The following is a 72,089-nucleotide window of genomic DNA, read 5'->3' as shown; positions in this document are numbered from 1 at the left end:
CGACAGGTTTCAGCCACTTTCTGAGTGGGTTCGATCTTTCAGATACAGATCTAAGTATATATATTCTATTCAGGTAGCAACATGGCACATGGTTGGTTGTTTATAATCAAACGAGAGAGGAAGTTAAATCCAGCAGCTTCTGTGTTTTGTGGAATCATGTGAAGTTGTCTCATGGTGAACCTGTGTGCACATTCACATGTCTTACTATGACAAAAATTTCAACATCATGACAAACACACCAAAAAACAAAGTAACAAACCACATGGCGTGCTTTCAGCCGCCCCTCGCTGCAGTCTGTTCGACAGTTCAAAGAAACCCAGAGGATGTGAAGAGAGAGCACAGGCGCGAGTGTATAACGAGAGAAAACAAACCACAAAGAGTCACCAGAGGAGAAATGTAACACAGGACGATGTACAGCTGATCTCAGCAGAAGTGCACACAGCTCCAGACTCTTCAAACGCTGTGCTGCTGACCAGGGTATCATCTTTAACATGAGCCTGAAGCTGAGGAGAGAACCACAGCTGTGCCAAAGACGCCGCACCACCAAAGACCTCAGCAGCTACAGCCCTGGTGACACCGACATCATCCCACCTGATGAAGACCTGAGGCAACTAATCCCTGCTGCTGTTAAAAGCACTGCTCTCACTCGACCACATCAGATTATTGATGTTCTTAACCGTGAAATCGAAGGGTGCTATTTTGTCATAAAATGAAATAAAAAATGTATGAGAATTATCTGTTTGAAGATATCTTTCATGGCATTTTACCCTTCTATTGGTTTGTAATCTTTTTTTTCTTCCTTTACAATTGTCACATATTTCTATCTCCTGATTTTACGACTATCTCTTATGTTATTTGAACTGTGTGTTGTTTTTATGACTTGCTGTATGTTTGTGGTGAGTTTCCTGGTGGATAATTAAGTAACATTTCCGGGCAAAAAGTTATACTATAGCATGTTGTCCAAAATTTGAGAAAAAGTCACAGTATAGTATGTCGTCCAAAAGTTTGACAGAAAAATCATAAGATGTGATGTCGTCCAAAATTTGACAATTTTATGAAAATATATTTTTTGCTCCAAATTTTGACAAAAAGTCATACTTTAGTATGTCGTCCAAAATTTGACAAAAAAAAGTCATATCATAGTATTTGAATTTTGACCGTTCCCTTCTATTCTATTTGACTCCTTGTATAAATGACATTATAATACTATAAAGATATCATAAATAAGTCAGAACTTATTGCAATTTTCCTTTCACCCCAACCGGCCTAGGCAGATGGCCACACATCTGTGTGTGTGTATGTGTGATTCTTCCAGAGAATCACACAACACTCACTGTGTTGGGTTTCTTTTCTCTATATATAATATTGCCGGGTTTCTGCCTTTACTATGTGAGGTGCCTTGAAATAATGTATGTTGTGATTTGGCTATACTTGAATTTCATACAATCCTGTAATGAAATTGTGCCATTATAAAAGTATTTTTTACTGAATCTACATATGAATCGACTCATGAATCGACTCATTTCCCCGAGGGCAGAGACGTACACCACTAACAGATTTAGCATGTAGTATAACCATGTTGTTTTTGTGCAGAACCTGAAGCTAAAAAGGTGATTTCCCAGCATTAACTGAATCAACTGAAGTGCAACTTGAGCTAACAGGACACTTCACCCCTCAACATCCCAAACAGCTTCATAAAATAAAATCCCAGCTGAGCCGTGGAACATCAGTGAAAACAATTAAGCTTTGTGAAGCAGTGGCAATGAGTAAACATCAAGCCATTCATGCTTCGGGCGAGAACGACTCCTGCCAGCAGAAAGTGGAATCTGAGCAGCAGCCGCGGCTCCATTCTTCCTCTAAATTGGCAGAAAAGGGGGATGATTTACGCCTCGAGAGGCTTGACGTCTGGGGGTGGCCGTCAGACGCAGTCTATAGATTCCAAGCAGCATGTTATGAGTGGATTGGAAAATGCCTCCACAGCTCCCAGAGGATCTGTGTTTCTCCCTCTGATCACGTGACTGCAGGAGGATCTCACATTCATTATCTGTCCCTATCAGCTCTAATGAGGGAGAGTGGAGTGTGGCAGCGGTTCCCCCGTCACGCATTCATTCTTGTCTACACTGCACACTCTCAGCCCCCAATATGTTTCACAGTAAAAACTGGCTCCAGTATGGAGGAAAAAAAAAAACCCTTCAGTGCACCGCAGAGACCAGAGTTTGCAACAACAACCACTAACCAACTGAATGTGTCCGAGCTTAGTCCACAACACATGCCTTAACACAGACACAGAGGGATAAGGTGAAGGCGCTCAGCAGTTTTGCTGCTGCTTTGAGCCACAAGTTGGAGATTTGGAGAAATGTAATGTGCCACAGAAAGTCACATTCATAAAATAAAAAGACCTTGCCGGCAACTGTGATGTCATCAAGGCATTGGAGGTTCATAGCTTAAGGTTCAGGGGCACATTGGCAATGAGTCGTGGAAACGCAATGTAACCATGCCGTGGAAACACGCTATTACAGACAAGCCGAAGTACTGATGGAGGTGAGCCAACTCACAGCGTTAAATAAGAAAGTTTTACTGAGGAACCAAGGTAAGAAACATTTATGAAACTAGAATCAGGTTCTACAACACAACTCTACCCTGAAATATGGTCACAATTAGAGCTGCACCTAATTATTATTTCCATTAATGATTCCATTGATGATCATTTTTGTTTCAACAGAAAACTCAAACCTAAAAATGATGTCCTAAAATGTCTTGTTTTGTCCACTAACCAAATATATTGTGTTCACCGTTATAGAGAAGAAAAATCTCACATTTTTATAATAATAATAAAAAAAACATAATTTAAAATCAAAACCTTTTGTTTCGCAAAAAAATTACACTTTTCAGATATCAGAAACAACACCATCAAGCACTTTTATAGTGTAGAGGTAATCATGCCGCTTCACACACAGACGGTCCTGGGTTTAATCTCAGGTGATTATTACTTCAGTATATTCAAAGAGCAGTAATCTGCTTTTGTTCTCCAAATCAACTACAGCACCTACACCTAAGCTGCAGCTTCTTTAAATCAATAGTGAAGCCTCAATGACAGACGGAGCAACAACCTAACCCAACTCAAAGAGACAAGCCGTCTGTCACACTGTCCTTGACACACAAATGTCACCATTGTTAGAGTTTGTTTTCCCGGTTCACAGACACACGTCATGCAGTGTAAATCAAAAAGCATCAAAATATATGTGTCCCAAGCTGGTTCCTGACAGGTTAAAACAAATATTCCGGGCACGAGCTTATGTAGGTCGTGGTCAGTATCTCAGAATGGTGATCCCAGTGGTTTCATGGTGTAGTGGTAATCACGTCTGCTTTACACGCAGAAGGTCCTGGGTTCAATCCCCAGTGAAACCAAAGTGACAGGCCAAGAAAAGGGAGGCTATGGAATAATGTTTGATATTTTAAAAAGCCATAGTGCAGAAACACAAATATCTCTGTGGTATCGCTGAGAAAACCTACGAAACGTGCGCAGGCGAGCACATGGCCAACAACAAATAAATGATCCAGTTGATTTCATTGATCATCAAAGGCTGACCTGGAAAAATGTATTTAATGTGGCTACAAAAACCCTCCTCAGCAGTTTCCAGGTCCAGCAGGCGTCGTCGTTTATCTGCACTGACCTTTGCCTCTGAAAATGAATCCTGCCTGCGCACAAACGCACGCGCAAGTACATGCTTCGTATTTGGTAGATTCTAAAAACAGGCGCTATCTTCCAGAAATTACAGGGCTTTATCATGGAATCTAGGCCAGATTAGAATATTCATTAGCGCTGCCCTTTTCAACTTCAGGCTGAAGGAGGAGGGGAGGAGGCTGCTGCTGCTGCTGCTGCAGCTCCAACACAGTATTTCATGGTTTGAAAATGAGGTGAATCATCAACGCGATGATTCACCTCATTCAAATCAAATCAAGTCAAATTTGATTTGTATAGCCCCAAATCGCACGTGTTTTCTCAAGGCACTTCAGAAATAGAGAGGCTGTGACCTTACAATATTATAGAGCGAGAGCAGAATCCAACAATGGCTTCAGCATAGTTTCAGCACGGCACGGCCTGACATTACTTGGTTTGGCATCATTTTCCATTACTATAGAACCACCTCAATGATAGCACGGCTGCATGAAACTGCTGTGCCGTTGGTTTATACTCGACACGCAAACAAGTCACTGAACTGAAACGGGTTGTGATTCGGCTCGCAATCAGCAGCTTTCAGCAGTGCGGTGGCTAAATACACCAGACTCCTCTGTTGAATATTGAGATTTTAGAAATGCTAAATGTTGGAGATTAACACGTTGTTTGAGTTGCGAGTCTTCCAGAGTCATTCCGGCATCGCTTGGAACCACGCCAGAGCAGGTACTAAATAAATACAAGGTACTATCTCTAATGGAAAGCAAAAAAAAAAACCCAAGTAGAGTTGTGTCGTGCTGGAACTGCGTAGTGGAAAAGCGGGAAAAGATGTGCAGTCATTGTGGTGTGGGAACAATTCAACACAAGTCTTTCAAGAAACTCAAACCATCATTGCAATTTCTGTCTGCAATACTTTCATACAGTCATTAACAAACTAGTGACTGATCCCCCAACAATTATATCAAACAATATCAAACCAGGAAGTTTCATCGACGAGTGAAAACGATCAGAAACAATCAGCATCCACAATAACACTGCTGAAAGCGCGAGTATCACATGACCACGATGTAAACAGGAAGCAACAGACTCCTCTAAACAAATTAAGAACAGAGATTGTGGGAAATTTGTTCTGACTGACATGCTTATTTCACTTAAGTACAGTGCACTGTGCACTAAACTTATGCACAATGTCGCACCAGGTAAGGTAAGGTAAGACAATAATAATAACAGTGATTTATTGGTTTTACTATCAGGACAAAAAGAGAATTTCAACATTGTTCAGAGACAAATTACAGACTCAATCAGTGAGATTATCCAGTGGTTCAAAGTACTTTGTGAGCAACAGTTGTCTGAAGTGCTCAGTGAACCACTTCTTCTCCTCTGTCACAGACACACTGACCCAGGCCTCATTGGTCTCGTGTTACACGCATGTGTACCTGAATCTAACATGGAGCATGCATGGATGGATGATGCTCGGTCAACGATGTAAGGGATGTACGTGAATTTAGACATTTACACTCTATGGCCCCACGAAGGTGGAAAATATGAATCAGAACATATCTGTTTGCATGAATAGTTCTTGCTTCAGGGCCATTGTACTGTAAAAAGGAAAGAACAATGCCCAGTCAAAAATATGTGGTTTTATTTTAACCCCTTAACACCTCAAAGCCTCAAAATGTAATCCTCAACTTAACTTTTGCTTATTTTCACCATAAAAGGGACAGATAATATTCTGTGAGTAAGTGCTTTTGCCCATTTTTCCAGAATAACTTTCAATATCTGGCAGTTATTTACAATTTACTGCATGTTAAAATACTGTTTTAAACATTTTCATTGAAGGAAAAACAAAAGGTTGTATTTAAACTTTACACTAGTTGTACATGAACACCAGATTTTGTGTGTTAAATTTGAAATGTTAATACTATAAAACATTTAAAATAAAAAAAATGTTTGAGTTTTTGTCTCAAGGTCCAAAAAACGGGCCAAAAATATGGAATTAATCAACAGCGCGAGTGAAATTACTGTAATAACCACTATTTTGCAATTATTACAACAGCACAAACCGTAGTGCGATCTTGTCGTCTGCGATACACTTGGTAACTGAACGATAAAAAGACCAGTGTGTGGGATTTAGTGACATACATATTGCAACCAACTGTTTTTGCTTTTGCAAACCAAAATGGCAGCACAGCTTAGTACTAAAGGAACACTAACTTAGCAGTTCTTCATTCTCAGGTGATAACAAATCAATGACATCACATATTAAATATCGTATTCCATTTTCTGCTGCTCGATCCATCACTTGCCGAGGTTTCGCTGCTAATCTAGCAGTGGAAAAAGCCCATGAAACCTGGGCAGCTATAGACTCCCTGCTGCTATAATAACACAAACAAAATAACATCTATAGCAGCAGATTATTGGCAGATATTGGTCATGATAGGAGGGAAAATCCTGATTGGAGGATCCCAAGTAAATGCACCTTCTCGGTTACGACAGAAGGAGGCACAAATGTGTGTCTTACACTGACGCTTCGCTTGGTAACACAGAGACAGAGACTTTGACAGGTGTATGCCACTACCTTGACAGTCGGAAGAGTTTCATCTTACAGGCAGCGGCAGGTACTCCCTCCTGCTGCTGCCTCACAGTCTCCGACGTCTGTTTCAAGACTCTGAAGAGCACGGAACTCAGAAGGCTGACAAAAGAGACAGAGAGAATCTGCCTCCGTCTCCCTGCAAGCCTCAGCTGAGATTACAGCTCCTGCATCTTATAATTGTTCAGAGTCAGCGGCTCCTCGTAGCAATTATAGTGTATTAGCAGCAGCCGCCAAAGTCATTTCACCGCCGTTCATCGGGGAGCTCGACACAAAAAGAAAAAGAAACGCTGCATCTAATAAGCTGAGGCTTTAAGATGGTGGAGATAAGGGGAGATTAAAGGATTAATGGCAAACGAAACGTGAGTGAACTTTCAGTGACATGTTTTTAAGTGGCAAGAAGACACGAGTAACGATGACGCTGCGGCCGAAGCTCTGGACAACAGCAACCAGAAATTCAAATAAAGACAGGAAGTGGAAAATAAAGGAGTTTCTGTTACTTTTTCTACAGATAAAACAGAGAAAATTACAAATATACTCCGTAATAATAAAGTGGATGTCGTTACAGGCGAGCAGCTGTTTCTTAGTATCCATCCACCATCATGACACCCACTGGTTTGTGAACTCCCATTTTGAGGTTAGTATTTTTTGCTTGTTCTATCTTGGGCTTTTTTTTTTTTTTTTTTTTTTAAACCAGATGTAAAAAAATGAGCGTTTATATTTGGCAGCAGGACGTAGATGCCTCCGTGTGTGTGTGTGTGTGTGTGTGTGTGTGTGTGTTCACCGTGATGAAGGAACAATGTTTTTTTTTTTAATAGTGTCTGAACAACAATAACACACAATTGCCTCCCATGATTATTAAATATAATAGATGGTTTGAATTGGACTTCATGCTGAGAGAAATCATGCTGCTCAGCCTTCTGTGCCAAACACACACACACGATCCCCTACTTGCCCTAAGGGCCCCCATATGGGCCCCGATGGATGAGCCCATTCAAAGTTGCTTGCACAGACAGGAGGAGACAGATCTGCTCATGTAGATACAGTACGGTATATATTTAAAAGACTCACATCATACCCTATTTCTCCAAGTGAACCTAGTTCCCTGGTGTCCTAATGAACATGTCTGTGACATGCTTTGGTCAAAATACCAAAAGCATGTCGGATGAAGCACCACAGCAGTTCAATCACTCTGCCAAAATAGCCCTGTTCAGAACGCTCGGTTTTGAGTGCCTGTCTTTTTAAATGCAAATGAGACACAGGAAACTACGTCAGCGTCACTGAGGCTCCGGCAGCTAACAGCAGTTAGCATTTGGAAAAGCCGTCATTTGCTGACTCATTGTCGTCATTTATAAAATGTATCCACTGGACACGTAAATCCTCTGAGGCTGGAAGTTTGTGTAGAACTCTGTGCTGCACTGTGCAGCCAAGAATAGAAAACTTTGTGGACTCCCACTCTTCCTGATACTATTGCCCTTGCCTGCACTCTTGTGTTTTTAGGGACAAAGCGGAGCTCTGCGAGACAACAATTCCAGGAATGTCTCATTGTGACGTCACAATGAGTGCGGCAGGCAACATCGCATGTTTTATGTCCTGTACTTAGACTGAGGAGGACCACAGATGATTGAAAACTTGATTTTGCATAATATTGTCTGCTATTGCTTCATCATAAAATTTTGTGCTTTGACAAAAAGTCATTACGCGAAATCAATTCATGTGGTTTCATGGTGTAGTGGTCATCACGTCTGCTTTACACACAGAAGGTCCTGGGTTCAATCCCCAGTGAAACCATGTCAGATGTCTTCCTGGACTTGCAACTCACATGGTGAGTTAACTACAACAACTTTAAATGGAAATAAACTTATTGCATGAAGTAAATAAAGAGAGATCTCCGAAGACAGTGTTTCTCCAGCCCCAAGACCTCCAAGCTCGTCTTCCAGTTCTTTTTTGCTGAACGCTGTTGATATTCAGACAAGCGACGTGAAATGCAAGAATGGCGCTGCAGTTGAGAGACGATTATGTACTGTAAACCCACACGGACTGACAGCTGATTTGTCTGCATTTTCCTCTTCACGCACAGAAGAAACTGGATATCGATGCCAGAAAAAAAGGCCTAGCCAGGTTTATCCATGTCCATAACCAGGAAATGCTCCTTAAACGTTGCTTTCGTCAAAGAACCAGCTAAACTGTTTTCAGATGTGCTAACATAATTGCAAAGGGGTTGTTAAGGGATTTCTAATCATCCAATAGCCTTCTAACACGATTAGCAAACACAATATACCATTAGAACACTGGAGAGATGGTTACTGGAAATGGGCCTTTATACACCTATGTACATATTCCATTAAAAAACAGACATTTGCAGCTGGAATAGTCGTTTACCACATTAACAATGTATAGAGAGTATTTCTGATTCATTTAATGTTATATTCATTGTAAAAAAATAGGGGGACATTTGTTAGTGACCCCAAACCTTTCAACGATAGAGAACACTTCTTCAGACACGTAGAAGGTAATGCAATTCTGCTTCAGAACTGTGCGTGCACATGATTTTGTGGTTTGCAGAAAAGTACAACGGCAACACGCGATCCCGAAGACTATATTGAGAGAAACAGGCGATGGCGCAGTAACACTGGTAAGAGTGGGGGGGGGTTGAATATACCGGAAAACTACAAACCAGTCTAAGAATGATGGAGAAAAGCTTTCACCTCATAGAGCAAGTAATCTTACTGCTGTTAATGTTTCCCACCCTCTTTCTCTATCTTCCTCTGTAAATATTCAACCGCTCCAACGAAGCGTTTTTGAAATGCTTCAAGTGAAACTCGAGCTTCTTTCCGTCAGTATCACGAGAGAAGAACAGCATTCCTGCAGGAGACTCCTGCTGCATTCACTCTAGTGTGTTTTTTCCCTCTTCTTCTTTCTCAGATTTCTGAATGTGGGGGTGTGTTATGTACAGTAAAGAGTCAGCTTAAACTGACACTTGGCCTCTTCTTCTTCAACCTTTACTCATCTCCTATAGTGCTGTGCCTTTGAGCAACACGCGGACAGCTGGAAGACTCCGCCGTCTTTATACAATGAGCGAATGTGACCCGGCTCTCAGGCTCGTTTAAAAGCACACTGTACGGTCTGTTCCGTCTGTGTCCTAAAATAAATCTGCGCGTGAGTGAGCAGATGTGACAGCCATTCATCCATCGTGCCGGTGCAGCCGACTCTCACCTGAGCAGCAGCAATAGCAGCAGCGGCGGCAGCGGCGGAGGATGAATAAATCACAGCTGTGTCTCCAGACACAGGAGCTAAAAACAGGACGGCAGAGGCAGGCAGAGAGAGGCCGACTCCTCCTCCCTGAGGACGTTCCTGAGATTTCTAAAATATCCCAGCTGCCCCGAAAGGGCCGCAGGCACCAGCACTGCCAGGTAAATAGAGAGGAAATAGAGATCCAAAGTTTTCACCGCACGGCTGCAACAAACGACTCAAAGTGAGAGCAAACGCGGGGAAATAAGTTTGTCTCGCTTCATCACTGTTCCCCTCAAACGTACGTCATGACCTTTTTTGCTGACCTTGTTGACGGAACACAACTGGCACCACGTTATAACTATAGGGCCAGAACTTGCCAATTATCCCCAGCAAAACACAGGAAATCTTTTCCACAGCTCACTTGCTTACGTCTGGATTTCTTCTTCTTCTTCTTCAGCAGTGAATGCCTCTCACACACTGCAACAGCACAGGCACTCGTCAATTTGACTTATTATTGGCTGTCAGCAGAAGGGCCTGGGCATGAAACGATATGTGGTCGGAAATAAGTAACTAATGTGTGCACACTTTCTGTTTTCTTCACCACTTACTGTATGTGATTAGAGCTGGAACAATTAATCGAACTATAGGTGTGAAAGCACCCTTAAACACCTCTGACCCTGGTTCAAAATCAGTCTATAGTGACCAACTACAGAAAAACATTATCTTATAATATTTACTTAACTTTTTTAAAAGGGGAAATTAAGTTCTTAGTTAATTAATTGAGGACAAATCCATTTTTGGTGCAGCGGTAATTGGGTAAAAGATGAAGTATTTGTAATAGCAGTCGAAGTAGAAGAATCAAATACTCGCACATGAGGAATAAACCATGCATTGATGATTCTGTTACAGTCTCACCCTCTTGTTGTTTTTCCCTCATTAATTACGGCACCGCATTGTTTCCCTGCTGAATTCTCCGTGAACACGGGACGGAACACAGATTGATGCTTTTGCCCTAAAAACAGTCATTTTTAGCCAATGGTGAGATGGTATGTGGTGGAGGGGGTTGGTGTGTGTGTGTGTGTGTGGGGGGGGGGGGGTTGTCATTAATATCTCCACGGGCTTGGGCCGCATCCAGTGCAGAGCAGCGGCAGAAGCTCCAACACATCTTTATCTTCATCGACCGAGTCACGGCACTCCAGGCCAGGTGAGAATCCATCATGGCTATTATTACCCGAGGCTCTGCACTGCATCCATCACACGTGTACACACACACACACGTAATAATGTTCTGTCTTTGTCTTTTTCGCACAGCTCTGTTGCTCTCTGAACACACACACGTGCGCACACACACACACACACACACTGCCTTACTGCTTCTAATTCCATAGACTTCATTTCCATAGCTCCGCATGCAAGATTACCATCATTATAAGATACTACTAATCAGATTGTTATACTGCGGGGATTATAGCGACAGTAAACTCAGATTTTCTTTTATTTTTCAAATAATCATTAAACAAACAAGCATAATCATGTCTGCTTTAGAATGTCATGGGTTCAATCCCCAGTCTTTAAAGGTTGAAAGCAGCAGTGGAGTAAACATACAAAATGCTGTTCATGCTCTCCACGTAAAAAAAACAAAATAAACCCCCATGAGGCATTGAGGCAATAGAATAGGTTGTCTAGTGATCAGCGTCTACAAGTAAGACCCAGTCTTGATAGATGACACCCAGTGGAAATACTGGAAAGTGAAGTAAAAGATTTGAGATCCATTTTGAGGACGGCAAGTTAACACCAGCCCAGCGAGAGCAAGGGTGAGGCTTAAAACGCAAGGGATGAACGATATTATCAGGTGAAAAAAAACAACATCCTTTGGGTCAATAAAGGCCCCGTCCCATTTCTCTCCCTTAAAATTTCCACTTGGTTTGGAGTGCCCTCAATTTTAAATTCCCCTCGTTGATGGAAGTGGCTTACATATGGAATTGGGACACGAATTAGCGTAGTGAATGTAAGTTTGTTTTTCTCCGTCAACGACGGTTTTTCTCTGTCCTCGTAAAATTTAGGGTAAGGGGAGGTATTGGGAAAGAGTTTAGTTATCCTGTGATTGGTATGCACTCAGGCAAGACCCTGTACCCACTGGCTCCTGATGCTGCAAAATTGGTGACTGAACAAATGAACTGACAAAAATTCAGTCCCAGTTCAAAGTTGAAAAACAGCCTCATTTCCTGTTTCTTCCCTTCGAAACTGTGTTGTCAGTGTCTTCCTGTTGTTGTCTCATCCTCATGAAAGAGTCGTTGGCTTCTGTCTCGTGGAAACAAGAAGATGTGGCAGAGCTGCTCTGTCTACAGTTTCATAAAGATTTCATCAGCCTGATATCAAAGAGCAACAGTCCAAACAAAGCTCCATCATTTGGTAATATTAGAGGAAAAAAATCAAAGGCAAAAACATTTCAGTTCAATTGCAGTCAATCATAATAATAGTAATAATAATAAACAAAAATAGATAAATCTAGTGAGACAAATCAAATGCAGCTAAATCTCACCAGAGGCATCGGAGTCTGCAGCCAAATTACAACCCCGTCTATGGCTCCCACGCAACTAAACTGTTTCTCGATTACATTTAGTGAGGATGGTACTTTCTAGAACAAATGCATGTTTATTTTTTGTGTCCACATACATCATAGCGTTAGAAATGAAGAAATTAGGGTGATCTCCAGATATGTGGTTCACATAGACAAACCTTAGCTATAACCCTGTTATGACCATCATGATATTCAGGCTGCAGTATTGTCCAAAAATGTCCAATGAGTGAGTTCTCCTGAATGTTTTTGCCCCCTTTTCCAAATATTAGTTAATAATCTTGCAGTTATTCAACCGTTTAGGAACTACGGTACTGAATCTTGTCTGTGATTGGACGGTTCAAGTGGAAGTCCTGAAGGCGAAATATCAAACATATGGGCGCAAAGGTCTATTCCTGTGCTTTCCATTCATCATCGTTTACCGCTTTATCCTCCACATGAGCTGACAATCTCAGCTGACAAGAAAGACAGGGTCACACCAGTGAATTTTGAATTTTCTGGATATTGTAAATGGTCGAAGATTTACAAATAGTAATCCAAAAGGGAGTTGGCTAAAGCTGAAGCTCATTAAAAACATATCAAATAATCTGCAGCATGTCAACAAATGAAACACATTCTGAATGTCTCTACAACAAGAAGCCAGAAGTGTTGTTATGTATTCTGCGCAAAAAGAATGACGAAGAGGTGACAAGAGCGAATCTCCTCGTCCATCTGCTCCCAGCAGACTGAGCAGGTGAGAGGTGACAACTCCGCCCACCTCGCTGCCACGAGGCCAGATCTGCGACGATGAATACAAATGTCTTCGCTTACGCAACCTCGTCATCCTTTCAATTCTATCATCATCTCTGAACGCGACATTCACAGCGGCCATGAGGAGGGAAATTATAATCCCAGAAAGTTTTATGTCTAGAAACAGAATCAGGAAACATCGGTAAATCAAGAAAAACACACTTCACTTCACTTCAGGATTTAGCCAGGAATATTGATTTGTAAATCCAGGATTAAATCAAAGATCACGGATTTTTAGCAACTGAAATTCAAGATTCAAGATTTGTTTATTTGTCACACGAGATTGTAAAACAAGAGAAATCAGGTCACTCATTCATAGGGATAATTCTGGATAATTTGCTAAATACTTCAAGTTTATATTCTTGTGTACAGTTTTATATACAGTTTTATTCTTGCCTAAAGTTTTCTTTAAAGGTTTCTTTCTCCGCTAATGTACTTCACTTTTTTATTTTATTTACCTTTATATTTATCTTTATTTAAATTGAAATGTTTATCTCGTTTTAGTACAATAGGGGCGTTGAAGTTAAGATAGAAATAAAGGTAAATAAAATAAAAACTTTAATAGATTAGAATATAAAGTAAACGTTAACCAAGAATAAAATAATTAATAAATAAGAACAGAATAAAACACAAGAATATACACTTGAAGTGTTAAGCAAATTATCCAGAATTGTCCAAATGAATTTGTGTTTTAAAAAAAACAAAGCAGCAGCAGACACACCTCTGACTGTGGCAGCTGCCATTGTCTTATTTGATCATCAGTGGTTTTATGATGATGCTAAACATGTTTCCTTTTTTTAAAAATTATTCTTGCTTTGTTGCTTTATTGTCAAGTTGATATTTTAATATTTTAAATGATAGTCAAAAAAAAAAGCGCCTCACAATAAGGCCTAATTCTATCTCTATTCTACGACCACAGGGCAAATCAGATCTACCTTTGTTGGCTTTTCATTTCTATTCACTTTATATTTCAGACTCTTTTAATATTGGGTTGGGTTTTATTTAATTTATTTATGTATTCATTTTCATTCTATTGTGTTTATTGTCTGTAAAACTTTTTTTTTTACAGACAATAAACATAATGTGCAGAGGTCGACTGAACATCACACGCGGATGTAAATAATGAATTTATTCAGTAAAAAAAAAAAACCCTGGTGTGTGGAGTGGTGATGTAACACAGGAGGTTGTTATGCAACATGTTGTCAATGTCTGTTCAGACACCAGCTGGACATGTGTTGTCTGTGTGTAATACAGTGCTTTACAGTGCTTTGAGCAGCCTTCTGCGAAGGATTTTCTCTTTAGGAGCACAGGTGGAGGAATCTTTCTACGTCAAGAACGAGGGAAAGCAAGAGTGAAGTGTCTCCGTGAGAGAGAGCTGAGCAGAGAGCTCGGTTCATTTAAGGCAAAAGGGGGAAAAGATTTGGGGGGGAGGAAAAAGGTGTCAATTTAATTTGTTCCAGCTCGGGTTCAGGGAGAGGGGAAGCTCCTTAGTTAGGATGCAAGGCAGCAGGAAGCAGTGGCGGGGAGTAACTAATTAAGTGAATTTGTACAATTTTAAGTATTTTTTCTTAAGTATGTGCATCGCACCAAATCAAAACCCCCGCATCCCTTAATTGAAAGCAATAGCATATTTGCTGTTCGTGCATTTCACTAACGGTTTAGAAAGAAGGTAAGTCGATTGGGAAAAACTAGCAGTTTCTTCAAGTCAATGTCAATGCATGAAAAAAACTGTTGGAAACAAAAACAGAAAAAAAAAGTGGAAGTGGAAAACAGACAGCAGGTAAAACGAACGCTGAAGACTTCGTTTGACTCCACCGACCTCAATCTTCTCCATCACCTCCTAATCGGACAGAACACAATTCAAGACTTAATAAAACCTCGTCTGGCTGTGGAGGTGACGCACGGAATATTAACATGGAAGAGCATGTCAGGCTGCTTTTACAAAACATTCATTTTTAAATAAAATATATTCCAGACAGTCACCACACCACTCCAGAAGTGTGATGACACACTTTGTTTTTCTGTCAAATTTAGTCTAATTACAGTTTCCATAACTAATCGTAAAGAATCGTTTTTCACGGAGTGGTGTGAATGATGAGTGGTAATGACTGATTATATAATTTAAATTAAAACCAAGCCTCCTACTCACACATGTGGCTGAGAGATAACACCTTCTCTGGACTGTGTGTGTGTGTGTGTGTGTGTGTGTGTGTGTGTGTGTGTGTGTGTGTGTGTGTGTGTGTGTGTGTGTGTGTGTGTGTGTGTGTGTGTGTGTGTGTGTGTGTGTGTGTGTGTGTGTGTGTGCGTGTGTGTGTGTGCATGTGTGTGTGTGCGCGTGTGTGTGTGTGAGACAGTGTGACATCAGCGATGATGTTCCCGCTTCTGGATAAATGATCAAGCTCTGGTGTTTGACCGCTGACAGGCTGATACGTTTGTGTTCAGTTTTCTGATTTTGGTCTGTTTATCTTTCATCCTGTTTTTGCTGTAGAAACTAAAAAAAAAAATAGGAAAACTACTGTTTTTCCACATCTGCTCCTCAGATTAGAGGAGAAATTAGCTTACTGGGAAGCTTCCTTCACTAATTCTTAGGCCTTTGCACATCAACCACGACAAAGGCACGTCATTGCAAATAACTCGGAGATGAATTTCAATGCATCTGGAGTGCAACGTGATGAGATAAATAAATGATGAGCAACAGAGAAAGAAAATCTTCTCACAAGAGGAAACAAGTGACATCGGCATCAAATGATGACGCGTTGCGTCGAGCTGCAAATAAAAATTATTTCATAATCGATTAATCTGTTGATCGTTTTCTCAATTAATAGAGTCATCATTTGGTCCACAAAATGTCAGAAAACATTTTAAAACACATTTAATGTTGATTGGTGTTTTTCAAACCTGGAAATGACGATGTTCTCCAATTTCTCGTTTTGTCCACAAACCAAAATTATTCAGTTTGAATGATTTCTATTATCGTTATGTGGAGCAAAGAAACAAAGAAAATATTCACATTTTACACAAGACTGTAAAACAATCAGAAATCTTGTTAATCATGGGGAAAGCTTCAAACCGATGAACCGATTATCAAAATAGTTGACGAATAATGTAGTAATCGATTAATCAAGTATTTGATTCAGCTCTAGTGTAGACCCAACACCGAAGAGGAGAGAACTTGCATGGAATCGAAGCTTAAACTTAAGTCAGATTTAAGGAGTTTTTTTTAGATTTGAGGAAGGTCCCATTCGTTTGACCCAGAGGAGTGCATTTGATTTTAATATTCTTTATGTCACATCGCCAATTTGCCATTCCCTTGTCGGGCTGACACCTGGCTTATAATAATAATAATAATAATAATAATAGGATTGAAGAGCCCTGTTAAGAACATTTATCGTGTTATGTCTGTCCGTCCCAAATATTATCGCCATATCTACCCTACATACAGTACCTCCGTGCATCTTTTGCGTTAATACGGATGTTACGCAATGCTTCCTCTATTTTATTGTGCTTGGATTTGGCTGCAGTGGGATGTAAGAACTGGAGGTAAGTCATCTCATTAACATGATATAGAGGGATGTAATTCTGCACCATCTCGCAGAGACGCCATTTTTCGTCATTTTTTTCTGATTGATCGGAGTATTGGCTCTATACTGATCCCACAATTTCTGGTGGTACTGCACCATTTCATCCATCATCATAAACTCTCTTACGACATGTAAAATAACATGCAAAAAGAAGTTCAAACCTTCAGGGCCCCCTGAGCCCTTGGCCCCCTGAGCCCAGTTGTGGGCCCTGCAGTCCAATCCATCCTTGCAAGTGAAAATTTAGAATAAAAGCCACCAGGAAACTCCTTTACTGACATTAAAGCTACAAAGACTTGATACTGGTGAGAAAAATATCATTATTGTGTACTGATCCGTCAGCTGGGAATGGCATCAGTGCCCCCCACGACCCTCATGTGGAAGATAAAGCAGTAGAAGACATAAAAGAAGAAAAAAGCATGTCTTATGAGCCCACAATGACCTTTGGCCACCCAAAGCTAAACAGTTTTCTGGATTATCTCCAGTTGCTCTTCAGATAACAGCAAAACAAAGTTTTGTGAAATCACAGTGACTTTGATCTTTGAACCGCCAAATTCTGCTCAGTTTATCTGAATACTTGTACCACTTTTGAAAGGGCTTCCTTGAGATATTTCAGTTCAGAGAGTTTCTGAGTTCTAAGCACACTTTACTAAACAAACATAAGCGCTCTACTGCACAGTCAGTGCTGACTATATGTCGGCTCCTCATATACGTAGCCCCACTTCAAAAAAACCATTCCTTTGCGACTTAAAAGGAAATGTATAGCATAATGAATGCAGATTATCTCACCTGTACACGTCTGGCACTTGAGGACAAAACTCCCTATTGTCCTTTTTTTTTTTTAAAAAAGCTTCACAGCTTGTCTTCACTTTCACTGCCATCAATCACTGTGTCTGCACTCAGGTTTTCTTTCTAAACATCACAAAATGAGTCAATATTCAGAGAAACTGCCGAGCCCTGAGGGCGACCAAGTATAAGAGGAACAAAGAGGGGGAAAGAGAGAGAGAGAGAGAGAACTTCACTTTAACTTTGGTTCACTTTGCCCAAAGTTACCGACGATAAATGTGCCATCAAATGTTGATACATCACTGTGTTAGAAAACAGAAAGACACGATAACCTCCTTCAGAAAAATTGTTATACAGACACAGCAGTGTGTGTGTGTGTGTGTGTGTGTGTGTGTGTGTGTGTGTGTGCGTGTGCGTGTGCGAGCGTGGTCAGTCTAAGAATACCAGCTCAGAGCGAACCCACCACTGTAAGAGATGGAAGAACCAGCTCATCAATCATCGGCAGCTCAAACATTTGTCCCACTTTCAGGTGAGGAGAGATGTGTGGCTCCTCCTCGTTCTCCTTCATGGAGTCACTCTCTTACAGAAACATTGATCAAGGTGAGTGCACCTGGGTAAAGTCGCTGCCGACGACGTGACAAGCAGGACTCGGGGAAACTTTTCACCATCTCTCTGTAAGGGAACAGACTGAGTGGAAAAGTAATACATTTCTGCAACACATTGTCTCTTATTTGTCCTGACAGCCATCAACAAAATCATTTTATTGAGGCCTACACCGTTCTGTCACAAGCCAACCTCATGTAGCCTCCTACTGCTGGCTTATCCAGCCATCCTTCATCTACCCCTTTATCCTCCACATGACAGTCACAGGTCACTAGGGTTGGGTACCCTTTCACAATTGAATCGATACAGTACCAGCAAATGTTGGTAGCATGTTGGCAGTGCTACTTCTAGCACTGCTAGCGTTGGTTGGTGATGCAGACGTCATCACTTTCCATTAGTCAATCTTCAGCTTTCAAATAAATCCGTGTTTGACCAGGTGCTTCATCAGTTTAGAGGCGTTTCCCTGGCCCGCCTTCCATTTTGCGCTGCAAATAGTACATTGAGCGCTGTCTGCGTCTAACTTTCAACCGACTGTGATTCTCGTGCTCTCCCAGACATTTCAAGTACCAAAATTTGGCACCTGAATACTCTGTAGCACCGACGCAAATAGGTACCCAACCCTACAGGTCACTGGAGTCAATCCCAGCTGACATAGGGCAAAAAGCGGGCTAGACCCTGGACAGATTGCCAGTCCATCGCAGGGCCAACAAACAAACATTCACTCTCCAACAAACAAACATTCACTCTCACATTTCCATCTATGGGCTATTTGGAGTGTTCATTTAACCTGTGTTAATGTGTTTTTGGACTGTGGGAGGAAACCAGAGAACCTTGAGAAACCCATGCACACACAAGGGGAACATGCAAACTCCATGCAGAAAGGCTCTTGTTCAGACCGGGTCATAAATATATCTACCTACCTAGCTTTTTAAAACATCGACCAAGGGAATTTCAGTGGAGTGGAAACTTTCTTATAGTGAATATTGAACTGAAGCTCGACTGAAATATAAAATTAGACTTCAAAAAGACCTTTGAGACTCAAGAACCAGCAGCAACATTTGCTGGGCTTTCAGTGTGAAGCAAATGTTTTGCCCAAAGTAAATAAAGAAAAAGTCGATGCAAAGACAGGAGTGTAAATTTATATCATCACTCAGTGGGGAACACGAAACATGTGAAGTTATCACCATGTGCTTCACACAACTACACAATCACACAAAATATATGAAAATATGAATACGACGCGAAGGAAAAGAATAGTGAGAAATATCCATGAGATGGTGCCGTGAGATTCTGCAGCCAAATTGTTCACCACACTTTTGCTCTATTTTCTGTCACTTAAAGGTCCCATATTATGCAAAATCAACGTTTTAATCTTTTAAATCCTTATATTTGGGACTCTGGAGGCCCTATCAGTCGGCAAAGTGTGAAAAAAGATGACTCAGTCATGTTTTTGTGGTCCTCCGCAAAAGAGATGCTACTAAACAGAGCGTTCCTAACAGGATGTCTTGGCAGGGTGATTGAACTGCTGTGGTGCTTTATCCTTTATCCACAGCATGTCACAGACATGTTCATTAGGACACCAGGGAACTAGTTTAACTTGGAGGAATAGAAGTGTAGTCCACATGCTTAGTTAGTAAGATTATCTAGTTTTCTTTTCTTGTAATCTCTCCTTCTCTCTGTGATGACCACTGTGCCACCTGCAGGCTTCTTCTCAACTCCTCCACACATTGACATCAGTCTACTTTGATGTGACAAAACCACAAATGTTTCCACACTATCATTCCAGTTCTTATCAATTCTGACTAAGAGTCCTTTTTGGATAATGGGGTCAAATAGTTTGGTTACTTTTTTTTGAGACAGCAAGACATCAAACACTGTGCAGCGCTCAGCGCCCTACATTTACGACACTTTGTCTTTTTTACTTAACAACTTTTGACAGTTTACCACGGTCGTTTTTCATTTTGAGTTTGCGACACGCTACAGACCATAGCTCATGACAAAACACAGGAGCCGTTACATGGATGCGTGATGGTAACAAGACAGGTCCTGACAGATGCATAAGAAACACATTCTGGCAAGTAGCGATGACCCATCTCAGCAGACATTTAAAGTGTTTGTTTGGGAAAAGAAAACAATAAATCTATCTTTTAATGATAACAACAATCAGCTTCTTCACATTGGCACATGGGGAGAGGTCCTAAATTTAATTTTCAAAAACAGTATGTTGTATGTTTTGTTTCTATGCCCTTCTGCTAAACACAGAGAAAATTAAATCAGAGGGTAGTTCAGACACAGAGATGATAACAGTTTGCCTCTTTGAGCTCTATGCTCTTTTTTAGCAGATGATGAACCTAAAGATGAGCTGGACTAATTTTGTATATCACACTCTCCCTCTCTCTCACACACACACACACACACACACTATGTTTTCATCTCAGAGAGAAAAACAAACATCTTTGCATCATGTGTGACTCCCTAGTGGATTCACATGAAGGAAAATAATCAGAAGCACTTCTTTCATTTTTCTTTGGTTTCAGAGTCCTCAGGGACACACACACACACACACACACACACACTGATGGTGGGTCTCTACTGCTCCCATTAAAAAAATATTCAGCCTACTCCTTGACATAGACGATTTATGTATTTGTATAACGTGCAAAATTCCCATTAAATGTACAATATTATTAATAATAAATTGATTAAATGTTTTTTTAAGATACACAACATTCAGCTTTTCAAGTCGTCAGGAAACAAATATTCTGCTAAATATACAGTGTGGTAGATTAGGCATGCGATGTCAAACTCCTTTGTGTGTTGTTGTTATGAAGCCTGTGTTTGTCTGTCACATTAGAATACCGGCTGAACTGCATAATGAGTCCTCTACATAATGTGATGCATTTAAATGTTCACCTTATTCATGAGTGCAAGTACATTCGAAAACACCACCAATCATATACACAACTGAGTCAACTTTTTTTCTGAATGCACCAAGTTCAGGATGATCCTGTTTACTGTGCACGACTCGTCTCGTAATTACGAGTTCCATTTCAACAACGCGGCAGCAATAGATAGCAAATAGCACTCAGTGGAAGCAGAGTGGAGTTCAAAGCAAACAGCTGAAGGTGACTTTCTTGGCTTTAATTCCACAGAAAATTGTTCTCCTGGACTCGTAAGTTAGTTTTCCAGAGAAAAGACTTGCGGTTACAACATACCATTATATATATCATATATCATCATATCGTCACACAACAGGTAAAAAAAATCTCTTTTCCAAGAGTGACCTGGCCCAGAAGGCAGCAAAACAACGCAAACAGACATAATACAACTATCACCCATAAGATGATCTAGAAAAGTTTTCCTCTTGCTCGAGAAATGGACTTAAACTCCACCACAGAGATCAGTTCTGACAATTTCAGATCAGTCTGTAAGTTATTTCATGTTGAAGGAGCAGCATATTTAAAAGCCTTTTCCCCAAAAATAAATTCTGTTCTCCCTCTCGGGACAGCCATCTTCAGAGCAGAATGAGAGCGAAGGGCATATTGATTTTGGTTTCTACACATGAAGGTAGACAGACAGGGATGAACTAGGCCAAGAATAGGTTTTTTTACACAAAGATCAAGCCTGCATACATACAGGGATGTAGTCAGTTAGCAGTGGCATACAGAATACAATGATTTCAATCATCCAGTAATAAAACACAAAGCACAGGGTCTATTTTCTAATACTATTCAGGGGCATTCATAAACAACACATTGCCATAATAAATATATATACTATAATATATAATAAGTCTCTAAAGTGCTCTAAAAGACAAGTTCTGATTAATGATGATACCTAGATAAGATGTAGCCATTTCAATATGAACCTCTTGAGTAGTTGAATGCTAGTTCTTTGCCAGTTAGTTAAATAACATTCATTCTGCATTAAAATAACAGCTTAAATTTAGTTAGGTTGGTCTGAACAACTTCAAAGACAGTTTTGTTTGCTGAAGAGGAGGAACAGTAGATGACTGTATCATCTGCATAAAAATGGCAGCCCATATTTGATAAATTGATTGTTTCGAAAACAGCAGTGGTCCCAAAATAGAACCTTGAGGCACACCCTTTGACACAGGGAGAAAGGCAGAGGGAGACCCAGTAAACTGAACACACCGAGTTCTAGCTGACAAATAATTCGCAAACCAACCGACTGCATGTTCAAGAGTTTTTTTTTTTACACAAGCCACTCTGTGTCACACCTCGTCGGCAGTGAACCGACAACATAAACATTTCTGACTGATGAAGACAATTAGCCTTTACACAACGCAAGGAGGAACAAAGAGGAGACGAGAATAGCTTTGTATGCAAATCAACCCCCACATTCCATGCACCTCCATCGAAGCCAGAAAAAAAAAAAAGTCCTGACATCAAAGGCAGTGTCTGACAAGGCAGCAGCGTGGAGCAAGATTATGATTCACCGCAGTTTAATCCTGCACGCATGCACACAAGCCTTTTTCAAGAGTCGTGGCACACTATGAGTATGAGGCAGATTTAAAACAATATTTCTCATGGTAATTTCAGTCTCGCTTCCCCCTCGTGATCAACAGAGGTGACAGAGGTGCAGCAGATCAGCAACACAGCATCACACCTTGCCCGACACATCAAGGTTGTTTTGTTTCCTGAGCTCAGAACATTAATTTATTCATCGCCTCCCACTTTATCCACCACATGAAGGTCGAACGTCGCTGAGGCAAGTCACAGCTGACACGGGGCGAAAGGCGGGGGTGCATCCTGGACAGGTCGCCAGTCCTTTGCAAGATCAACCTCTGAATGATCCAGAGAACCCAGGGAAAACCCACACACACACACACACAGGGAGTACATGCAAAACTCCATGCAAAAAAAGAAAGGCCCTCACCGTACTGTGTTTATGAACCAGGGGAACAATCCTGTAGTTAATTCTGTGTTCAAGAACACAAAGGCTCAGAATGACTGTGACACTATTAACCGTGAAGGAGAAACTAGACCCTTTAATTTAAACTTTATTTAATGAGTCAGTTAAAGTAGTATCTGATGTAATTGTGCAGCTGGAAAAAGTCAGATAATGAACAGTGTGAGTTTGAAGTCTGTATGACGGTCCTATCAGCTGTCAGCTGCCTGTCACTCAAGACCGATCGTACTCATCATTTCATCATTAGCGTGATCTCGTTCTTGGTGATAGATGAGATGGAACACCTGTACAGTATTTTAAAGTGGATTATGTAGTAATGCAAAAAAGAAGAAGAAAATAAAAAGTCCATTACCATGGCAACTATAAAAGCTTTAAATAATTTGGGTGAGCTATTATTTTACCCCCTGTGAGGTCTGGTGTCTGCATCTATTTTTTTTACCCTGCATCTGAACATCCGATCATCGCGTGTCTTCATCTAATTCTGCAGCTGGATCCAGTTCCCACAAAGACAAATAATTACCACAACAACTCTCCTCTGGCTTTATTAGAGGGCAACGGTGGTATGTTTGTCCAAACAGGTCTGCCACTGCTGCACAACGGAGTCGTCAACATGCTTATTATTATTAGCCCACTTTAGACCAGAGTAAAAGGCACTTTGGGAAATTAATATCAGAGACCAGCAATTTCACCTCCAAGGAGGAGGAAGATTTTTTAAGTAAGAAGCAAAAGACGCCAAATCAATCAAACTGTCACAACTTTGAACCAGTCACATGATGTAGAAGTATATTTATAATCTGGCTGAAGGACGAAGATTATTAAAAAAAAAGTCAGTGTAGAGCTGAAACAATTTGTTGATTCATCGTCAACAATTTTGATAATAGATTAATCAGTTTGAAGCTCTTTTCATTATTAAAACAAGATTTCTGATTATTTTAGCCTCTTAAATGTGAATACTGTCTTTGTTTCTTTGCTCCACATAACAAAGAAATCATTAAAACTGAATCATTTTGGTTTGTGGGCAAAACAAGACATTCGAGAACATCGTTTTGACAAACACTGATCGACATTTTTTGGCATTTTGTGGACCAAAAAATGAATCAAGTACAAAATAATCGTTAGTTGCAGCTCATCCTCAGTGAAATGAAGGACGAACGTCTTAAAACAGTCGTGCTTTTCCTGGGAATCCAGTATCAGCATGTGTGTCAAAAACAAACAACAGAATCCCAAATATACTGTTTCATAAACTTTGTCTGACGGACTTGCAAGGAGATGAGAGGCGACCAAATGAGACTAAATGAGAAAAAGAGCAAAGACGAGATAAAGACAGAACAAGAAGAGAGGAGACACAAAGAGATGAAGAGACGAGAAGAAGTGATGAGACACAATGAGTGACAAAGACACAAAGACATGAACAGATGGGACGAAGACATGAGACGTCGGACAGACACGTTTCTGTAAAGTCAACATGTTTCTCGTCAGAAATGTAGATCCAATCCAAAAGCTGTTCTCAGGTCTGCTGTTACAACAGTCACCGTCACAAAGCGCCGGCTCCGGCTTTGTGTCCTAACCCGTCACCTCTTACATAACACACGCGTCTGCTGCGTTTGAGTGTGTCAGAAATAGTACGACTGCCAACCGAGAGCACAGGTCACAGAAGTTTGTGAAAATGATTAAATATGTTGTTCTACTTGTGATAATAAACAGATTAAAACATTTACTAGAAAACCCTAAATTATTAAAAAAGTAAATGTGGTATATATATATATTTTTTTAGGTGCCAGCAGAAGGTGGAAAAAGACATTTCTTGAGGATTCCGACACCACCTGAAAGCATCTGTCAGGCACTTCTCGGCTCTCAGCTGATGAGAGAGAGACTAGGACGGCGTGAAACTGCACAGTGTTACTCTTTCGGTTGCTGGGTTTCCATGAAAACGTTATTGCTAAATTTGAACTGAATTTTGAATTCCTTTCCTCAAGACATTTCTAGAGATGTTCACAAAAACGTGACGGACAGGGAAACAGTGCAAGAACCTTTCATCTCTGATTCCAGTGTTTTATCAGTTTTAAAGTCTGACCTTTCACCTCGCTGTGGAGGGAGTGCAACTAACTCAGAAACACACACCAGGAGCAAAGATACAAACTGTTCAAACTATGAGATTAAACTACGGGACAGGGCAAGATTACACCGATATATGAAAATGTAAATCTTAGGTGTGATAGCACAAATAAATGGCTTGTCCTGACACACAACGTACCATGTTTGTAGATTCAGTTTTGGGATCACAAATCGGACAAATTTCATTAGCCACTAAACACTTAGTAGTGTATTTTACTTTTTAACAAATGGGTAGATTAGCGTTCTAAGATGATTTTCTGTCACAATAAAGATTCTGATTCCTTTGGTTATATAAAAATCCAGTCTATACGCACAGTAGTTATACTGTGTGTATATGTATAAAGTAAATATACAGTAATATACTGAACTGCTCATCGATTTCAACACGGTTCACAACTCACTGTGATTTTACTATGAAGCTATGTTATGTAATCGACTGCTCTGAAGAACTTAATGAAACCCTTCCCCTCTCTTTCACTCTTTCACTCACTCCTTCTCCTCTGCATACCAATTTATACCCTACAGGGAAATGTGCTGCCAGGCCTGAGAGCTGCACACAGAGCGCCAACTGCTGGTCAAATATCTGACACCTCAACTATGCTCGGAACTTTATTCGAGTGAAGTCTGATTCTCATTTTTAGGACAAGAAGATGGAATATTTTAGGCAATATTATTGTGTTTGTGTGCACCTGTGCAGCGAGACTTAAAAAGTCAGCTAACAAAACAATCAAAGCAACAATCTAACCAACGAGTGAACCAACCAACAAAACAACCACCCAATCAATGACCAGTATTATAGCTTCATTCATTGCTGGCTTATGAAGAGGATTTCTAAAAAAAATGGGATTTACAAAATTCTGCTTAAAACGGTCTATCTAGATAGCAAAAGGTTCCACAAAGAAAACTGTCAGAAAACAACTTCAATTTGAACAACAATATAAAGCATCTACTTTGTTCCACCTCAGTTCTTAATTTACATCTGTTCTCTGTCACATAAAGAACAATAGAAAACTGGAAGTGGTGAATTTGTTCAGCTGATAAACAAAAAATAATAATCACTCAACATTCTTGTCAATTTCAAAATTGATTCTTTAAGATAACTTCATATAAGAAGCTGAAATAAGGGGCCTCATTTCACAACATATTCTTGAAACACCACTGAGTTCAGGCCGAGGATGATGGATGAAGTTATTTTGGGTAAATTAATCTTAAAACAGTTTCTTCTTTATGGAGCAGAAACGGAAAATGTGTCACTTCACTCGCAGGCTGAAACAAACCCTAAAAACACCTAGAGCCACGCAACAGAAAGCAGCTGCCCGAACTTCGAGTCACCAACCACAGCTTGATAAACCCTGAAGTCCCGGTCAGCGTGAAGGTGTGTCTGTCCGTAAAAGAGTAGCAGCAGCGGTGTCTGTCACTTCAACACAAATCAAACTGCTCCACATGCGAGAACTGTCACAGCGCTGAGAGCCGAACTCAGCGACCTTACCTTTACCGGAGCCGCTGTGAGTCCTGGCCGCCGTCAGGTGCTCTCCGTCCCGCAGAGTCTCCAGGCTCGCCGGCGTCTCTGTGAGCGGCGTCGCGAGCTCAGAGCCGCTCCTGCCCGGATCGCTAACTGAAACCTGCGGGGACGACTCCATTCACGCAACCGAGGGGAAATCAAAGAAACTCCAAAAACGAACGAATACTGCTCACGGGTCCGTGGTTGTTTACGGAACAACAACTGGTATCGACAAAACCGAGTGTGGCGCCGGTGGAGCAGCGAGTTTGAGCAGCGGGAGAACGCGCGTCTGATCGGCGGCTGTCAGGAGGCTGCTGAGAGCGCCATTTAGAGAAGAGGACGCCGGGCTGGGAGAGAGGGAGGGCGGCGCTGTGGAGAGCAAGGTTCCCCTCCCTGGACGCTGAGACTCACAGCGGCTTCAACAAAAAGTTCTATAAACGAATACAGCTGTGACATACTGGCAAAAAGACTCACCAAGTATCAGTATTATTTAAGAGAAATACAAGTTAGACGCACAAAGAGAGAGATTTGTTTAGTTTATCATCCAAACGTCAGAAATACTCCATCTCCTGAAAGTCTCTCACTTTAAAATATTACAACACCTGATGTTGACATGTTGAATAAAATGTTGCAGATGAAATGTGGTGAAAATAAAAACTGATTTTCAGTTCCATGGCTCTGGGCCAGGGAGGGGTGCAGCCACAGAATGAGTCCAAAAATAGAATGAGGTGATTAAAGCAAATGTGGAAGTGTCTGAAAACTGTATTCTCCTAAATGGCCACCGGGGAGCGATGTAATGCTGTCTTCACACAGGAAGCAATGCAAATTTTGTCGTATGACTATAGTTTACATACAAAGTCAAAGCACAGTTGTGATACTCACATGGGCCGAGCCGCGTAGCAGGATAGACACGCCATCGCTCAAGTGGTGATGCAGTGGCCGCACAGCACTGAGATTCTCCACATGACGTCACGTACTCGCCAGTGGCCGGACCCTGAAAATAATGGAGGAGTAACATCATTTTTGGTGGGCTTTTTTGCATTCTATCTGTTGTGGAAGTGTCTGCAGAGCAAGAAATACTTTAGCATGGATACTTTGGTATCACAAAATGCTTGTTACAACTGTCTTTAGGCCAAAATATGTAAACCTCTGAAAAGTCTGACCCTAAGTATGACCCTGCTTTTTATTTGAGTAATAATATCAGTAAACATTTACTGAAGAATTGATGGTCTCTGTCGCTAGTTTACGGTCTGTGTTATTGCAGCGTAATGTCCGTTTTTGAAACTTTTGGACCATTACAATCTAATTTATACGCAGATAATTTATGCTCCAGCCTAAGTTTCCAGTTGGCTTAGTTTAACCATCACCTTCAGCCAAGTCTTTCAGTTGTCAGTTTGCATGGCATCACCCTGATTGGTACTAAAAGGTTGTTTAATAGATTTGATGATTTTGTGATTTGGTTGATTTACTTGAGGGAAAGAGATTTTGAATGTCCCTTCATGTCAATTTCAGTTGCCCAACAAAGGGGCCTTTAGAGTCAAATAGACTACAGAAGCACAATATTATCGGCAGATATTTACTTTAAAATGTATAATGGGTTATCAGCACACATGCCAAGATCCCCCACTATTGACGAAAACCTAGCTACCTCCTAGACATCTGGGGACGAGGATCAAGCCTGCCTGTTTCAACTTCCTCTTATTTTTATATTTAATAAAATGAAGATGTTATTGACGTCAATAAAACAGACCGCAGATAAAGAGCAATCATCACGATCTGTGACATCCTGGTGTCTTTTGACCCTGCAATGCATTTTTAAAGAATGTTGACACAACAAGGAAAACTAAAAGCAACTACATTCAAAACCAAGAGGTGGTTATCAGCACCCTCACTTCCTCAAATTGACAAAAGTGATACAAGGCTGTTTAAACGCCATCGTATCGCATCTCACATGGATGCGTTGGAACATTTTAAAGGAAGGATGTTTCTCCAAATTTCATCACTTCAGAGCTGAATATGATGACGATGATTAGGAGCTGGAGTTGGTTGCCAGTCTTCTAAAGGCTGCAGTGAAAGTCTCAGGAAAACACATCAGTGTCATGTTAATGTGTAATGAACCTGTCCAACCGCTTCTGACTGCTCTCAGATCAGAGCAGATATTAAAGGGAAAGTCTGTTTTTATTTATTTAATTTATTTGAAGTGGCAGTGTGTGAAGTTCTTCGCTTGCCTTCGCTGTCGCTATCTTTGTCTCTTCTTGTGTTTGGAGATCATTTGGTCTGTTTGCACAATAATAACTTTCATTTTCCTCCCTTAGTCACCCTGGTTTGGTTCATTCTGTCTCTGTTTCTCTGATTGTATTCGCTGTAATATATATAAATATATATTTGAATAAAGCCTAAAATGTACGCAGCACACATGGACTATTAAAATCTGATTTATACCCTGATTATTTATGCTCCAGCCTAATTTTCCAGTTGGCTTAGTGCAACCACTCACTTTCAGCCAGGTCTTTACATGGCATCAACCTGATTGGTACTAAAAAGCGGTTTAATCGCTTATCTGGCTGTGCTACTGTGCCTTTCTTTTTTAAGGAAAGCCATAAGTGCATGCTCAACATCTTCCTCTGCAGGTTTGGTGTATTTCTGGAGCAGTGCTACATCACCATGTACAGGCAGCAGAAGGTGAACTTCACCTGAGCTACTAACAAAACGGAACAAGAGATCTCTCCATCCTTCTCTTAAATAGCACATCACTACCCTCTAGTGGTTTATTGTAGTAGTGCGTGTACTTCTAGGCCACATCCTCCGCTTACTCCCGAGCGGCACGCTTCACGACAGTACCAGTGTCTGTACGGCAACCGGTTGCCAACAACATCTTTAAAGCAACATGGCGGACCCGTGCTCCGCAGCCCCCGGTCCCGAGGAGACAATTACAGAAAACCAAGAGTGTTCCGCGGCGGGGGGAGATGCTGAGCCACAGGGAGCAGCCGCGAGTGACAAAGCCGTGTGTCTAATCGTGCTGGGGATGGCGGGGTCCGGAAAAACCACCTTTGTTCAGGTCAGTTAGCTAGTGTGGCTAACGGCGGCTAGCCGCATGCACGGGGCTGCGTGCGGCAGGAAACTGATAAACACAGAGAGAAAGATTGATGTTTTTTGTTTTAACTGTTGTAAAAATGTTACTAATGGGCGACAGTGTTTAGAAACGGAACAGACATGAGGGAATTATGCACTCTTACATGATAGATAAATGCTCACACCTGTCATGCTAGTTAATGAAGTTACGAAGAGGTTAAAACAGACAGGACATGTCATGACATGACATTAGTCATTTAATGTGACTAATTTGACTTTAACGTCCCCTCAATAAGTTAGAGTAGCTTCCTCTAATTTATTTTTTTACTCACCCGAAGTTTTCACAGGAGTTTAACCCGGACCTGACCCCTGCGTCCAAATGAAAACACCCCATACATACGAACGCCACGCTAACACAGCGTGGTTCCACCGGCTACGGTGGCCGCAAAGGTTAAAACACAAAATGTGTGTTTTGACCCCCAAAAACCTCTGTAATGACTCGTAATAAGCAGGTACCACACATCCTGTTTACATTTTCTCCTTGGCGTTCAACTGGAGTGGAATAACATCTACATTTTCATTGGTTTAGTATTATGTTCTTTATTAATGTGAAGCACTTTGGCCAACTTTAACGATATTTTTAAATGTGTTATTTAAAACAAACATGACCTTGGCCTTGTGTAAAAAAATAAAGCCAACATAGACTTTTAAAAAACTGTAGTTTTAACAAATCTCTTGCTCCTCAATCAGGTCTGTTAGTGCTGTTTGACAGAGCTTGTTATTAACATCGACAACAGCTTTAAAGGAAGCCCTTGGTAAAAATGGGACCTATTATTTTCATGATAAAACTATGAAAAACAATCCGGTATATGCACAAATGTACCTACAAGGGAATGTGAAATAAGCTGATTAAATCACAATGTTTGTGAAGTAAACCTAACATAACAGAGTCATGATCTCGGTTGTATTCTTTTCTCCAGAGGCTGACGGCTCACCTTCACTCTCTGAAAGCCCCTCCATACGTCATCAACCTGGACCCTGCTGTCCACGAAGTTCCCTTCCCTGCAAACATTGGTGAGGAATAGTCTCTGTCCTGCACACAGTGAATGGTGGTTAACAGCAAGATGAGCAGTGAACGGCACATTCTCTGTCCCTCCTGGTTTCTGTAACCGTGAGCCTGTCTGTCCTCTTCCCTCCAGACATCAGAGACACTGTGAACTACAAGGAGGTGATGAAACAGTATGGCCTTGGACCAAACGGAGGCATTGTGACGTCACTCAATCTTTTTGCTACACGCTTTGACCAGGTGAACACATTGAAATAAACACATAAGACAATTCCTGTCCTGATTATTGATTCAATATTACATTGGTTTATATATTAACTTAACGTCAACCTTGAGAGTGAATGAGTGAGAAAAAGTAACATGTAAACGTGTCTCTCCTTCCCTCAAAGTTGTAAAATCCAAAATGTGCCGAAATCCTCTCCTTCAATGAAGATAAGCCGATATTATACATGTGATGTTATTTGTTTTTATGTGCTTCAGGTGATGCAGTTCATCGAGAAAAAGCAGCACAATCACAAGTCAGTATGAGTCTATGAGTATGAGAAAATGTGTGTCTCTGTATATTGTTGTGTGTGATGACCTTCAACCTCTGCAGGTACGTGCTGATTGACACTCCCGGTCAGATTGAAGTCTTCACCTGGTCTGCGTCTGGAACCATCATCACAGAGGCTCTGGTGGGTGTGGATGCTATAGGACTCGCTTTGTTTTTCTTTACCAATCATTTTACACTCAAGTCTATTTTCTCTCTGTGTGTGTTTCAGGCGTCTTCCTTTCCCTGTGTCGTGATCTATGTGATGGACACGTCCCGTAGCGTCAGCCCCGTCACGTTCATGTCCAACATGCTCTACGCCTGCAGGTACCAGACTGTGTAGACCTCTACTTTGGGTCATTACTCTATATGTGGGGCCAATGGTCATGATCTGGACACTCTACCTTTTGTTTTCCTCTTAGTATCCTTTACAAGACCAAGCTGCCGTTCATCGTCGCAATGAACAAGGTGAGATCACTTCCTTTTACTGTGACTTGTTGGTGAATTGTTTCACATTTCATACTTTGTGACGCTCGACTCTTCATCGTCGTCATATCGACAGACGGACATCATCGACCACAGCTTTGCGGTGGAGTGGATGCAGGACTTTGAGGTTTTCCAGGATGCTCTTAACCAGGAAACCTCATACGTGAGCAACCTGACGCGCTCCATGAGTCTGGTGCTGGATGAGTTCTATGCCAACCTGAGGGTAAGAGGACAAACACAGATCAGATTCACTAGATACTCACATATATGTGGTATTAACTCATAAATAACTTTATTTCTGCAGCACACACTAGTCTCATCCTGTTCAGGTGTCTCTGAAACACAGACAAATTACATGAAATAACTGAGCCTTAATAGACTGATCTGTCCTGGCACTGTTGTTGCTGCTGCTTCTGCAGGTGGTGGGCGTGTCTGCAGTGACAGGAAGTGGATTGGACAAGCTGTTTGAACAAGTAGAGGACGCTGCCAAAGAGTATGAGAGGTAAGTGGGTGCTGCTGGGGCTCCCGTTCATTATTAAGCCTTTGTTTGACATGTGTTTTCTTTTTCATCTTTTCCTCTTTAGAGACTACCGACCAGAATATGAAAGACTCCGCAATCAGCTGGTGAGTGGTTTTGTTTGTGTTATCTGTCTTTTCTTTCTTGCCTTACGTCCATTAACTTGACTTCCTGTCCTTCAGGCCGAGGCTCAGAGTCAGAAGCAGCAGCAGCAGCTGGAGCGTCTGAGGAAGGACCTGGGAGCTGTCAACCTCACCAACACACCTGCTACAGGTAGAGACTGACACTTTAATTACATGGTAAAATAAAGTTTTTCTTCAGTTTCTTTACTGAAGTTACATCCACACTACAGTAAATCAGTGTTTTTAAGCCTCAACAAAAGAGAAGTTTGAAAACACTGTTCCTGTTTTTGTTTGAAAACTCCATGGTTGCATTTCAGTCTGGCAGAAAAACATAATTTTTAACTCTTCATTATTTACTAGTTTCAAGATCAGTGATTTAATTATAATTTTGACATGCTTTATAACAACTACCACCTCTCTGTTTAAAGTGTGCCACTCTTTAATTTACTGACTTCCTGTCCACAGAGGAAGCTAACATCGCCGGCCCCAGTGACCTCATCATGACACGCGGCACTCCTGATGTCGAGGAGGAAGAGGAGGACAGTGACACTGATGACATTGACCACAATGGTGAGGAACAAAAACTAAAATAGAAAAAAAAAACATTTGCATGTATCACATGAAATGTAAATACACAAATAAAATCTGTTTTAATTTAGTTTTTCAGCCTGAAAGCTTTAAACATCTTCTGTTGTTACTCTCTCTGCCTGCAGAGGGCAGTGTATACCATTAAAAGAAGACCAAACCTTATGTTAGAACTTAGATTAGAATTATCACTTTGTTGATTCTTTTTTTCTAGCCACGGAGGAGAGCAAAGAGACCGATGCCTTTGGAAACTTCCTGAGGGAGAGAAAGGAAGTGGTTCAGGTCAGAAACAGGAAGTCTGCCATTCCTGAGGGACACTGACATCTGACCCCCACAGCCTCGCTCAGGCAGGAACAGACTTTAACTTAACTGGAAGAGATACTGTTTGTCATACAGTAGATACCTGATGAGCTCGATTGGCGAAAGCTTGCACTTTGATCAGGTGACCTTTGACCCTGTGATTGACTGCTCTTCAGTGTCAAACCTTGCATATAAAGTAAGTTGTATTTTTATATCAGAGCGGAATCATGTAGTCTTCTTTTTTGTTCTGTTTTTCTTTGATGTTTGTTTGTAAATGCACTAAAATAATTAAATAAAACTGAGTTTTTGCCTCTGAACTGGTTTGATGAACAGCTTTCTGACTGATACTGTCATAAATCTGTTCAGTTTCAAATTAGGATTAGTTATTTATGCACACAGACCAATAAGTGATAGTGATTAATCTTAACATTATTACACACCAGTAGTGAGCACACACAAGCAAGGAGCATTTATCTACACCAGGGGAACAATGGGGGGATTGGATGCCTTGCTCCAGTCACCCATAAAATATCAAAATTCTGGCAACAGGCTCAATAAACTGATTTCATGAGATCAATTGACAACATGTATGCTGTTGCTGCATGAGTATTTTGGCTCACAGTATATATCATTACCATCAGCCTCACAAGAAAGAGGCACTGTGGTCACTAAAAAAAATGTTAAGATGAGCGCTGAGGGAAAGCAGGATCATCACCACTGCTGCATATGCAGCAATAAACAAAGATAATAAGAAAAAACACAATTGTTTGTGTTCAACAGGTGAACAAATATTGAATGGAGAACAAACTGCCGTGCACTGTTCACTTTGTCGTTTCCCTCACTCCCTGCTGTCTGTCGTCGTGACATTGATCAGCGTGGAAATGATCCGTGTGACAGAAGAGGCTCTGTGCTTGGCATTTGAGAGCAGCTCTTTGGGTTTTTATCTTCATTCATGTTGGAGCCGTGTTGAATGGACTGCGATTCGCCGCCTGCCAACAACCATCTGCCAACACGCTGCTCTGTTCTGTCGCCTACGCGCTCGCTGAAATCCGGCAGCGTGGTCGAAAAAGAAGAGCGGCTGAGTCATTTTTCTCCTCATGTCTTTTTTCAATTTGCCTGAAGACAACAATAAATTAATTAATGAAGTGCTGAAAACTTTATCACACATGTAGCATGAAGTATATATGGCCCCAATGTAAAACCCTTGATTTTATTCACAGTACATTAAATAATGCAAGCATTTGGTGCACTGCTTGTGTCTGTGTATTGCTACATTTCTACTGGAATGTTAGTTTCAAACACAGCAAATACATCATTTTAGCTGCAAAATCTACATTTACGATTTGTGAAGCATAATAGATTGCCACTTTATCTCAATATTAGACATATATATTTTTTCTGACACGCAGCCAAAGCTTCCAGCACCAAAGTCTCAGGTTTGCATCACGTGGCGTAACGCAGAACAAATGATTTGCTGCAATTTATCAAACACTAAAGTAAGCAAATAACACAATTGGGTGATGGAGGCAGCTGTGGATCAACAACTCCTGTTTTCCTGGGATGCAAAATCTCAAATTTGGTGCACAGAGTCAGAAAAGGCCGTCTAATACAGATACAGCAATGACGTTCAAATATTCTCAAGATACTATTAATAATAATTATGCATTTTGTTTTTAAGCACCTTTCCAACACTAAAGCACACTTTACACAAGACCGACAACAATAAATAAAAAAAAACAACAGGAAGACACAGTAGAAGAGAGTAGGCTATATTGTAGACTGCAGGCGTTTAATACGGCGCTAAAGTCCTAAGGCCGCCATTGGATGTGTTTTGTGGATGTGGAAACATGTTTGCAGCATTAAAATATCAAACTCTTCAGGACAAAAAAACGTCCACTATTTTATGTTAATACACAGCAGCTCTGGCTCTACCTGGAGTGGAAGCCCAGGCCCGTCTGGAGAAGATAGTCAATGCAGTAGGTGCAATGACACTGTTATCGGGGTCCCCCTCAAGGGGGCCCTCTCAGTAGTTGCTGACAGTAACCAGCCAGGTTTGTGATCCCTGATGCCTTGGCCTCGCATGTCTATTTTGCTTGAGGGCCCCCAAATTCCTTGAAACGGTCCTGTGGAAGCCTAATTTATGCTATTGGTAACACCTGTGCTTGTCCTCTGTGTTTCCCTGTTGAAAAAGGTTTATTTAAGACATGCTTGAGCGTTGCATGCACATATTGTACAACGTTCTTTTCTCGTCATTTCAATCCAAATGTCAAATATCACAGAATCTGACAGACGTAACAACACCGAAGCTGATGGTGCCCAGACTCTTGCACAGTAAAACCTGAACTTTCCCCTTTAAACTGCACATTCTGTCTGTAATAAAGTCTCATGTGTTCACTGTTATTGCACTTGTGTCACATCGAGGGACATTGAGGGACATGGAGGCTGATGGGACACGCGTCTGTCTCTCTGTCTCTCTGCCTGTTTGTCCTTCAGGTGAGTTTCTGGAACCTTCTGCCTGCCACAGCATTAAAACTCTCCTCCGCTGACATTCAGCCCACGCTGCTGTCTGTTCTCTCTCCTCCTCTGCATGTGTCTCTCTCTCACCCCTCACTCATCCCTCCCCTCCTCTTTTCACTCTGGCTTTCTCTCCCTCCTCCTCTTTCTCCTCCTCCTCCTCTTCCTTCACAGTGGGCTACAGAGTACAGACACGACCAGGAACAGAAAGGCTGTGAGTCACGCCGCGTTCGCCGACACAAATAAAACACACGGGTGCTGTGTGCTCAGAGTCCAACCACACACACATTTATGAACAGGGCCCAGCCGGTTTAAACTGGCTCAGTTATAATTGGCTAATAGATTCTGTGGAAAAGTAAGGTCTCATTCACACAGCGACAGATTCAGACGACATGCTGGTGGTCAGAACTCTGGACTAAAACTCTAAAACTTGGGCCTGTTTGCATGTTGTCCTGTGTTTGTGTCTTTGTCCCACATACTTTCCAAAGATATGCAGATTTGGGTTAGGTCAAATGGACTGGAGACTCTAATTTAGTTTGCACACCTAAATGATATGTAAGACTAGTGTGTACGACATATGGACTCGGTTCAATTGGCCACTTTAGTTTATTAGTTTAATAGACAGGGACCATGTACAGAACCGGGTCTATACCAGAGTTAGTTAATTTGCATCTGTGGTCCCTGGGCAGGGCATTAAAAGACAATAAAACACAATACCAAACATTACAGACAATATCAGCAACAAGACAACAGTCGTTAGTGAAATGAGCCGAACCTTTTGAATAATGTATTCCCCTCCTCGCCTGAGGTGGCGCTGCATTAAGAATTACTGAAGGAGAAGACTAGAGACAAAGAATGAAAAAGCAAACTCTCTCATCTGTTGGTTAATGCAGGAAAACTTTTGTTTCCACCGCATTAGAGCAAAAACATGGAGCTGCATCTAAACAGCTCAGCCATTTCTAACAGCTATTGTTCTGCACATGTGTATACCCACAATGCCCTGCGTTGTAGTCCACTTCCTGCATTTGGTTGACCTGAAGCTAACCTATTCCTATGTTTTTAGTCAGGTGGCGCATTCACAACTACTCCAAAAAAAACGGAATTTCCAAGCAAAAGAACACGGATTCGGGTTAAGAAGGGCCGGTGTGAACCCCTTAATTGGTTAGTGGTGTGAATGTGAGTGTGAATAATTTTGTGCCCTTACATAATCATCTGTCATTTTGACAGATTTTATCTGTTACTGACAGTTCAGTTGACTTATACTGATGTATATATACGCGCAAAAGATGGAGACGGATTGGGCCTTTCGTCCATACTTCGTGTTCATTTCGTTCCTCATTGAGCTTACAACGACGGACGAAACAGAGCAATACCACCAGAGATCGTGGGGGCAGTATAGAGTCAATAGTCAAATCAGTCAGGAAAATGAGGAAAATGACGCTGTCGTCTCAAGGCCTGTATCAGTTTGTTATTTTTCTCAAGAACAAAGCTAGTTCCGGTCAGGACATTTCACGAGAAACTCAAGTGCAGAACTCCTAGGAATGTCCTCATAGGGAATGACAACATTTCAGAATTAACCACGCCTACTTGAAATTTCTGGCCAATCACACAATAGTTGTCAGACATCACACAAGATCAACAAATATAGTTCTACCTAAAAAGAAGATATACACAGGCCAAATATGAATCAGCTAAAATGGTCTTGCTGATTTTTATTTCCATTTTTACAGTCTGTGCATATGAATCATGATTTTTGGATTGCATCGGATTTTACTTTTTTTTGTTTGTCAAAATTTAACTTAAATTTAACAAACTTAATAAATTAATAGTGAATGTGCTTCAATACATGTGCAAATGTTTTATTAAAAATAAATGACTGATTCTTTCTCTGTGTCTCTCTCACACATGTTGGTGACATCACTGTGGTGAGGCGAGTGCAGTGATTTCATTTTCAGTGACATCATTGCTTGGACTCAGGGATGATGTCATTGCTTCCCGATCGTCTGCTGCTGCTGCTGCTGTTTACCCTGGAAAACAAGCCCCGCCCCCTCTGTTTATATGTTGCACCTCTATCTCTACTCTATTATTTTCTATTCTGCATCACTGTGGTGCAGACCTGTTCTTACTGCTGAATCCTTAATCAGAATTTGCACACACACACACACACACACACACACACACACACACACACACACACACACACACACACACACACACACACACACACACACACACACACACACACACACACACACACACACACACACACACACACACACACACACTGGTGTGGCTCTGAGCTCTCCTCTGATTGGCTGCAGGTGACATCATCAGTTGGGATGTGGAGATTTCTCTTGCTCCTCTTTGCTGCAGCTTCTCTTTAACCTTCACGTGCGTGTAAGCACGTACACACACACACGCATGCACACGCACACGCACACATGCACACGCACACACACACGCTGAGCTGTTAAACTGAGTGGTCCTCACAAGGGCAGAAAGATGAATTGCATTACATCATGTACTCCTCCTGTGTGAAGAGAGCAGGAGGAGGAGTGTGGTGTGAGAACACTATGTTTTTCTCAGGTGCATGATGGGAGGTGTAGTCATGTTTAATACTGACTACAGAAGGTGGATTAGGTAAATTTGTCTAAATAGAGCATAAAAATGTTATAAATGTAATGACAAAATAAAATCCATCACAAAAAATCTTCCTCCTACAGAGTCTGTCTCTCTCTTTCTCCTCTCTCTCTGTGTGTGTGTGTGTGTGTGTGAAGGATGAGTAACCGCCATAGTCATCCTTTAAATTTAGTCCTGACATTTCTATGAATCCACACTGAACCAACAGAGCAGATCAAACTGGATCAAACTAAAATCCAGCAAACAAGTATCATGGTAATACAGTGTTATATTTAACAGCAAGTCACACACATCTTAGTTAAAGTCATGTAATTGACGTCTAAGATATATCTATATAATAAGAGGCTTTTTTTGGTATTTGCTGATCTAAATAGACATAAACATCAAGTTATTGTGATGTTGCATGATGGCAAACACCCGACTTTGCAAGAAAACAGGGACGTTAATGTGGGGTTAGAAGCTTATTGTGAAACCTTTTCTTCAGATGGTGTGAAGGGCTTCTAGGATTTTAAATACATTTTGTAGTGGTTAGCGCGCTTGCCTTTGCAGCAAGAAGACCCAGGTTTGTGACCCGGTATAGGAACAAGGGTCTTTCTGTATGGAGTTTGCATGCTCGCCCCTGTGTGTGTGCGTGGATTTTCACCCACAGTCTAAAAACAAGCAGATTTGTGGATTAGGCAAAGTGGACACTGCTTTTTTGACCATAGGTGTGAGTGTGGCTATCTGTGGCCCTGTGATGGACTGGTGACCTGTCCAAGGTGAACCCCCGCCTTTCGCCCTGTGTCAGCTGTGACTGGCACCAGCGCCCCCTGCAACCCTCGCGTGGAGGATAAAGCAGAAATTGAACCGTTCAACCTTTTCTGGCATAAACACCGACTTTGTCAGGACCACTATAGACCAACACCTGGTCCCCAATGAGGAAGAACCTCATTTCTGAAGAACTGCTTTGCAGTTTAGAGCTAAGATTTGAATTGTGGGTAGATTAAGTTAAGGTTAGGGATTAACTGGTTATGGTGAAGGTTAGGGATAAAGCTTGATACACGATGTCCACATGAATGGAAATCAATACTGTGTATGTGTGTTTGTGTGAGAGAGAACAGTAAACTCCAGGAGGATTCCTCAGAACCTAAACCTCCCCCAACTCACCCTCCTCCTCCTCCTTCTCCTCCTCTGCCCTGCTCGACCAATCACGGCCCGGTATCCCTGCTGGCCAATCGGAGCGCTCGTGGGTGATGTCATGCAGCAGGCTGCCGTTTGGTGCTGATGTTGCTGAGCTGCAGATCTTCAGAGGGAACAGAGTGAACAGAGACGAGCATCACTGCAGGGTGAGTGAACACACACACACACACACACACACACAGACACACACAGGTCTGTGACATTATTATGTGTTTTTTGAGTTGTTTGCATGTTTGCTCTTGCAGCCGTTTCGATGCTGCACGAGTGAGAAACAGATGAAAGTCTTTCTTGTTTCTCTTCTTCTTGTGCTTATTATTTTTAATTTCTTATTTGCTGCATCGTATCACACGTTCTTTTCTTCCCTTTCTCTTCTTCTTCCATTCATTTTCATGAAGGGGGTTGTTGTTGTTGTTGTTGGTGCTTGCTTTGGTTCTGCAGAAGGTGATGCTTACTGGCAACGATGACATCATTGCTTAGGCTCTCTCTCTCTCTCACACACACACATAGAGAGAAAGCAAGAGGGCGGGAGAAAGAGGGAGAGCGATCAGGGTTTAAACATATTTAGTTATTGCTTAGTGTGTGTTTAAAGTCTTATTTTTCATATTTGGACATGATTTTGTTTTGACATTTGTGTTTAAACTGCAGCTCTGGATTCTGTTCACAGTCACATCGGTGGGAATTTACATGACATGACTTCATGAAGCGATGATTTTATGTTGCACAAGTATTTCTGCAGTGGGTTTATCATGTTTTTTTATTATTGCGGGTGCAGTTTGCCTCTGTTAGGCCGTCTCCTGCACGGTGTTGTGTTCCTGTGTTGCTGATTCAGAGACTTCACAGCTTCAGAGGAACTATTTTAATCTCCCTCCTGCTGCTGCTGCTGCTGCTGAATCCATAACGCCTGGCGCTCACACACATTTATGCAAATGAGTCATCATCATCATCGTTCTCGAAAAAAGCACATGAGCAAAATCTGACCTTTAATTAAACGCTCACTCATATTCACAGTCTTAGTTTGTCAAGTCTCACGGAATGAGTGGACGTTCACGTCTGTTTCCCACAGACTTGACACAGTAAAGTCAAATGACACTTGACACTGCAGATAAAATCCACTAAATTATTAGATGTGTTCTCTCCTCTCTGTTTAGTTTCCCCTTTTTGTTCTGAAGCTTTAAAAACCTGATCCTTTGTATTGAATTATCACGTATTTATTTGTCCTTGTATTTACATTTTTTGACTCATGATTTCTTTACTTTTGTTTCTATTTAGTTTCTCATATATTCATTCATTCATGTCATCTATTTGATACATATGCATATGTCATATTTCTCAATCTGATTTATTATCATTACATCATTTTCAACTGAATTAACACGATGGATGTGTTTGTGTGTATACAAATTAAGCTACAGTGATTTATTGCTGCCTCCTCATGTCTCTGTCTCTGTCCCCCTCCTCAGGAACAGACTCTACCTCACCACAGTGTCTTTAATAGGAAACCTCAGCAGCAGCAGCACGATGACTCTAACAGGTGAGGGATCATTCATTATAATAACTGATTTTAGTTAGTGTTGACTTTTTTGTCTTTTTTTTAAATGACTGACCCTGTGGTGCATGAATTTTCTTCAGCATACAGAGAGAAGATGCGAGAGCTCCCCCTGGTGTCTCTCTTCTGCTCCTGCATCCTTCCTCAGCCCAAAGAAGCCACAGTGGACAAGAAGGAAGGTCAGCAACTGTTCTATTCTATTCTGATCATCGACACCATATCAGCTTTCAAACAATCCTCGTTTTTCTGTAGCTTTTGTTAACATTTTACAGGAATTATCAGTGAACACACAGTTGGGAATAAATTGTCCCCTGAATTTGTTAGCAATGTTCTGTGTTTTCAAATGTAAATCTATAGATATGAGATGTTTTGACATATCACAGGGAATGTCTTCAATATAACCACTATTAGGGGAAAATTAGCCTTAAAGGTGCATTATGTTATACATCTAAAGCAACTGGCAATAAAATCCTCCTAATATGTCACAGAGACTCAGGAATGATATTCATAAAACATATGGAACTCACCAACAACAGAACAGCCAAAATATTAGCAGAAATGTTTTTTTTTTGCAGACTGCAAATCATGTTTATGTTTTCAAATCATGTTTTGGCATGTGGCGCCACCTAGAGAGTAGAGTCTCAGCTGCCGAGCAACCATTGGTTGCCAGTTACGTCAGGAAACGAAACCTAAAAGACCTTGGTATTTTGAATTTGAATGTAGTAATCGTTTTTGGCAACATTCTTACATATGGCACCTTTAATTTAAAGTACATAAGTCCAAAAAAAATGTGTGATTAGATAAATACACTGAATTGAAGTAAACTACACTAGTACATATTTTGAGGTGAAAACCCAGAAATATCCTGAGAACGTGTCGATATTAAAAGGAATCAAATGCTTATTTAGTTGTTTATTACATTCATTAGCTGCTGTCAAGGCAGTTAAGTTTTTTTTAGGTCCATGTGACATAATAAGCATTAAATTTACATTCAGTTACAAAATGAATATGAAAATGCAGCACTAGATATTATAATTATGAGCTAAACAGCTCCCAGGAAATCTTTTTAAAATCTTTGACAAACGCGAGATCAATTAAAATGCCTGTAATTGAATTGAAATAGTGGAATATGAAGCCACACAACCAACCTCCATTGTTCTGTGTTCCTCGTGCTGCAGGCGTGGTGGACCTGAACCTGTGCAACATCCGCGACATGGAGGTGATCGAGCTGAGCAAACGGGCCAGCGGCCAGGCCTTCGAAGTCATCCTGAAGCCGCCCACGTTTGACGGCGGCCCGGAGGGCAGAGCTACCACGCCGCCGCGACAGAAGCCTTCGCTGGAAGAGATCCAGAAGAAACTGGACGCTGCTCAGGAGAGAAGGAAGGTGTGTGTGTGTGAAGTTGCACTTGTTGGATCAAACCAACTGATAAAAAGAAATGGCTTTAAAATCAATCCCTGAGGAATCCCACATTATTTTACAGTGTTTCACACCCTCACACCGTGACTTTTAATTGCTTTTAATTGATTTGAGATTAATATAATAATTAATAAGCACACATTGATAGTAACTCACCGTGCACTCTCTGTCTCCCCCTAGTGTCACGAAGCAGAGCTGCTGAAACACCTGGCCGAGAGGAGGGAGCACGAGCGGGAAGTCGCTCAGAAAGCTCTGACCAAAGAGCGACAGGAGCACCGCGCTGACGCAGACAAGCAACAGTGGGAGATGCACCTGAACGCCTCGCAGGGATTGCTACAGGAGGAGGTGAGGATCAGCGCCACTACTTTACTTTACAGCTGAGACACGATTCGAGTGGTGTTGTTGAAACGAAAATGGACGACTCATGGTTGTTGTTTTTGTTTTTGTCTTTCAGGACAAGCACAGTGTGGAGGTAAGGACGAGCTGCAGGAGGAGGATGTGTTGTGACAAAGACATGAAGACATATGGAACAGATGGTTGTAGTTAGCTTAGCTTAGCAATAAGGCTGCAAAGACTTGGCTCTGTTCAGTAATAAGAGAACATGCATAACTGAAGAAAACAAGACAATAAGAACTGGGCTGTGTCGAAATTGCAATCAGGAAATCACTACAGGGCCTCTACTAGCTACTAACCTTCACAGGAGTTTAGCTCCACCCCCCAAAATAATGAACATACATTGCCACACAAGTCGAGCTTACCAAAAGAAAGGGCTCTGTCTGCAGAGTACAAGACAGGGGCGGAACATTTGGAACTAGAGAACTACAAGTTCTAACCGTAACCGTAACCTTGACCCTGACGTTTTAGACACAGTGTCTTATGTGACCCAGTCACTGGTTCTATGTGATTTGGACAACTTGAACTTGAATTTTCTCATGTTCAGCGCCCTCTCTTGCAGATTGTAGAGAAATACTGTTGTTGGACCAAAAGAGAAACATAGTGGAATTCACAGTATATTGTCTGGCTTTCACCACATACAGTACATACGCCTAAAAGTTCAAAAGTCTCAGCTCGGGCGACTCAAGTTCATGACACACTTTACAGATTGTGTCATTCTCAATGTGTGCGAGTAGATATGAAATTACCTACCGAATTACTTACTACCTCACGTTTTTTACACTGTTTCTATCATGTTTCTTGTGAACTGTTACTCTATCTACATATAAAAATCTTAAAACAAAGGTCCAGAAACAGTAAATGGAGCTTGTCTACAAACTTTTGGCCATATTGAGTACAGATTTACTCAAGTTTCATAGTCACTGCACTAACATCACCCCTTGTTTTCTTCTACTTCCAGGTGTCTTGATGGCCTGATCACAACACAAGCTGAACTTTCTTTGGAAGCCATTTTGGAAGGCGGAGGACCTGAAGATTAATATGCCAGCAGCTCGACGCTGCTCCGATAAATGTGAGACAAGAAGAAGAAGAAGAAGTAGAAACTGAGAGGAGGATTTGGGACGAGTCCAAACTCTTGATATTCGCCGGATCGTCCACGTCTCCTTCCGACAAGATGAACTTGTGAAACTTTATGAACTGACGCTGCAGATTCAGTCATCGCTTGATGGTTTGCAGGGGGGGTTTTCTGTGCTTTGTTGCCATGCCAACAGTGCCAATGTGTTCACGTGAATGATTGAGCCTCATCAGCGATTCATTGTCTTCATGAGTTCCTGTAACGTTATATCCAACCAACTGACCAACCAACCAACCAACAACCCAACCAACCAACAAACAAACCAACCTGGCAGAACCTGGACTCAAACCCAAATGACAAACAGGAACTTTTAATGTAACAGTGGCTCCACCAGCTCTGCTCCCTGGATAAACAGCTAATTAGAGTGAAACAACACCATCTGCTGGACACTTTAAATCATGACAGTTGTGTGAAAGGTGGTGTTGCAGAAGTGTCTTCTTTAGGAGTCTGTAGGAAAAGTAAAACAAAAGGCCTCAGGACTTGAGTAGCTGAGATTGAGACACGTCTGCATCAGACCAGAAATAATCAAACACCCCTGAGACACGTAGGTCAAGACTAAGCTGAGTCAATGAAATGACAAGACTGAGATGCGGCCCATTCAAAACACAAGTGGCAAATATTTCAGAGGATACTGAGACAGTTTTCAAATTGATGAACAAACAGAAGAGCAAAAATTGAGCCCTAAAACCCACAAATCACCTAAATTCATGAAAATTGAAACAAGTTCTATTAAAAAAAAACTTTCAGGTCAGACTGTAGCAGCCATGGCCCCCAGGTTTCTATTTTCCTGATTTTCTAATTGGATTTGTCTCATATCATTCCATATTAAAGGTCCAGTGTGTAAGTTTAGTGATTGCTAAACTATCTGCTAGCTATCTTTGTTTACGCAGTAAGTTTTCGCTTCAAACTGCGGAGAAACCACACTCTTTTCGCTGAAAACCAAGTAATCTTTTTATTTTAAAGCGCTTATACACTTAAACAAACATACTTATTGCTATTATATTCAATTTCTCGCCAATTAACCCTTTCAAAATCTTTACACACTTGACCCTTAAGATGAAGAAACAGGTTTGCGGTTCTGTTGCTCATGTTAGTTTACCTGTCTAATAATCACAATATCAACCCGTAGCCGATGTATGGATGATTTTCATTGACCAATAACTGATAATCGATTGTGTGCATTGTTTACAGTGTGTGTGCGTGTGTGTCCCTGGCAACATCAGTGTAAAGGAGTCAGTGTGTGATGATGATGATGATGATGATGATGAAGATGATGTACAGAAATCACATTATATTTTAAATTCAAGAATAAAACAATGTCACTTTACTCTGTGTAGTTTCTTTATTGAGTCAAACCATAAATTAAATAACATATAGATAGAACATCACCAATAAATAAATGTACTGATCAAAGATCAAAATCACTTAAATAAGATGCAATTTATATTAAGTTAAGATATAAATAAAACACAGTACACCAAACACAGCAATATTGATAGTTTTGTTTGCGATAAATGGAGAAATAAAATATTTCAGGGAAATTTTTTAGTGAAATATTGACTATCACTATATTTCAACTGTAAATCAAAATTGTTATTATTCCTATGGGTCTAGCTGACTCAGGATCTGCTCTGGATCGTTCACTGTTGGTGTTGGACCACGGGCCGGACGCAGGTACAGCCCACTGCGGTGAGGCGGGACTCCAGCTTGTAGATGTAGCCGTGCCCCGCCTCCTGCGTCCTGACCCGCCGCAGCATCAGGACCTGGTGCATGATGGGTTTGGACTCCAGGCTCTGGTCCTCGACGCCCTCAGAATCCAGGCAGCCCTGCAGCAAACAGCTCGCCTCCGACAGCGGAGGGAACAGAGTGTCGTCTTGGGAGACGCTGAGGAACGAAGGAACCAAAAAAAAAAGTTGATTGATTTGTGTCATTAATTAAAAGTTTGTTTTAGTTTGAGTGGAAACAAAAGCACGTGTTCATACTTGTACGTCCATGGGGAGATGGAGGAGTTCTCAAGGGATCGGACGTGTTTGCTAGGAACCAAAAAGCTGGGGTCAAGTTGCAAGGGGACTATGTTGTCACCATCAGTGTGCTTGTGTGTCCTTGGCAAGTGTTTCGGCATGGCTGCTGCCTCCATCACCATCATCATCACCATCATCATCATCATTGCCACAACACAAGTAGCCTGAGAAAAAAGGAAATAAAGTGTTTTGAAAATGATTAAAAATAAAAGTGAATAAAATATGCTGGAATTAAAAGAAACTTGTTAGTGTATCACATGTGGAACACATGACATTTAATCTGCATTCTTTGAATATAATATTGACAGATGGATACACTTCACATTTATTGAATATAATAAATATATCAAATTAATTATTGATACTGTCTTAAAAGGTAGAAAATTGTGAAATTCTTTGCATATGTAGGTATTTGTACATCCAGGATGTGGGAAAACTGTGCTAAAGCAATACAAGCAAAGTATAACTCAGTGACTTTAAACACGTGAATCTTGAGTAATATCAAGATTTGCAACTTTTAAAGCATCAAACCTCATTGGCACAGGTTTGTGTAGAACAACAGAAGTTAAAGGTGATGAAGTTAAAGGTGATGAAGCTCCTCTTACCTTCACTGTGGAGTTTCTTGTTGAAAACATCATGAATTCTTCTCTTGAACTTCACACGTTGCTCTGTTTCTCAGATTCGCTGGCGTTGTTTGTTCTTTGCAGATCTTTATGTCGTCTTTGCTTCCTTCAGACGCTCCTCGGGTTCAGATGGAGGTTCAGGTTTAACGCTGTCTTTTCCTCTGCTGCTGCTGCTGCTTGTGAGTCTGCTGTCTCTCTCTCTCAGGTTCATGTAGATTTAGGCTTTTTATCCTGAGGAGCAGTGATGTCGCACTTCCTCCGGTGATGTCACTTCTTTCTTTCTTTCACGATTATGCCCGATGGTTGACCCACTTTCACATTCAACATGGAGGCTGAATTATTCTGCAGCACAAACTTGCAGCAAGTTTTAAATGGGTCACCTTGTCGTCGCAGAATCTTCACCTTTCAGCACCTTTGTGTTTTGTAGGTGTGAAAGTTCGATTATTGTGGCTGCTATTACAAACACCATGAGGCCTCTAGTGTGTCACGCGTTTGCAAGTTTCAGCTAATCTATCTTTAAAGCAAGTTGCGTCTGTGTGTCTGTGACAGGCATATCTCGTTGACCATTGGTCAGACAGCACTAAGACTTTGGATATGGGTTGAGCCTGGCCCGATGGTGTGCATTCTTGATTTTCTCATTTTTAGGAGGAATTTTAATTTTCGCCGATTTATCACGCTTACACCAGGCAGGCAGCGGCTCATCAGCAGCAGCTGCGCTGTCTGGAGCAAGGAGGTGGGAGTGAAGCGGGTGTCCTCACGGTGGGTGAGACGTTCTCACACGGTTCACCGCAGAACATGGTGTTATACCGAAACGACGAGGTGTTCACCAATACGCAAGCACATATTTATTTGGTATTAGCATGATACTATTTTGCGTCTAACTTTGGCGAACTTGTTTCCAAAGGTAAGCTAGTGAGGCTACGAATAGCATTAGCGTAGGGCTAACATAATACATAATACATACATGTGTCATAAATTAAAAAAACAGTAGACTTGTAGACTTTACCTTAGAAGAAATGTGTGTTCAGCATCAATTCAATTGCTCTCATTCATACACAGTTTCTCTATCTATCTACACAGTAACAATGTCACATTTTATTTGTGAGATGCATTCTTCATCCAAACAAGTAGACGACACTGAAGAACTGCTGAGCAACCAGGTCTTTTGAGGTGAACAATTCAAAAGTGAAACTTTTAGCGGGCGCTTATCTGTTTTCAGTCCCACTCTTGCAGATGACCTAATTAAACGTAATTAAATGTATTATTATTAAATAGCAACAGAATGCAGATGTAGCCTTATTATATTTATATATTATATCTGCCAAGCCTGTGTTTGTGAGTCCGTTTCACATTCAAGACCTGACGCTAATGATAATGTGGTGCTGATGTGCCCAAAAGATTAAGTATTTCTTTATCCGTGAAGGCCAAACAAAAATATAACTTCACAAAATACTCTGTGTTCCTGATCTTGACGGAGGTTACAGCTGATCATCTGAGATTTTGCTTGAATAATAATTATGACTTTATTCTCCTAATATTAAGATTTTATTCTCAAAAGATTACGACTCCATTCTCAAAAGATTACGACTTTACTCTCGAAAGATTATGACTTTATTCTCAGAAGATTACAACTTTTTTTACGACTTCATTCTTGAAAGATTAAGACTTTTTTTCTCCTAATATCAGGACTTTATTCTTGAAAGATTACGCCTTTATTCTCAAAAGATTACGACTTTATTCTTATCATAGTATGACTTTATTCTCGAAAAGATTAAAATAACACTTCTTTAGTTTGGCCCTAATACTCTGTCATAAGAATGGGAAACATTAAACTAAGAAACAAAGAGAATCAGCACTGTGTGAACAGGTTTGAATTGTGTTCATACTTAAAAGTTTCCTCTTTCATAACTAAGTCTGACATCGAGTCTAATCCCTTTGACACATTCACGAGTACTTTTTCATCTGAGAGCATGGTTTGCGACATAAGATTTTTTTTACACTTCTTCTCTTTGATATTTATTGATTTGGTTGCGCTTGTCAGTTATGCAGGTGAATCTGCTTTGATGTTGCAACGGGAGAAACTTCTTGACAGTCTGACACGACGGTGTGACGACATGGTTCCCCCTCTTGACCCCAGACCCCCTGATGACTCCAATCCCCCCCCCTCCCGACTCACTCGTGGGTCGTCCCCTCTTTCTCTTCTTACCTGCCGACTTGTCTCTGTTGCATCTGTCGTGTAGAGCAGGATGTTAGCATGCTGCAAAGTCTGACCTGGTTTTCAGTTGCGGTGTGACTCAGGCTGGCTTAGATTGCAGCATCATCACTATGGTGTGTGTATATGTGTCTGTTTTTTTTTTTAGCCCACACTGTCAGCTCGCCTCTGACCTGGTTTGATTGACACATCGATGTTTATCTCCGATCTGATATGACTTTCTGTATCGGTTCGCAGACGCTTGTTCCTTTGTCGTCCCCTTGTTTCCAAGGCGCTTGCAGAAAGTTTATGTAAGAGAAAAAACGCTGTCAGTTAATCTACTCAGATCCACAGATTACATTTATCATATTTACATCTGTGTTTATAGTGCATGAGTGTGTGAACATTTCTTGCATAAACCCCTGGCCTACTCAGGACCAGTAGTCTGCATGGAGACCAGAATCTAATTAATGCAGAAGTGGTTAAGTTTTGGGCTAAGATTTAAATAACAGTTAGTTTAAGGTTAGCATTAGGCAATAACTGGTTATGTTTTTAAAAGAATGGAAGTGAAAGCATATCTTACCTTACTTTCATTTATTAATTTTCTTGCTGTGAGGCACCACTGCTAGCCACTGCAACACCATGTAGACTTTACCTGAGAAGAAATGTGTGTTCAGCATCAATTCAATTGCTTTCATTCATACCTTAAATAAACATTGTTCAACCATAAATCTGGATCTATCTATCTATCTATCTATCTATCTATCTATCTATCTATCTATCTATCTATCTATCTATCTATCTATCTATCTATCTATCTATCTATCTATCTATCTATCTATCTATCTATCTATCTATCTATCTATCTATCTATCTATCTATCTAACTATCTATCTATCTATCTATCTATCTATCTATCTATCTACCTATCTATCTATATGAATATAATACATTAAGTTTCAATAAGAGGCACAACATTTTAAAATACTATCATTTAATGTGTTAATGTTAAACGTTTGATGTTTTTAATGTTTTGAGGTTAACTCTTGGATTTCAAAGTAAACGTGATTTTGTTGTCTAATGTCTAATGTTACATTTAAGATTTATCTAATCTTCTGTTACACAGAGAAATTTTACATCCTGGTGGTAATCTTTGGTAATCCCTGAACCGCAGTGATGCCGGTGACTTGCGTCCCCACCCACCTGCAGCTCGGCAGAGGCAGCGCACTGAGGTTTTCTGTTCACCGTCACCTTTGAAGATCAGTCCCTCCACAGTGAGGTCTGTTTGATGAGGGAGGTGTTCAAACTTTCTAAGACTGAAACCTGGTGACTGGAATCAGCACACAACTGAAAGTAGTAGGAGTGTGTGTGTGTGTACGTGAGTGTTTGTGTGTAAAAGAGAGAAATGATTGAAATCCAGGAGCCACAGCCTTTGCTTTCTTACATGCTTTCAATGGACTCTACACTGGAAGTCGATGGCGCTCATGGAACTGTAAATTGATGAGATAAAAAAGAGTGTTTAACAATCAAAATGAATATAGGACATATTTAGGATTTAGGATATATAGGATTTTGTTTAACTCTAAAATTCCAATTTAGACTCAGGCATGTTTACTTTAGACTCAGACATGTTTATAACATTGCCAAGATTATTGATAATGGGAAAAAAAATCACAGATTATTGCACATATGAGTTGCTGTTGTGGTGTCGTTTTAGAATCTGAAGGCAACCACGATTGTCGAAAGGGCCAGAGCCAAAATCTGGGCCTTTCTGGGGCGGGGCTTTACTTAATTTGATTGAACCAATGTGATTGACAGTTCTTATCGTCTAATAGGAGCGTCCGGTTTTCAGAATGCCATGACATGGCATGGATCAAACCGTCTTCACAGTATGGAGTTTGTTTAGCAACCGTCAGTCTATGATGATAGAAAAATTTGCAAGTGAAAAAACAAGGTACACCCCAAGTCTAAATGTTCTCTGGCGCCATCTACAGGTTAAACCACATATTATTTAGTAACAGAGCATGGGCGTCTCTGACGCTAAATGTGTTTCCCGCTCTGTTGACGACAAACAGTATTCAGATTCAAATCTGGTGATTAATCAGCATTGTCCCTGTTTCCCCTGGTTTCCTCTCTCAGTTAAAGCAGGTCAGAGAAAGATGCTGACGGCGCCGTTCAGACTTCAGTTGACCACATCACAGACAAACCACAGCTCACTGTGATGTCACTGCACAGAGACCTCTTTGGGAACCATATATGGCAACAGGAAACTGAACACAGGATCAAGTTACTGTTTGTATGATACTTTGATTTAGTTCAAAAACCTTTTTTCATAGAGCAAATCACTGGTTTCGAATAAATATTTTTCAGCATGGAACTATTACAATTATTTATTTTTAAGCATCTGTTTTGACATTTTTATTAAACTTAACTGAATTAGTGTCAGTGATAAAACTGATTAAATCACAGATTCTTTAATGACCACGAGGGAGCAGCAAAGCAGAAAATGTTTGCGATGATACAAAGTAATTTTTCCAAAAGTGTCCCAGGACTTTTGCAGTAAAAAAACCAAAGTGTATCAGTTTGATGAACTGAAATTTTGACTTGAATTTTGTAAATCCTGTAAAAAAAAATTAATTATACAATTAATTTAGCTACAATCTTTAATAATTAATGAAAATAAATTCTGAAGCTGGCAACACAAACATCTGTGATCTCATAATACGATCTGTTTTTTTTAAAACAATCTCAAAATGATATAACTGAATACATAAACCAATACATTTAGTTAAATTGGGGGAAATTGGAAAAAAACATAATTCATAAAATGAAATACATTTATTTTATGATATATATATATATTAATGTCATATTATGGGAGCTAATGTTAGCATGTGTGCTTCTGCTTTAGTTTCATATTATACCGATTATTGTTAGTATGAAATGTTATTCTTATAACATATAAGAATGAAAAACATTCACATCTTTATTAAATATGTGAACGCACACATGCAGAATGAAAAAAAGCAGAGAAAGTGACGGTGTCTTGTGATGTGTGTTTCTGTGGTACTGTAATGTGTTGTAAACGGGTCTCTGAATGCAGCGTTACTTCTCCAGACTGTGTCCAGGAAACTTAATTGGAGCTGCCCAGTGAAGGAAACAGCAGCAGCTTAGTTATTCATGGGTTTGGACTGTGGGAGGAAGCCGAGATACTCGGAGAGAACAGGGGAAACATGTAATCCCCCGAACCAGATCCAAACCAGACAACTTTCTTGTTGTGAGGCAACTGCTAGCCACTGCATCACCGATCTGCTGGGTATATTTTTAGCCTTAGCTTTTTGTTTTCAACCAAATGTGCTCAGTCATAATGTGAACCGTGTCACACACTATATGTCGCGTGCAAACAGAACAAAAGTGAGACTCTCGTGGAGCTGATAAGCACACTAGCATCTCTAGAAATAAAAAGCTATGAGCGGGAAACAGTCAAGTTTTCTCAGCAGATGCTATCAGACAACAATACATATGTGACTCCCATCTGACAAGAATCTCCCCTTTGGTCCCTCCCTGAGCTTATTAGCTCGGAATTACATGATTAGATCTCATATATGAACATAAATGAACCTGATTTGAGAGCAGTCACACACACAGGAGCCAGACAGGACCACACTGACAACATGAAGCTGAGACACAGTGTCGGCAAACTGCTGGTGAGCATCGTCTTCTCTGTCAAAGCTCAAAGCTAAAGATATGATCTATGTCAGCTTAAGATGTCGACACGTTGAGAATATCTGTGCTGCTTTGTCTCGTTGTTTGAGTTTGTGTCACTCGGTAATGCGTTCACCGTCTGCACCGAGGTCTAGAGTCAAAGGAGTTGTCGATCCACTGCTGCTTCCATGATGAAGTTCAAATGTGTTATTTTGTAACTTTGATGATCTACCAAAGTGACACAAACTAAACCTCTAATTTCCACAAAGGGGTACAGTTTGGTTCGGTTTGGGTTTTAACCCATTTATTTGCATTTCCATTTGTCTAATGTTGAGAAGGTTACCACTCACTCACACACAATCTTCTACTGCTTTATCCTTTTTTGTGTAGTGGCTGAAATATTAAATGTTTTCCTAGTTGTCCATCGTCACAGCGATGTTTTCACTGAGCTCACATCCTCCTGACCCTGACTGCTTTCCGACCGTATATAAACTATGCCTTTATTATATTTTAAGTTCAACTCAAATGACCAAACCATTTACCATTAAATTGTGAAGTAAAAAGTCAAATCAGAGGCTGCTTCAAAACAAGTATTTTTTCAGATTTAAAAGACACATATTAAACGAAACTTGGTTGATTTGAACACTGACTGTACTCTGGTTCTGATGTCATATGCTTTCTAAACTCACCTCCACTTTGGCGTCATCAAGGTGAGACTGAAAAACTCACAGTTATCATCTGTCCTTTCATGTCTCCAGGTGTGTTGCAGTGTATTGTGGGTAGTTGTCTCCTCTTCCTCTAATGTAAAAGCTTGTCGTTCTCCTCCTGGATGTGATTCCATGTTGGCGTTCTCCTCAGAGAACTCCTCCTTATCTGAAGGAAAGGGGAACATTCACCGCAGGTCTCTGTGTCCGTGGATATGGAGGTCAGATAATAAACACACACACACACACACACACACACACACACACACACACACACACACACACACACACACACACACACACACACACACACACACACACACACACACACATTCTTGTACTTGCTGCATACTGAGGACTGGGTTGCTGACAAAGTGAGGACCAGCATTTCCACTTTATAAATCAACACTATTACATATATCTACTTCATGAATGACATCTACAAAGAACTACTGGTTGTACCACAAAACGTCTGCAGGTGGAGCCCCAGAGCAAAAGGGGCTGGAAAACTTTTTACGATTTTTTTTTTGGTCCAAAATTTAACAAAAAAAAATTTGGTCCAAAACTTGAAAAAAAAAATTTGGTCCAAAATTTGAAAAAAACGTCATTCTATACTATGTCGTCCAAAATTTGAAAAAATCTTTGACAACATTTTTTTGCTCCAAAATTTGACAAAAACGTCATTCTATACTATGTCGTCCAAAATGTGATTATTTTTTTGACAAATTGAGTATAGCATGTTATAGCAACCTAAGGAAGTGATTTCAATGAAAACAAAGTGAGGACCGGCCAAAATGTCCTTACTCTGTAAAAATGACCTCACTTTGTTGGTTAAAAACCCTCACTGGTCCTCAGTATGCTGCAAGTACAAGAACACACACACACACACACACACACACACACACACACGCACACAGCCAGCAGGACTCACATTTTCACTGTGCATTGATGACTTTTTTGTCCGTTCAGGTCGTCCACGGTGAAGAACCGGATTCCATCCACACTATGGGAGGCCGAGTGCAGCAGCAGCTTCTGCTCCGGTCCAAACAAGCGCAGCTTGAACTCACTTCCCATCTACCAGAGCGTCCTGGTCCTGCATCGACAGCAGCGCAGCAGATGCTACACCGCATCCTTCCAGTCTGTGTCTGTGGGCTGTACCTGTGTCTGGGACCAAACCAGCCAGAACTGAACCAAAATCTACTGATGGAACAGGGATGTGTTCAATAAAAAAAGTGATTTTTATACAAGTTTGACTGCTATTTGAATATAGTTTGAAATGATAAACACTAGCCTAGTTCAGAAAACTCTGTGAGGATTTATTACCTGGTTACTAGCATGACCACTAACCAAAACATGGTCGCTGGTGGTCTAGTGGTTAGGATTCGGCGCTCTCACCGCCGCGGCCTGGGTTCGATTCTCGGTCAGGGAAGTCGATTTGAGCAAAGCAGGGGAGCAGAGAAGTCCTGCGCCCAGCTTGTGTGTGTTCACGACTGGTGCGTAATAAGAAAGAGTTAAATGCAGAGGACGAATTCCAATGAGCCAGTACCTCATTTCAATTACAATTTAGGAATATGATCTGAATAGTGGTGAAGTTTGTGTTTGGGTATTAACTGGTTAAAGTTTGGGGATAGCTTCATAGGCTGTCCAAATGAATGGAAGTCAATGCAGTGCTCTAAGAAGAATAGCTGCACAAACCTGTGTGTGTGTGTGTGGTGTCCCATGACATCTGCAATCCTCAGCAGCAAAAAAACTAATTCAGACTAAAAAACAGCCTTGATTAGCTAAACACAAAAGCGTGTGTGTCATGTTGCATGTGACAGTGACCGAGGTCTGCTGCATGACTGAGCCACATACACTCAAGTCACTGACAGGACACAACGACAACGGACACAACAGCTTCTACCAGAGCACAGGCAATAGATTAGACTGGAATATAATCTCCTCCTTAGGTAAGTTGGTTTGTTGCAGTGAACCTGAATGGATACAGCATTTTTCCTAAATCTTTCCTTTTTTTTTTTCTTTCCAAGAGTTCAGCTGAGATTGGCACCAGCGACTCCGCGACCCTCATGCGGAGGAAAAAGCATAATTATTGATGCATTGAGTCTAATTATCTTGTGCACACAAGACAATCCACAATGATGTAGAGAAGAATGAACTCAGTCATTATCGTCATTATAATCATCTTGAGTGCATTAAGCTTGGGCAGCCCATGGTCTAGTGCAAAGTTCTCAAAATTGCGGCCCGTGGGGCACATTCAACGTCTCCCGGCACTTAATATCAAGTTATTATGATTGTTTTCTCTATGTTCTTTTTATTAATAGATTAAATGTGCATTGTAAATACATTGCATCTCCTGTGTAACCACCACACCTGATTTTCACCTTCGTACAGAATTACGAGCCAAACTCCAAACTCCCATCATGCCTCTGGTGATGTGCGCCCCTCCCTCAATATGCCTTAGCTTCCTCCGTCTGCTGAAGCACCTCCTTCCCTCGCTCCCCCCGACGGTCCGGGATGTGGACGTCCCCCCTCTCTATCGGAAGAGGTTCGTCCTGTCCGGGTATCGTCCCGTGGGCCTCTCGAGGCGCTGTTACATCCTCAGTCTCTTCCAGATCCACAACGAGACACTGAATGTGTGGAGCCACCTGCTGGCTGCTGTCTGCATCACCATGAGGTTCCTGGTGTTCGCCACTCTACAGGGAGGGGTACGGACGCAGTCCTGTATAGTTTGCTTTGCCTCCTGCGATTTGACTGCTAGGTGTCTGACCTCTTTGACCTCCGACCTCTCAGGGAATCCTGGGTTTTCGGCTGCAGGGTCCTGAAGGTCAGGGCTTCTCTGCGGACGCATCCTCGCTGCCTCTGGTCCTCTACGTACTCTCTGTCATCACATACCTCAGCTGCAGGTGAGTCAGCAAGGAATCTCCATGTTTCAGCGTTTAAAGGAGCTACATGTAAGTTCCAACAAGTGTTGTTCGTAGAACTGCAGCCTCGTCGCGATGCACTGCACGTGAGCATTCTGAACAGTGAATGGAGAATTTTGAGGTAACTGTAGCAACACTCTGGTCTTCACTTGCCGTCAGTCACTTTCCTGTTTGGCACAATGGGCTGCGATAAAACGGATAAAAAATTGTTTTTGCCTTTTTTGATTTTGTGGGATTTCTGAGTCTGAGTTGTGCTGGTAGCCGGTCATTTGTTGATATTTGCAGACTCCGCTGCTCCACACACTACAGCTCACTCACTACTTACGGTGCTTTTCCACCATACGGTTCTAGCACTACTCGGCAGTTTGGGTACCAGACACGTCATTTTCCATTACTACAGTACCTCCTCAATGCGGGCGGTGTCGCGATAGCACAGCTGCACAAAACTGCCATGACTTTGTCTTTTATGCGACACAAACACACAAACTAACGAGCATGTACTGAATCATTAGAATCAGTTAACTCAAAAGTTCAGTACTTCCTGCATGACTCCGTCTGACTGAACTACAATACAACTGAACTATTCAGCTCCCGATCGTCCGGCTTTCAGCAGTGCTGTCACTAAATACACCAGACTTCTCTGTTAAATATTGAGATTTTAGAAATGTCCTTGCTAAATGTCAGGGTTTTAGGATTTTTTAGATCTTTTTAACTGATCTACTGTTCGGTTTGATTCCTGTGTTGGACATCGTGCCCATGACTCTTCCAGTGCCGACACTCTCTGCCAATCAGAGCTCGGCTCGCTTGGAAACTCGCCAGAGCAGGTACTAAGGCACCAGGTACTATCACTAATAGAGAAGCAAAAATCAGTGTAGAATTAAGCCTTGCAGAGTCGAGTCATGCTGGAACTGTGTAGTGGAAAAGCGCCATTGGTTGCTTGTTGCAGTGCTGCAGCTCACCTCCTGCAGGCCCACTCAGAGATGGAACATTACTCACTCCACTTCCTGGAATATGCGTGCATGGCTGTCTACCAGTACAGCTGTGCCATGGCTCTGTATCTGTACACCTCAGACGCTGCTTGGAAGCAAAGCATGCTGGGACAGGTCTGTTTACATGTCTTACGTCCATCTTCAGTCTCTAACACACTGCATTGCCGATGTACTGATGATGTGGGTTATTTGCAGATCTTCCTCCCGGCCACGGCCCTCCTCACCTGGCTCTCCTGCGCCACCTGCTGCTACGCGACGCTTCATTTCTGCCGTCCACTGCACAGGAAGCTCTGCCAGGTGGTCTCAATGGGTGTGGCCTTCATGATGGTCTTCAACCCTGTTGTCCACCGCCTCATCTCCTTCACCTGGAAGAAGAACTCTGCACTGCCTCTGCACTTCCTGCAGGTTAGAGACGGTATACCCAGTTGAGAGCCGCTCAAAAGAACGATTATCCTCTCCCTTGTGGAGCTGTTCCCAAATTTTTTGCCTGTGCATGTGCAAAATATTGTATTATGGTTGCAGATCAGCGCTGCTGTTGGCATCCAGTGTGCACTGTGTGTAAGCAGTGGACACAGGTCCATAATGCAGCCAAATTCGTATAACAATAGTTCACACCACAACCGTCACTCTCGTTGATCTCATAGTATCGTAAAGAGCCACATGTTTTACATGAAAAATCACTCGACATAAAATGAAAATCAAACAGTTTCACAGCACATTCAACTTTTCATTCTACGTGTTATGAATCGTTTTACTAACTTTCCTCTCTCCGCCAGGTGGTGCTGTTTCTTCAGTCAGCCGTCTTCTTCTCCTTCCCCGTACCTGAGCACTTTTACCCCGGCCGCTGCGACATTGTCGCTCACAGCCACCAGCTCTTCCACATCATGTTGTCTTTCAGCATGCTCATCCAACAGGAGGCGCTGTTCAAGGACTTCCTGTGGCGGCGGCCAGCACTGATCAGGGAGTTTGGAGAGGAGCACCTCCTGCTGGCCTGTGCCTCCTTCCTCTGCCTGATGCTTTGCTGTGTGATGACGGTACTCGCCATGAGGCGGAGAGCTCAGGCACTGCTGCAGAAAGAGCAAAGATGGAAGGAGTATGAGACTCATGTACACGAACAGAACGTAGTTACAAAGAGACACTTCTGAATGTCTCATCAGGTCCAAATCATCATAATGTCCCAACGAAACATGCACTTTTTTCTCATGTGGGTGAAAAGTGATGGTTCTGTTAAGCCTGAAATGTCAGAATATGTACTGTAATAGAAGTGGATATTCAACAGGACAAAAATAATGCAAACATATTGATTTGATTTGAATTACAAATATGTTTGCATCAAAGATGCATAGGCGTCAGATATGCCAGGTACATGTCCTCAGCACTATTTATGATGCAAAGTAACCGTTTTTTGTTACCATTAGTCAAGATTGTGCTGCAATATTTTATTTACAAACTAAATTTAAGTTTGCCACCTTAAAAAATATTGTTTTTTTAATCTTAAAATGTACAGTATGTACATATATACTGTATATATTCATCTTCATCTTGTAAAACTAAATGTTGCATGTTGGAAATCTCAGAATGGCAGCAGATTACAAGATATTCATGACGTCTACAGAGGAGGTTATGCTTTCAGCTGTGTTTGTCTGTCCGTGAGCACCATAACTGAAAAAGGTAGAGGATGGAATTTGATGAAATTTCCTGGAGATGTGTGCTTCCTCTTGTTATCAATTCATTTGACAGCTATCTATTTTTCTTCACTTACTGATTAACTTTGTCTATAAAATATCGAGTGAAAACTATCATAGACTACAGTACAGTCAAGGAAAAAAACATAGTAGTTGTTATCTGTCTTTCTCAGTTCTCTACCCGCCTCGCTCTACCAGTCAAGCAGTAATCGTCAGTTGCAGAGTTTGGGTGGAGCCGCAGATAAAGTTTCACTTTTACAGTCAATACTTGTTGCCAGTGTTGGACATTACATGTTATTTTATAGAGAAATGGATGAGTCAGTTTTCTATAATCTAACACACAAGGAAACATCCCAGGGTTGATTCTCTGCAGAGCAAGGATTACAAGGAATGTTTGAGTTAATCAGGCTGTTTTATACCATAGCAGTTCAAAGTCCTTTATAAATGGCACCACAAATCAAGCCGTAAAGTAATTATAGATAACACACAGTGTCACAGTTAAATATAATATTGAATTTATAAAACAACAAATGAAAATGTGAAGAGTGTTTGGCTAAATGGAGTTGAAAGCAGCTAACAGGACACAGCAGTCAAATCAAGTAATTTTGGTGTGACGGTAAAGCTAGCAGTTAGGCTAACATAATGTTTTTATATGCCTCACATATTTAGGGCTGTTTTTTGTATTTAAGTCATACTGTTTGTCTTTGTAATTTAACCCTGCAATACCTAGCGACAGTATTCATACAACTTTACACCATTAGCTCAATGCGTTTCACAAACAGACTCACCAGTTTGAAGCAAAAATTATAACCACTTCTTCTGCCCATTCCATGTTTAAAAGACAGAAACAAACAAACTAAAGGTAATTATTTTTGATAAACAAGGCATTCCTTTTTCAGACTTCTCAGAAATTAAGCCACTTCTAAAACAATAGCTCTAACAATGCTGTTAGCAAGCAACTAAGCCAGTTAGCAAGTGAGTGAGTATGCTAGGTTCTACAAGGTGGCACGTGAGCTATGTAGCCTCTGAAAAATACACCATCACAAAGTAAGGTGTTGTTTATTGAACTCTTTTCTACCAGTTATCTCGTGAACAAAGTTTATTAACTTGTAAACACTTGTGTCGGGGCGAAGTGATTGATGCACATATGATTGAACATAAATCAAAAAATGTGCTTCATTCACTTCACTCATACGTTTTGAAATATTGACACAATGTTGCGAAAGCGGGCAAATATTACGTTTACTCACACGCCTTTTCTACAGGAAGTGCAAATACAACAAAATTAAGTTGAGAAAAATAAGACCCACAAGTCAGTTTTATTGACTCCACGGGTTTAAACAAAGAGTGACTGTATTGTGTGTTTTTACAGTGTATAAGTGTGTACTTGTATTTGTTAACCCTGTAGGACAAGGGTGTCAAACTCTGGCCCACGGGCCAAATTTGGCCCGCAGTGTAATTATATTTGGCCCATGAAGCAATACCAAATGATTACTCCGTCGGTATACAGCACACATTGTTGATACTATGGCTCTGTTGACAGCAGTCATAGCATCCCTGATGCTACAACATGGCACCGTGCCACCCCTCCCAAAAATAATGACAAGAAAGGCAGAAAACAGGAACTTTCTGGACAGGTGGGAGGCTGAATATCTATTTACATATGTAAAAGACAGACCTGTTTGTCTTGTATGTGGAGTACAACATTAGACGCCACTATGATACAAAACATCACGAAGGACCTGGACGTGACTCAAAGATGCCAGAAAGTAGAAGAGATGAAAAGAAGTTTGGTTTCACAACAGACTATGTTCAAAAAGGCCACATCACAATGTGAAGCTACTGTAAAGGCTAGTTTTATTGTGGCAGCAGAGATCAGCCCAACCCTTCAATGAGGGAGACTTTGTGAAGAAATATCTTGTCCAAGTTTTACATTTTGGCCCACTGTGTATTTGAGTTTGACACCCCTGCTGTAGGATATTTGCTGGTGTAAACAAAGACCTTGTTATGAAAAGTGGTCCTTAAGGGGACAAAACCTGATCCTAATAGGATAGGACTTAATTTTTAGGAAAGTTACTTTTTGGGTTAACATTTTAATTGTGGTTAAGTGGAGGTTAGGGTTAAAAATAGATAATAGAAAGTTAGAAATAATGCTTTGTTTTGGCTGTCCAAATGTAGAAAAGTCATTGCAGTGTCATAAAGAGAATAGCTATGCAAGCATGTGTGTGTGTGTGTGTGTGTGTCTGTGGGTGTCTTTAAACGGCTCAAGCAGCAGAGCAACTCAGTATTTGTTCAGTCTGTCAATGAGTAAACAGCAGGAACAACTCCCTACATGTGAAACTGAAGTCACAGCTGTCTGCACGCAGGTACGTAACAGCTACACACTTATTATTTTCTTATTTTAACGATAGACCACATTAATCAATAGCTAATGTCGGTCAATCTTCCATTCATGTAAACACGTCAACTTTGACATCTTTCATTCAAGTTTTGAATATCGGATAATTATCACTGAGTTCAAGTTAACAGAAGCGGTAACTGTACTACAAACACGCTGTACTGTACTGTTCATACACGCATGCATCTGGAGATTACTGGAACATAACAATATATATACACTTCTACTGGAGATATGCTTGAACAGTTAATTGCTGAAATAGATTTTAGCTTTATTGTTGAGATATTTTATAACATTTGTGGAATGACATTACTTTTCATATATCATAAAGGGGACACAATATATGTATATATATATATATGTATATATATATACAGCAGTGGTGAATAGTCATTATCATTGTTATTAATGGTTTTAATCAAATGTAGCTAGTATGTAAGCAGTTTCAAATGTTTAACATTATTTAAATGAAATGATTATAATAGTAAAGTATATATATATATATATATATATAAAGTCATTTTTAAAATGTTTCAGCTCTCAGGGAAAATGTGTTTTGTTTTTTTTGAACACCTGAAACTATGTTGTGATGAAGTGTCTTCCTGTGTGCAGAACAAATAACTACTTACTTTCACTTAGCAATGTCTCATTTGCATTTTTTGGATGTTTACCCATTAGCTGTCAATGTCAGCATGTTATTCTGCCATTTCAAACACAAACAGATGCTTCCACATGTCCTTACATTGGTATTGTATGGTAAGTAATACGTTCACCTGAGGGCAGAGGTGAGACTGACTGAGGACATCAAAGGCGGAGACACTTAGGGAGGTTGTGGTCGAGGTTGTTTTTTCCTTGTGTTCACTGTTTCCAGGGGGCAATGCTCTGTTTGGTGTGTATCTGTGAAGCTTTAAAAAAAAAAAAAGATACATCATGACATCGCTGTGTTTGTCCGACAGGTCTCAGTCACGATGGTCACAGTGCTGCTTCAAGACTCATTAAGTGGGATCTGAAACAACGAGGTAAGAATGCAAATCACTCTCTTACAAACAGGAACTGTGTGTGTCACCATGTTTGATTCAGATTTGTCTTGTGTAATTTTTTTTCTTATTTCAATGAACTTTGTCCTTTCAGTTAAGTTTAGTATGTGGGGCGGGGCAATAATTGAACTATATATATAACGTAATCTAATTTTACTCGGTATCAAAATAGGTTCAGTATACCCTACTCATTTAAGGGATCAATGGAACAGTTCAATCACACATCAAAATCTTTGATGATATACCGGACATATGTTTGGGGTCCCTTAGAAATGTCCTTATTTTGGAAGGAAAAGCACTTTTTTTTCAATGAATATAACATTAAATGAATCAGAAATACACTCTATACATTGCTAATGTGGTAAACTAGCTGCAAACGTCTGGTTTTTAATGGAATATGTACAGGCCCACATCCAGCAACCATCTCTCCAGTGTTCTAATGGTACATTGTGTTTGCCAATTGCGTTAGAAGGCTATTGGATGATTAGAAAACCCTTGAAAACCCTTGTGCAACTATGTTAGCACAGCTGAAAACAGTTTTGCTGGTTCTTTGATGAAAGGACAACATTATTATTTTGAATAGAAATCATTATTTCTAATCTTGTCAATGTCTTGACTATGTTTTCTATTCATTTCGCAACTCTTTTGATGAATAACGATGAGTGACTTTTAATGGAAAACACCAAAAAATGTATAGGTGACCCCAAACTTTTAAACGGTAGTGTAAACTGAATAATTATTGTAAAAGTCAAAATGATGTAACAAACCAAAAATCAGTATTTGCTGAAGTATTCTTCAGCAGTTAACGAACAATCTTTTCAAAATGATCAATATCGGCTCAAAGTGACTCTTTTTATTTTACTGTGATAACATTTTGGGCCATGTCGCCCAGCCCGAGTTGTACATCCAGTATTTTAAGATCAACTGCAGCAGAGGTGTACATTGAACTGACTAATGAATCCCAAATCACCATTATCAACGACAACCTTTCAGCATAATGTAAATCCAGTGATCTGACAGTGATCTAAAGCCCTGTGCCTCTTATAGACTCTGTTTTAATACTTTGAGACTGTGTGTGATCACAGGTCAATTAAGAAAGAGAGAGAAAGTCCACTCCTCTTTGATGTTCAATAAAGTAGCTTCACATATACATAACTTTCAGTGGAAAGGTCATTATACCATAACTGGTAAAAACTGCCATAAAGCAAGCCTTAAAGTTAGTCAAACAATAAACACAATAAAAAACGCTCGTATTTAACCTCCTGTAAAACAGTGTACACAGTACACAGGAGTGAAAAACACAGGTACATGTCAGGCAAGAGGTGCAAAAAATAACAACACTGGAAGATCCTATACAAAGTTAAAGAAAAACAACATTAGATCTGGAAAGAACAAAGGAAGATAAATAAATAGTATGGGAGGGAAGATAACAATAGTAGGTGTTAGTAATCAGTGAAAAGACAGGTAAACTGAGTCCAGGTAACAAACAAGGAAGAAACACTACAAATCAAGAGTAAACAGGAGGAAATAAACTACAAAGTTAAACCAGAACGAACATCAACAGAAAATCAAATCCATCTAAAATAAAGTCTCAGCAGAAAAACGAGGATGTTTAAAGAGACAGTTTCATCAACATGACACAAGAGTTTCTGCTTCTTCTTCATCAATTCGAATTTATTAACTGAAATCAAATAGCCTGCAGCACATTTTCATTCACTGTCTGATGTTTGTGTTTGAGTTGCTTTTTTTTTTAGTGATTATAGTTGAAACAGGTTGAACATCCTCTGCAGGATCCACATCTGAAAACAGCAGCTGCACGAGCTGCAGTTACACACTCTCCCATGATCTCATGAAAACATTAAATGCATACACTATCTATGTATGTATATATATATATATATATATATATATATATATATATATATATATGTACATATATGCAACACAGAAAACATAAAGTGTTAAGTGAAGCGAGCTTACATGGAAGCATTTTAGCTGTGCTTCCACTGTTTTCAAGCAGCTTTCGTTGTTTTTACTTGACTTTCTTTGTTCTCTGTCTACACATGTTTCTGTTATTGGTCCAGGTTTTGACAGAGGTAATGCTCTATCTATCATGATCTTTCTCTATCACTGAGAGAATGAGCCAACTTAAATGATATCACTCGAAATACAACATCGGAAACAGTTTCCTGTGGAGTTTACGGTCTCAATCACGAGTTTCGTGGCTATTTCAATACAAAATCAGAGTTAAATGATGGTCTCATTTACACTCAAGGTGAAAATGACACCTTACTCACCCTTCAAATAAGATCTAGGCGTGTTTACATATTTACATATATCATTAAACATAAAAACTATTCATCAAAATCAGTGAAATGTTCTGGTATTTTCTTTTGAAAAAGCCCAGTTATGTCTATGCCTAACGTGTATTTGTTTACAGGGTGGATTTTTACGAGATACCGGAGGCACTGACACATTGCTGCATCGAGCAAACAAAGTCAATGTGGTGTCTTAAGAAAGCCGGCCACACCAACAGCAGTTACACATTCCTGTCAGGCAGTCAGAGAAAGATCACGCAGACGTTGACCATTCGATGACTCACTCACCTGCAGCTGCTCTCGCTGAACACGCCTTGACGTCCGACTTCTTTCTCTCGCTCAGTGATCATGGCTGCATTTGGAGCCGGGGTCAGCGGACTCGCCGGAGTCAGCGGGGCGGCCGGGTCATGGCTCCTGTCAGGAGTCATCATGTCAATCATCCTCCTGCTCCTGCTCTCTGTCCTCCTCGCTGCTCTCTGCATCGACTGCAACAGGTCACCAGACTCTCATTTGTGAGGTTTTGTTTGTGTCAACAACATCAACACTGATATCTGAAATATAATCTCATTAATCATCTCTTTTTTTTCTCCCATCTTTGGCTTTTATAGACGCTCATTTGAGCTGCAAGATGCTCATGTGGAAAAAAACCCTTCCGCACTCATCAGTGTGGTAAGTGACCTTTGACCTCTCAGATGGAGGGACTCACTTAAATGTAGGCCTTTGACCAGAAGTGGAAAGAATACTGAAATATTCTACTCAAGGAAAAGTACCACTGTTTTTCGATAGGATTTTACTTAAGTACAATTAAAAGTACTTAGTATTCTAAATGTACTGTAGTTAAAGTAGAGAAGTAGCTTGTTTAAAATTCCTCTCCGAGTATTCTCCCTGAGTAAAAATGACTTAGTTACTTTAATAACAAGGATGGTGTGGCACATTAATTACTCATCAAAGAGCTGTAAACACAAACTAAAACATACTTAAGTAAAAACAAATATTTTAAAAAGTACACAAAAAACCTACTCAATTTCAGTAAAAAATAAATACATAAATGTAATTTTCCACCTCTGCCTTTGACTTATGAATGAAGGAATGATGTGTTTACTTACAGGTGAAACTGGAGGAAACTTCGGCGGCGAAAGAGAATCCGATGATTGACGAGATCCAAAACGATGAAAAGGGTGCGTGAGTGTCTTCAGTTCACCTCCTGCTCTTTGACAAACAAACACATTATTATTCTTGAGACTGAAAAGTGTCGAAATAATTAAAAGATGAATAGACTTTGTTGCTTCTCTGTCTGCAGATTTTATTCCAAAGGAGGAGGAGGAGGAGGAGGAGAACCCAGTTGATATCACTCCCTGGAGGAGCCACCTGAGGGCGCCACCGCTCAACCAAGGTCTGCCTGTGCATATAGCACTCACATAGTTGGACAGTTATAATCAGAATCCTACTTTAGAGCAGTCACAGATGGGTCACTGGAGAGTTCTTTGCAGTTACAGAAAATATCAGATTTTTTTTTTGCCCCTTAAACCTTTTAAAAGGTTGAAAAACTTAAAATATATATGTTTATACACATATATTAATGACATCTAGTGGTGAAAGTGAAGAGTGCAACAAATAGAGGACTCCTCCTCTCACTCACCCCTCCCTCTCGGGAAACTACAGTGACTTTCACCAGAACAAACTATGTAAACACACTTTCACAACTGTCTCCACTTTCCCACACTCTCTGTTTCCTCCTTCTTCAGATCCTTCAGGATCTTCTTCTTATTTAGTTCACACTTCAGGTGTATGTGAGCTTAAGGTTGCATCAAACGTATGTTCATGTTGGCTAACTGTAGAAACATGGCAGCACAAGATAGAGGCCTCCATAAAGCAGGCTTAGTCTAAGGCACATGTGTCAAACTCAAGGCCCGGGGGCCAGATGTGGCCCACCACGCCATTTTATGTGGCCCGCGAATTGGTCTTAAAAATCTGTGTTAAAATAGGTCTATGCTGCTTTAAGGCGTGCTTGACCATAAACTACATTTCCCACAATGCATGGAGATTGTGTTACCCGCAAACTGACGGCATCACCATCATGGGCAGGGTTGCATCTATAATGCATCATATGTGTAATTTAAATAAGTAATAAATACAGAAAGTTATTTAGCAATATGTTACGGAGTAGTTACCTTTAGTTTACATTATATTTGGTTACATTTAGTTACATTTATTCTGTATGTCAGTTACATCTGACCCTTTAAGAGTAACCATTATGCTGATGTGGCCCTCAGTAAATATGAGTTTGACACCCTTGGTCTAAGGCTTCCAAAACCAAACATAACTGGACTTTTAACTTTTGCTTTGCTTTTAACACTTGCTGTATTACTCCTTGGAAAGGTTGGCTGGTTTACTTTGTCAAGAAATGTTACATTAAATAATGGGATTTGCATCAGAAATTTGGGTTGTCAAACACTTCCTTGAAAGATGATGACGAGAACAGAATAAGGAAAGAATGGAAGCCACAAAATACCTCTCTCTTTTGCTTGTGTGTGTGTGTGTGTGTGTGTTCAGGTGTTTGGCCCAATGGCAGCGCAGCAGTGATGGAGAGGACTCCTGCTGACTCTAATACCACTGGTGGTGGTGCGTCATGTTTGGGATTTAATTTCTTTCAATTGCTTTTAGCCACTGGAGATGAAACCTCATTATCTGTGTGTGTGTGTGTGTGTGTGTTTAGAGTCAAGTACTGAGGAGGAAACCCCGATTCCATACATGGCGTGGAGGAGCCACCTGGGGCCACAATGGCAACAAGGTAACGGGTTGTTGTGTTTTCTTTTTAATTACGTGAAAAAACTCTCCTGCGTCAGTGCTTTACCCACTTTAATCGTGCCTGCGTCTCTCTGTGCACAGATCACATCTACCAAACCATTGAAGAGCCAGGTCAAACCAACGCGATGTCATCAACAACCAACAATCACGAGCCGGAGCAGAACGGCAGAGAGAGCATCCCTCAGTCTGAGGCGGCAACAGCAGCAGCAGCAGCAGCAGCAGTGGAGGGTTTCAGTGAAAGTAAACCTGTTTATGCTCAAGTCAGCAAGAAGGAGAGACAGGCCACGCCCCCTGCCCGTGCACCTGAGATGCTGCAGGTGGAGGAAGCGGCAGGGGAGGAGGAGCTTTCGCCGCCTCTGCCCCACAGAGAGGATGAACTGTGAAAGACAAGACGAGAAAGGATTAACCACCGAAGACAAGATATGCCAGACAAATGGACAAAAGATGGACAACTTGAACAAACTGAGAAAAGGATGGTGAAAGAAAATGAGGGAAAGGGATGAAATGTTTCCTCCACAAGTTTCCCATAATGCATTCAAACGTGCAGCTAGTTTACAAACCTCCTTTTGCAATGAGGAAAACATTCACTGAAAAACATACATTATAGGGACATACAAAATCCAGGGTGGCTGTAAGGGGACGAAATGTTTGGGATAGTTTCAGGGGCCCAGCACTGAAAGGAGGCCGTGAGCAAGCATTATTATTATGATTGTATTGTTATCCATTTTAAAATATATCGCTGTGCCTCTATTTATTTGCATGCAGCAGGCAGTCAGCAGTATTTTTTTTACCATGTGCAGTCAGTTTGTACATACCAAAATGCCAAATGTTCAGGCGCTCATGTTAAAGCTCAGGTGAAAACATGTTGTCACACATGCCCCCAAACCAGCTGTAAAATTAATCAAAAAAATAGTAAGAAAAATAGTATTTTTCATAATGCTTCTGCACAGAGGTTTCATGGGCTCCGGGTGATCTGAATGTGTAAAATAAAGACGGTGGGAATACTCTGATTAGGGGATTATGCTTAATGTTAACTGGCTCTGTTGAGACGAATTTGAAATGACGGCAAAATGTCAAAATAAACATCTTGTTTGCGTCAACGAGCCGAGTACAAATACACTGAGGCTGTGATCGTTTTAATCGTGTTCGGTGTGACGACATCAGTGTAGCATGTAACAAACGTGTACAAAAGAATTCATGAATAATCTAACTGACTGGAACAGCCCTTATGTCTTATGTGTTTTAGGAATTATCGCTCCTGCAGAGGATTCAACTCGGTAAATTAAAAGTTGACTTGTTTCATAACACTACTAACACCTGATTGGACGAACACTGCCTTCACTCAAAACAGCAGGCCGACCTCCACGTTATTTGGTCACGGGACAGCATTTACTTGCATAACTTGCATAATTTATGTCTTAATCTCAACACAGATTTTTTCAGAAGGTATTTAAATAGCGCTTCGTTGGTCTCGATGAGCTGCTGTACACTATAATTTCGTCATTCACACGCTTCAACATGGGGTTAAGTGTCTTGCTTGAGGACACATATAGACTAGCGGGGCCAGGAATTTAACCCACAACCTTCCAGTCCAAGATTACTACTGAGCTACCAAAAAAACAAATACTTTTACTTCTAAAACTCAAGTACATTTTATATCAGAAAATTACTTTTGATACTTAAGTACAGTAAATGTCATATACTTTAAGACTTTTACTTAATATTATAAATAAAAGTGTCAACTTCTACTAAAGTAATTTTCAGGTGAGATACTTGTACTTTGAAGTATCCCAGTTTAAGGTACTTTATACAGGACTGCTGCTGTATTTGCACGTGTGGCCAAACCTTGTTTCCTAACAAGATGCACGCTTTGCTTGTTGTTTAGTGTGAATACGGGAATACTGTTTTAACCGAAGGTAACCTGTGTCTCACAGTGAAAATGAACTGCACATGATTCTCAGAGTGTGAGTCAGTGAGATTTTGCTGGTGTGCGACATGAGACACTGTGCGTACTTGTATGCGTTGCCTCTTTAGGACTCTTTCTGGCATAAACACTGACACTAATGCAGACCAAAACTTTATTAGGGTTAGGTTTGGGCATTAACTAATTATGGTTAAAGTGAGGTATAAGGATGTAGGCTGTCCAAAAGAATGGAGGGCAAAAAAAGATAGAAATACGAGAGAGAGAGTGTGTGTGTGTACGTGTTTGTGTGCTGGTAACATCCTGTTGCAATGAACTGAGTCACAAGTTTTTTGGATGGCTGGTGAAACTCGGATGACAGGACAGCAGCTGAATATGCACAGCTGAAGCTCCACGTCGTGTAAAGGGTGTAGCAGCATGATTTAAATGTTGTTTTAAGACAAAAGAACCTATTTCAAAAACATTTTTTCCAACGGACTGCTAAATATGAGTAATTTACTTGTTCAACAGAAAAACAACAACAACGTTTTAATGGCAGTTCATTCTAGGGATGCAACTAACGATTATCTGTCTAATAACTTTGCTTGGTTCATATAATTTCAGCAAATATTGATCAGTGTTTTTTCAGATGTGGACATGACGACGTTCTCAATGTCGTTTCGTCCTTGAAACAGAATGATTCGGTTGTAGTTATTTCTTTGTCATGTGGAGCAAAGAGGGTGGAAAATATTTAAGTTGAAAGAGCTGAAAAATTAGGGAACTCCAGCTGATTACTCAATCATGGAAAATAGTTGACGTTTAATTTAGTAATCCATGAATAATCGATTAATTGAGTAATAGTTTCGGGCCTGAGTCACACACGTTACACAGCAATATTCCTGACATGAATGAATGACTTAATAACAGCATTATTATAATCCTCAATCTGGAAGTTTTGTTGCTTTATCATTGTCAGAAAATCCAATCCAATCCAAAGTTACCAAAGTGCTGCACAACAGATACAATACAGTAAAATAAAGAAATTTAGAGTTAAAATACAATAAATTAAAAACATATAAAAGGCAAAACCCATAACCATAAAATCAGATAAAACTAAAAGTACCCAGAGTGGGGGCCATTTTGACATGGGTGGGTAGCTTAGCTTAGGAGCTACCACTGAATATCACATAATATTTGTGAGATTTGATAGATTATTCCACATCAGCTGCTCTGCTCAGTGTTTATTCTCTCGGTGTAAATGTGAACTGCTCCTTTAATAATCTTCCTCTCGTCAGCAGCAGCAGCAGCGTGGTGTTAGCATTAGCACACGATACGTGCGGTACGTGCTAACACGCACACACACACACACATGCGCGAGCACAGAGAGAGAACGGAGAGCGCGCGCAACCAGAGATTTGTGTGTGTGTTTGTGTGTGTTACCTCTTTAGGAGTTGAGTGTTACATAATCACTTACGGCTCTTCTCCACCCACAACAGGCTGCTCTTTGTTATCACTGCACGCGCCAGTGCAGTACTACTACACACACAGTACGCACGCCGTGTACTGACCGTGTACTCTCTCTCCTTTTCACTGTTTGTGTTACTCGTTAAATTAATGTTTAATCTTCAACGGCGCACACATACACACCCTGGAGACAGCCTTAATTATTACTAGTTAATTTTTAACCATAATCTAACCACACTTCAGATTAACTTTAATTTGTCAATTTCTAAAAAAAAAAGAAGTAAATAGCAGAAAAAGTCGTGAAGAGGCAGAGGCAGCAGCTGCTTCCCTTTGTTGCCCATGTGTTCATGTATGTTCTGTATGTGTGTGTGTGTACTTTAACTTCCCTACACGGCTCACACTCATTTTGGCAGCAGATTATTACAGATGGAAGCAGCGCGTGCATGTGTATGTGTGTGTGTGCGTGTGCGTGCGTGCATGTGTGACATGATATATACATGAGTGAGGTTCCAGTGCAGTAAACAACAGACCTCTGTGGGGTGTGTTCCTGCTCGGTTGATTTCCACCAATCACCGTGCACCTCCAGCTCACGTGGTTCTCTTGTTTACTACAGACTGAGGAGCTACAGTGGAGGCTGCTGGGAAAACCCGGAGCAGGAACTAGAGCAGGATCAGGACCAGGATCATCAGCTGATCCCAGGCAGCTTTTGTTGACTGATGCAACAGCGATGCTGAGTTGACCTCTGACCTCAGAGCAGCTTACTCCACTTGCTGGATTTCGTCAGGCTTCTGAAGGTTAAAAGTGGAAGTGTGGATTAAATGTGGACATGTTGAAGGCTCTCTGTTCGAAACTGTTTCCACCAGATGGATACACATATAGTAGATCAGTGTTGTGATGTAACCAAGTACAAATACTTCCTGTTACTGTACTTACTGTATCTATACTTTACTGTGTTATTTATATTTCTAGCAACTTTTACTCCACTACATTTACCATTTACTATACTTTGCTACTTGTTACTACCAAATCAAATCAGAAGCAGAAGAGTTGGTAATGGCCTGTATTTATTATAGCTTTTCTAGTCTTGATGAACTGCTTTACTCTATAGTGTTGCCATTCACAGGCTTCAACATGGGGTTAAGTGTCAGTAGTACAGTAAATGTCATAAACTTTTACTTAAGTAATATTAGAAAAAGTGACTTCAACTTCTACCAAAGTCATTTTCTAGTAAGATACTTTTCAGGTACTTTATACAAGACTTAAGTAGATGCACATGTCTCATACGTGACAGATGAGCCAAGACCATCTCTCCATCGCTCCGCCCATATTGACGTACATGCTTTATTATGAGATTCTCTTTTAGACTCTCTTTTGCTTTAGGTTTCTCTGCAGTGTTGCTGTCATAGTGACCTTGCTAACATAGGGATGTGTACGTACAGTGA

The 72,089-nt window shown here is 40.8% G+C and overlaps 4 protein-coding genes across 4 annotated transcripts; 3 read left to right on the top strand and 1 right to left on the bottom strand.

The window, feature by feature from the left end:
* The first annotated feature begins 29,263 nt into the window (after window positions 1-29,263).
* Window positions 29,264-33,333, top strand: gpn1 (GPN-loop GTPase 1). The gene is made up of 13 exons (XM_083900672.1): window positions 29,264-29,440; window positions 30,435-30,528; window positions 30,654-30,760; window positions 31,001-31,038; window positions 31,116-31,194; window positions 31,282-31,376; window positions 31,472-31,517; window positions 31,612-31,758; window positions 31,955-32,037; window positions 32,120-32,159; window positions 32,235-32,325; window positions 32,640-32,744; window positions 32,974-33,333. Exons 1-13 carry the CDS (start codon window positions 29,270-29,272, stop codon window positions 33,078-33,080), a joined length of 1,203 nt encoding a protein of 400 aa, XP_083756798.1. The 5' UTR covers window positions 29,264-29,269; the 3' UTR covers window positions 33,081-33,333.
* A 6,183-nt stretch (window positions 33,334-39,516) lies between these two features.
* Window positions 39,517-44,352, top strand: LOC310936731 (stathmin-4-like). The gene is made up of 7 exons (XM_083900859.1): window positions 39,517-39,538; window positions 40,853-40,923; window positions 41,022-41,117; window positions 42,117-42,322; window positions 42,536-42,700; window positions 42,810-42,827; window positions 43,710-44,352. Exons 2-7 carry the CDS (start codon window positions 40,911-40,913, stop codon window positions 43,716-43,718), a joined length of 507 nt encoding a protein of 168 aa, XP_083756985.1. The 5' UTR covers window positions 39,517-39,538; window positions 40,853-40,910; the 3' UTR covers window positions 43,719-44,352.
* Window positions 44,353-45,523: 1,171 nt separating this feature from the next.
* Window positions 45,524-46,539, bottom strand: il17a/f1 (interleukin 17a/f1; the record flags this gene model as incomplete). Its single annotated transcript, XM_083900595.1, has 3 exons — window positions 45,524-45,767; window positions 45,866-46,068; window positions 46,510-46,539. 3 exons carry the CDS (start codon window positions 46,537-46,539, stop codon window positions 45,524-45,526), a joined length of 477 nt encoding a protein of 158 aa, XP_083756721.1.
* Window positions 46,540-55,547: 9,008 nt separating this feature from the next.
* LOC310936521 (membrane progestin receptor beta-like) lies at window positions 55,548-58,182 on the top strand (the record flags this gene model as incomplete). Its single annotated transcript, XM_083900594.1, has 5 exons — window positions 55,548-55,832; window positions 55,918-56,030; window positions 56,995-57,151; window positions 57,233-57,442; window positions 57,814-58,182. The coding sequence occupies 5 exons, from the start codon at window positions 55,548-55,550 to the stop codon at window positions 58,180-58,182; spliced, it is 1,134 nt and encodes a 377-aa protein (XP_083756720.1).
* Window positions 58,183-72,089: the final 13,907 nt, after the last annotated feature.

Source organism: Microchirus variegatus, assembly GCF_963457635.1.
Source record: "Microchirus variegatus genome assembly, chromosome: 14".
NCBI classification, from domain to species: Eukaryota; Metazoa; Chordata; class Actinopteri; order Pleuronectiformes; family Soleidae; genus Microchirus; species Microchirus variegatus.
Note: the sequence above shows the minus strand (reverse complement) of the source record. Positions and strands in the feature narration are given on the sequence as shown.

Bases quoted from the DNA above. Each gene is read 5' to 3' on its own strand.
- gpn1 (XM_083900672.1), top strand. From the start codon at position 29,270: ATGGCGGACCCGTGCTCCGCAGCCCCCGGTCCCGAGGAGACAATTACA. The intron at 30,761-31,000 runs GTGAACACATTG...TATGTGCTTCAG, and splicing joins TTGCTACACGCTTTGACCAG to GTGATGCAGTTCATCGAGAA. The intron at 31,759-31,954 runs GTAAGAGGACAA...CTGCTTCTGCAG, and splicing joins AGTTCTATGCCAACCTGAGG to GTGGTGGGCGTGTCTGCAGT.
- LOC310936731 (XM_083900859.1), top strand. The intron at 41,118-42,116 runs GTCAGCAACTGT...CTCGTGCTGCAG, and splicing joins CACAGTGGACAAGAAGGAAG to GCGTGGTGGACCTGAACCTG. The intron at 42,323-42,535 runs GTGTGTGTGTGT...GTCTCCCCCTAG, and splicing joins CTGCTCAGGAGAGAAGGAAG to TGTCACGAAGCAGAGCTGCT.